The 72,089-nt window shown below is 36.7% G+C and overlaps 2 protein-coding genes across 3 annotated transcripts in view; both read right to left on the bottom strand.

Moving 5' to 3' along the window:
- Positions 1 to 13,783: 13,783 nt before the first annotated feature.
- LOC150088502 (uncharacterized) lies at positions 13,784 to 37,525 on the bottom strand. Its single transcript, XM_090370197.1, has 10 exons — positions 37,472 to 37,525; positions 32,429 to 32,802; positions 31,309 to 31,447; positions 30,238 to 30,362; positions 28,189 to 28,313; positions 21,226 to 21,386; positions 16,817 to 16,915; positions 14,857 to 14,956; positions 14,119 to 14,182; positions 13,784 to 13,865 (listed from the first exon to the last, which is right to left on the bottom strand). Exons 1-10 carry the CDS (start codon positions 37,523 to 37,525, stop codon positions 13,784 to 13,786), a joined length of 1,323 nt encoding a protein of 440 aa, XP_090226323.1.
- Positions 37,526 to 57,158: 19,633 nt separating this feature from the next.
- Positions 57,159 to 72,089, bottom strand: part of LOC150088501 (cytochrome P450 2J2-like) — a 35,284-nt gene continuing 20,353 nt past the window's right edge. For both annotated transcript variants that reach the window (XM_090369543.1, XM_090369544.1), the window contains exons 2-5: positions 64,736 to 64,856; positions 59,559 to 59,674; positions 59,135 to 59,390; positions 57,159 to 57,434 (exon numbers count right to left, since the gene is read on the bottom strand). In XM_090369543.1, the coding sequence (XP_090225669.1) occupies positions 57,365 to 57,434; positions 59,135 to 59,390; positions 59,559 to 59,674; positions 64,736 to 64,815 (522 nt within the window). In that variant the 5' untranslated portion in view covers positions 64,816 to 64,856 and the 3' untranslated portion in view covers positions 57,159 to 57,364. The remainder of the gene's footprint in view (positions 57,435 to 59,134; positions 59,391 to 59,558; positions 59,675 to 64,735; positions 64,857 to 72,089) is intronic.

Genomic DNA, 72,089 nt, shown 5'->3' with positions numbered 1-72,089 from the left:
GAAGGTTAAACTTTGATAGACAAATCCTGCTATGGTCAATAAAAAGAGTAAAATTCTGACAGTTCTGGCGACATTATTCCTGGCTGTGAATATCTGAGCAATTCCGGTCACAAGGGTTGATTTGCATATGTGTCTACTGTAATCCATACATGTTGCTTCATTTCCTTTATTTCTCTTTCTATGCTCTTTCTCTTTGAATACTCGACCTGGGACTTCTTTTGGTGACATACTGAAATGAAACAAAAACAGTTCACTTTAGTATTATGAGCATAATTACAGGGTACTTGCATTTCAGAGATATGCAACTAGCACTTGTGAATGCGTCCTCTCCAGTAACTTCGGGATGTTGTTCCATCAAAAGAGGTAATGGGACCATGGATTTCACATGATACGCTCATGCTCTTAAGGCCTAAGAAAAAGAATTGGACCGCCAAAAATGAATAATTAAAGACCAGATAACTCAGAAGAAGAAGAAAAATATTACCTCAGTCTAAGATTAACCTCTTTGGCCTGTGAGAATCGGACAGCTTGTTTTCTTTCGCGAGTGTGTGTGTGGTGCTGTTACTTATACAATGTACAATAGTTGAACTCACCAAAACTGAAGAGACGGTTATGAAAAACAAAACAATAGGGAAAAGGGTCCAATTACAGCGATTCGTTACTTACTCTTTACATATTTAATCATTATGACAGACTTCGAGCTGATTTGGGCATTGCGTGCCAACATCAGAGATCATCAGGACAGTCTAGAAATGCAAACCACACAAAAAAGTCTCATTTGTAAAACAAAGTCGATAAACTCAAACAAAGCTGATAAACTCAGCAATCGGTTAGAGGAATAAACATTAAAATATTCATTCTCATTAAAATATTAAAATATTTCAGTTAACTACGGAAATATTTTGTTCCATTTAATGGCTATAGAACAATGAGTTTACTAACTTTCAACAGGTTTCACTGAGTAATTTCTCGATATAAATGTACAGACCTTTATTTTACAATGAAAAGTGTTGTATCTACAAATAGCGACGCCTTCCATCCTTACTTATACTGATCACAATAGGTGCCATTTATTTATTATATTCGTAGTTTTCGAATAATTTGTTCAATATATATACTCTGTGATCACTGAATCATGACTACCTACCTAATACCGTGTTGGGCCACTGTTCTCACGGATAACTGCCCCTATTCGCCTAAGTATTGACTCCACTAGAAATCTGAATACGTCCGTAGGGATCTTCAGCCATACTGCCGAAAAGGCTCCTCACAGCGTCGTAATAGACGACGATTGTGTGTCCATACGTCTCATTTCATGTTTCAAAACATTTTCCTCGAACCACTTGTGCACAGTGTGTGCCCGATGACACGCGCATTATTAAGCATATTGTCTTGGAAGATCCCGTTTCTGTCCCAGAAAAAAAATTCAATATTGCACGGCACATGGTCGCCTAAGAGCTGCCAGGAGATATCACCAGTGAAACATTAGTCCACACGTACCAGGTATATTAGTTCTTTGCAGAAAAATTTGCCTCATATTAAACAACCAACGTCACCTGCCTGGAAAGTGGGCATCATGCACGATGAATCCATGGACTAAGGCGTCCATCGTCGTGCTGCACCAGGTATTCGGACTCATTCGACCAGCACACTCGTTTCCAGTCCCAATATCCAACCAAAGTGTTGTTGACGCCACAGCATTTGCCGTTGATGATAATGATCAGCGGTGAGGAGAGGGGGTGGATCTTGGGTCGTCTGCTGTGGAAACCGATGCGTCTGAGTGTACGGCACATCGTCATTTGGGATATTGTTTTTGCATTCTCAATATTATATTTCGATGTCAATTGTCCCACAGTGTCCTGCCGTTGAGCTCGTACAACGCGCTGCACCCTTACCACGAGCATCTACTTTATGTAATACCTTTACAGTTCTGTTGGCAGGAGGTGCTTTAATCCATCCGAAGTTTTCTTTATGCACGTTACCTAAGGTGGCCATGAACAACCGAAAAGACATCCTGTTTCCGATATGGGGGCACTTGACTGACGCACAAGCTCTCAGGGTCATGCCCCTTTGAAACTTCGTGCTGTTTTTATTACATCCCATAACTGCTACCATAGCACTTTGACTTGCACAACCGAATGCAAATTACCACTGCTCTAGCGTCGGAAGCTGTTCGGATTTTTCTATTGAGAGCTAGGCAGAATAGTTCATTACAGATGGGGTAGTCATAATTCAATAATTACTGAGTGTGTATTCTACACGAGAATTATTTTTATGAAATTCTGACATTGTGTCAGATCTTGTGATCAATGCTGGAAAGTAAAATATCGATCTTGATTGGTTTCCTGGATGTGACTTAGAATAATGCATTTGATTCTTTATCATTCATCTTGTTATGTGAAGTATCAGCTTATCTATTCATTTCTAAAATTGAGTAGTTTAAAAGGGGTTGTTGTTGTTATAAAAGGGGATGTTGTTGTAAAGGGCATTTATGGCAGCATTCCACATATTTTTTTCTCAAATGAATTTCGTCGACTAATCTAAATAAAGTTTGAAATGCTAGAAATCAAAAACAGGAAGAATAAGGGACCTTTATGTTTTTTTTTTTTTTTTTTTTTTTTCGGGAATCAGAAATACTTCTTGTTGAAATTTCCCAGTATTTGTACCATTACATTTAGTTACTGCGTAAAGTATAGAAAAAAATGAATTGTGAAGTCATAATAATTAATTTTATTCATTAAAATAAAATTAATATTTCAAAATGTAACTTTTTAGCATGCATAATAAATTTACTTGTTAAAACCTTAGCGGATTTGCTGCTTAACGATGATCCCTTTATGTAGACTCACTCTCAGTCGATTCTGGTCTAGTCCATCGAATAGCAATAGTATTATCATTTTTCCTGTGTTTTGTGGTAAGGTAGCTTCAAAACACGCTTTAATTATGCATGCGTATTATTATTTCCACTTGGATACTCAGTTAATAAAGACTTGATCGTCATCTAATTAATGTTATTGGTTAAAATATGATAAAACATCTTGGATGCCACATTTCATTTTAGAAATTTAAACACGAGATGATGACTGTTACACTTCGAGAAATATTTGCGCCTTTCTTTTGACGTAAATTAACATAATTTTGTAAAATTGAAGCTTTCTTGGAAATCATTTTTTAAGTAACTTGATTATCTTGAGAATTGTACTCAAACCATAATGGTGCGAAGAATTTTTATGGGCTTTTTCATTCTGTGGGTCAGTTAGTCGGTGTCAAGCATGGACAGCTAGGGTTTAATACCGGAAACTCAGGCCTTCTCGACCATAAAAGCAGCCAAATCGACCAAAGAACGCAAACAATTCATATATATAATCCTCATGGGCATATAAATTCGGTTTTGAGTGGACCTAATATAACAGTTTTGTTTTTTTTTTTCATCTAGTGTGGTAAATACCCGTAGAATAAACCATCGCGTAATCGTGGTGGCCATTGTCCAGGATCATTCTAACCAGTACATCGGTTAATCTACTCCTCAGTAAAAAAAAATCAGAACCATCACTATAAAAGTGGGCTGATCCACCTTCGTTCAAAAACCACATCTTCTGCCGATTTCCAAAGGGTTTGTCTCCTAACGGTTCCCACGAACTGTTCCGCAGAAAATGAAGATATGCCTTTACAAAGGGTTGTTGTAAACAGCACGTCGCTATCAAATTAAGGATTTCTTGTACACTGATAAATGAGCTACCGAAAAAAATTCTGTTTATTCATATCTTGTGGTAATATTCTTTTAACAGTATAGGCGTACCGGAGCCCTGTGGGTAGCACAGTTCGTATAATCACCATCTTCCCCACACTGGATGGAAAAGATGTGAGTTCGAATCTCGTCGATGAAGCGAGGACTTTTTATGGATTTTTTTTACAACGTGGCTGGGATAGTCGAGTCTCAGGTGAGACATGGTTTTTCCTCCCTGAAACTTTGGTTTTTATTCCGGCAAACATCAAATAGACCATAGAACACATGCAATTTACAGACATATTATTTACTGCTGAATATGGCCTAAGTTTGTGAGGTGGCTAAAGCCCTACGACAACGAACAACAGGTGTACTGTGAGATTGAAGATAGAAATATTGACACGACCTCACAATTTTCTAGTACTTGTAGTAGGAAATAACTTGTGGAGCCCTGTATTTGCAATTAGTTGGAATGTTGCTGTACCCGCGTCTACTCCTAATGGTTTCAGCGTACCCGTGTCTGTAAAGTCCTTAATCCCAGCAGGAACTATTGTACGATTTTGTACTCGTTCGTTCGGCGTATCTACGGAATTTTTATGACTCAGTAATTGCAATTAAAAACCATATCGTTTAACTTGGCAAATTTAGAAAGATTTGCAGTGTCCCCCATAATATCAGCAAAACAAATGTTGTACTGTAACTTGAGAGGAACTCATCAGAACCTGAAACTCCAGCAATAGAGTACATACTGCGCTGCACTGATTACTCATGAATTATACCAGTTGCTCACAACTGAGCCAGTGGTATGATTCATCTAGTAGAACTAAACAATTCATATCGCTTTGTCTTTACAGCCCATTTTGCAGTCATTGACATAAATCTGAACATGAAAATGTTTTTGTTACGGTTTATAATCTACGATTATTGTTTAATATCTCGGAAATAAAGACTTTTCAAACGTGTTTTTATGGGGACTTTTTATCATATTTTTATTTGTAGAATACATGCTCGTACACATTTGTTCAGTACAATTTTGAAACATTCAAATTTGAACAAGATAATGGACTCGCATCGAATACTGTAGCTGGAGTAACCTTTGTAAACCAGGCTAGATTTCTTTTGTTACAGATATTTCCAGTCTTACCAAATGGTTGGTGTACAGATACAGTCTTAGTGCAAATTTTCTTACAGTTTAACGTCTTGTGAAGCTAGTTAAAGCCTTGTGATAAAGGACTTGGCAGAAATTTCACAGGTAAAACTCACTTTTGAGTTCATGTGGAATACTTGATGGCTATTACCCACATAAATATATTCAAAAATCCTCTACTCAATGACTACTGATGACCGAAAATCTTTATTCAGAAACATAAGTTTAAGAAGTGAGCGAAGAACCAAGAAGAGCAAGTGCTGAGAAGTAGAGGGATATATTTTTGGTCATAACAGTTCTTTAGGTAAAGTGCCTCCCACTCGTAGGGTATTCGCCACCATAAAACCGGTTTGGCTGAACAAACAGCGTTTCTTTATTTCGGCGTTTCTCTCTCTTCACTGGGAACCAGACCATATACACAAGCATCTCGAGACAGTCGAAGAGGGATATCAAAGACACTCCAAGCCACATCCCCATGTATCCTCCAATGTAGCTAAATAACTCCACGCTCTAAAGAAAAATGTTGCAGAATTATTATAAGCAAGGCATATTTCATAATATCAGGTACACGCAATTAAAAAAATATCGAAATAAAAAGTAGTTTAAAAAGATCTTTCATTACATTCAACAATTTAAAGATAAAACAACTTTATTGGGCATCGCTGATACAATAACTTACCTCAAATTTTCCTTTGTGATTGAACATTGTCACTTCTAACCGGTTGAACATAATACATAAAGATGTAAAAGACATTCTGAAATTAAATATCAAAATTATTGTTGAATTATACAAAGGTGTATCAATATATTTCTTGGTAAGCGAATAAAATATCGATTTTTTCAATTGTGTAATCTTAGAGTACAACGTATTTTTATAAATGTGTAACATGCTACATACACTGTGCTGCCACTTTATTAGGTACACCTACCTAGTAGCGTGTTGAGCCTCCTTCAGCCTTCAAAACAGCCTGAATTCTTCTAGGAATGGATTGAACAAGATGTTGAAAACGTTGCGCAGGAATGGAGTAACATGCAGACATGAGTGTGTCACGCAGTTCCTTGAGATTCGACGGAGGTGTAGGCCTGCAGGGAACAGCCCTTTCCAGCTCATCCCAAATATGTTCAATAGGATTCAGATCCAGGGAATGAGCAGGCCGCTGCAGCAAAGAAAAGTCAGTCATGTTCCTGGAACCATTCCATAGTGATTCGGGCTTTGTGCACCGGCGCATTATCCTGCTGGAAGTAACCATGTGACTGAAGATAAAGTGTCAACATGAACGGATGCACTTGGTTAGCAACGATGTTCACGTACGATGTGGCATTCAGACGTGAATCTATGGGTATCAATGGACCCCAATGTGTGCCAAGAAAACATTCCTCACACCAACACTGCCCCCCACCACCTGGCACAGTAGTCGTCAGACATGACGGGTCCATGGATTTAATGTTGTTTTTGCCAAATTCTGAGTCTTCCATCAACATGATGCACCAGGAACTTCGACTCGTCAGACCAAGAAACTGTTTCCAATCCTCGATAGTCCAGTGCTGGTGTTGCTGTGCCCACAGGAGCCGTGCTCTCTTGTTCTTCATTGATAACAAAGGTACGCGATGTGGCCGATGGCTGTTGTAGCCCATTCACGACAAAGTGCGACTAGTGATCCGTTGCGATATTTTGTTATGCGCTCCAAAGTTATATTGTGACGTGATATGTGACATTGCGGCCCGTCTGTTTGCTTGCACAATTCTAGCCATCCTCCTCTGACCTCTTTCATCAATAAGCGATTTTCTTCCACAGAAGTGCTGTTGAAAGGATGGTTTCTGTTCGTTGCACCATTCTCGATACACCCTTGAAACTGGGTGCGTGAAAAGTTCAGGAGAACTGCCGTTTCAGAGATGCTTTGTCTAGCACGTCTTGCACCTGCTATCATGATAAGTTCGAAGTCCGTTAGATCACTCCTTTTCCCCATTCTTGCTGCGGTTTGTACGCTTAACTGATACTAGAAAAGTTGTTCTGCTGTATTTATATTCACAACTGTGGTCAGGTGACTTGCAACGTTGTGGGACAAACCTTTTGTGTGCACAGCAGGGGTGTACCTAATAAAGTGGCAGCACAGTGTATATTTGTTTATTAATTCATCTTACTTAGCTTTTATTTTCATTTTCCTAATCGGTGATTTAAGTCTTTAAATATCTGATTGTTCATTAGAAAATTGAACTTTTAAAGGTCAGATTTTAATTACAAATATTATCAGTTTCCTGTACTTTAATTTCAAGATAAAAGTCTTTGTGACATCACATATTGGCGAGTTCAAAATTATTTAATTCTACAATTAATTAATAGAATAATAATAATAACGATAATAAAACTGTAATCCTATTATTGGAGTTTAATTAGCAATGTCCATAAACCTTAAAAACTACTCTAAATATCAGCAAGAATGCTAGTGCAGCTACAAACACTTTTGAACAGTTTTATTGCCACTTAATAATTATATACAAAAACAACTTAAAATTAAAGAATTTTTACATTATGTTCCAAAAGCTTATTTTATGTTATCTGATCGGCATTCTCTTCAACAAGTTTGTGCAGAAATACAGCAAAACATTCAAAAGTTTTCATTAAATGTTTTGGGAAGTCTCACGTCAAATGTGTTTGCATACTGATGCTAGGTTGAAATTCTGCCGTACCACACTGAAGTCAAAATATGAAGAAAACATCAAATGATCGAAGAAAAACCATTTTGTGTTGTTTAGAAATATTGGAATTATAATATATTATGCGATTTATACATATTTACTAGGATTTATAATGCGCTTTATATATGGAGTTTGTGATCCACAGATGATTCACAAGAGCAATAATCCAATGACTTCGCTTCAGCATGCCAGTAACAGCAATATAATAGCCTTAAATAATAATAATTATTATTATTATAATTATAATAACCTCAAATAACAATAATAATTATTATTATTATTATTATTATTATTATTATAATAACCTTAAATAATAATAATAATTTAGACTCCTCCTGATGTTACCCAAGACCATAAATTCAAGGATATCTACTTTTTTTTCCTCTTACAAGTGGACGATTATTCTACAGGGATGGGATACACTTAAATAGAAAGGGTGCAAGAATATTTGCTGACGCTATCGAGGCAGTGTTAGGTGGGTCGGAAAACTGCTAGCCTGGAGGGATTCACAGATTAAAAGGTTAAAAGTAGCCGAAGGCAGAGGTGGTGACTCTTGCACAACTTCTATTACAATAAGTAGCGACCTGGACCGAGGGGTGCTGGGGATTTCAGGGACTGATGGCAGTCATCGTGAAACAGGTGGGTTATGGGATGTGTCAGGGTAACTACGAATATGTGCATGTATACCAATGCTAGAAGTATAGTAAATAAATTTGATTAATTTGAATTGTTGGTCAAGACATCAAAGGCGGATATTGTTGGGATAGCAGAGACCTGGTGTCACACAGATATAAGGAATGCCGAACTGGAATTTGGGGAGTACAATGTGTACAGAAAGGATAGACAGGATAGGAAGGGAGGAGGTGTTATGCTGTTAATAAAGAAAAACATAAAATCAAAAGAAGTGCATCCAGTTGACATAGATGAACAGTGCACTGTTGAGTCAGTTTGGTGTGACATAAGCACTGCGAAAGCAAAAATAAGAGTAGGAGTGTGTAATAGGCCTAATGACTCGAATGAGTACAATGAACAATTGTACAGAGAAATAGAGTGGGCCAGTACATCAGAATGTCTTATAATGGGGGATTTTAACTTCCCAGATATTGACTGGAACTTGTGGGTTGGGCACTCACACACTAGTTAGACTTTTATGGATTTATTGGATGATTGTTTTCTACAACAGCATGTTCGGGATGCAACTAGAGGGAGCAATACTCTTGATCTGGTTATCAGCAGTGATCATTCGTGTATTAAGAATTTGCAGATAAAGGAACCACTAGGTGGCAGTGATCACAGTGTACTGACGTGGGATTTACTTAAAGATATAATTACCACCAGGGGTAAAGGAAAGGGTTTTTGCTTCCGTAAAGGTAAGTACAGTGGTCTCAGACAGTTTTTAAATTTTGTACAATGGGATCAACCGACGATGTTACCAACAGTAAATTCTAAGTGGGAAGCATTCAAGGAATTAATCGTGGGTGCTACTAAATGTTTCATACCTATTAAGAAACATTGTTCAAGGTTTAGGCCTAAATGGTTGTCAAATGAACTAATGAGACTCGTGACAGACAAGAAAAATGCATGGGATGCATATAAATTATCATGTGACAAGACAGAAGACTATGACAGATATAAGCTAGTCTGTAATCAGGTCACAAAGGAGGTTAGGCAGGCGAAGGCAGATTACGAGAAATCCTTGGCAAAAGATGCTAAGAAAAACAGCAAGGATTTCTTTACTTATATAAACTCTAAAAGGAAGGGGCTGAATATGATTGGTCCACTTGACATCGATGGTTCGACTGTTGATGATCCTGCTCAGATAGCAAACAAACTGAATGAGTATTTTGCATCAACATTCACACATGAGGAGTTATTAAGGATTGAAAATGCCACAAGGTTATCAAATTGTAACAGGGTGCTTAATGATTTTTTAATAACTGAGAGCAAAGTGGAGGAGAAATTGTTGACGTTAAGCATAAGAAAGGCACCTGGGGTGGATGCGATCTATCCAGTTATATTAAAGGAGGCGGCAAAGGAACTAAGCAAACCCTTAGCCATAATTATATGAGCATCCTTGGACTCAGGGGAGGTCCCTACGGACTAAAGATGTGCAAATGTATCCCCAGTTCACAAAGGGGGGATCGAAGGGTCACACGAGTAATTACACACCAGTTAGTTTAACTTCTGTTCCGGGTGAAACAATGGAGTCACTGGTTAAAGATGCATTGCAGGATTATCTAGACAAGACTGGGGCAATAATTCAGACACAGTATGGGTTTGTTAAGGGAAAGTCTTGTCTGAAAAATTTGATTGGATACTATGATGTGGTTACAAAGCAACTGGATGCAAAAAATAATTTTGATATCATATACTTGGATTTCAGGAAAGCTTTTGACACTGTTGCGCATGGCAGACTTGTACAAATTGGAGCAGAATGGTATTAAGGGTAAGTTACTAAATATACAAAACAGCAGTGGGTCCATTGCTGTTTTGTATATTTATCAATGATATTGATGAAGGTATATGGCTTAGTGTCGAAATTTGCAGATGATACAAAGGTTGGCAGGGTTGTTAATGACTGTAATGGCAGTGTGCTACTGTAACAGGATCTAGATAATTTGGGCAGATGGGCTAAGAAGTGGCAACTGAAGTTTAACCTTGACAAATGCAAAGTACTGCATATGGGTAGAAGTAACCCCAGAGAAACGTACCAACTGTGTGGTACTACACTTAAGGTGGTAGAAAATGAAAAAGACCTGGGAGTAATTGTGCTGGCAGATATGAAGTTTTCTGAGCAATGCAGACAGGCTGCCAGGGCAGGTCATGGGGGTTTTGTCAATGCTATATAGGAATTTTGCTAGCAGGGAAAATGAGGTGATTGTCCCTCTGTATAAGGCAATGGTCAGGCCACGCCTTGAGTACTGCGTACAGGTCTGGAGGCATCATTTTAGGAAGGATGTATATTTGCTTGAGCGTGTACAGGAAAGGACAACAAGGTTGGTGAGGGGAATGAAGGGATTCTCTTACTAAGAGAGGCTTAAGTTCTGCAAATTGCAGTGGCTGGAGACTAGGCACCTGAGCGGTGATCTCATTGAGGTGTATAAGGCCTTGAATGGGTTGAGCACGTTGAATTCTGATGGGATTCTTCCACTTGCTCAGATTACGAACCTAAGGCGATATAAATTCAAATTAAGAAAAGACAGATGTAGAATAGATGTGCGGAAATTTGCCTTTAGCCAGCGGGTAATTAATTGCTGGAACAAACTTCCATCTGTCGTTGTGGAAGTTGATAGGTTAAATAAATTTAAGGAGGACCTGGACAGGAATTTGTAGGGAATGGATAGTGGGATTTTTTTTTTTTTTTTTTTGATGATGCTGCATAAGCTGATACATTTGCTTTCTTGCATCACATGCTACTACTACTACTACTACTACTATAATTGAATTTATATTTCACATTTTAGGTCTTGACCTTCTCGGGTGGCGTTAGTAGTTCCAGCATTTTAGCGATCGATCGAAATCACTTATTTCTAATTCGGCATTTATCATATCACTATGGGTATTTTATTTATATTTTTATTACAAGTATTTCACTTTTTGCTAAATTATTTATATTCGCTGTGCTTTTTTTTTTTCTCTTCTATTTCTTCTTGTCCATTTCTCACCTTTTTTTGCTCTACATTTTATATATATTCTTCATCTAACTAGGTTTTTAGTTTGCATTGGCATTCGCTTAAATGTTTCGTAACGTTATACTTCTAAACATCTAATTCTAATTTGAGGGTGTTCTAATGCTTACAGAAAGAATTAGACCACCCTTATTAATAACTTTTCTCAATCCATTTAATACCTTAAACACTTCAATTAGTTCTACTCCCAAGTGCCTTTCTCCAATTTGCAGAACCGAAGTCTTTTGTCGCAAGAGTTACTCATCGTGTTCATGGCTAATCTGGTGGCTCTTCTCTGCACCCGTTCTAAGAGTATTTATATATTTCTTAAAATGAGGCTTCCAGACCTGCATGCAATACTCAAGACGTGGCCTATATTTCATTGCAAAAGGCCATTGGACTTTTGCAATGGAATAATCGCATCATTGTCCTTGCTGGCAAAGTTCCTGTATATCATTGATATAATCGCATAAGCTCTGTTGCAGTCTATGTGCACTGCTCAGAGAACCACTTTTTGGACTACAGTTACCTCCCCCATTCTTCTTTCGCTCTTCAACACTTTTAGTGTGAAATACATAATTGGTATGTTATTCTGGGACTACTGCTGCCCATATACAGTACCTTGTATGCGGCGTGCTTGATTCCTCTGATTAACCGCACTGCCAACTGTTATATTATCTGCAAAATCAGACAATACGCCTTCGTCACAGCCCACGTGAGTAACACGGTTGGTACAATTGGCCTCCTCCCCACACCGGTTGGAAAAGACCCGAGTTCGAGTACCGTAGATGTGAGAACTTTTAATGGGCCTTTTTCAACGTGACTGAGTTAGTCAGTCCCAAATGAGGGTTAATACGGTTTTTTCTTACTGAAACTAGGGGTTTTTTCGTGCAACAAACAGAAAATCAACCACAGAACAGGCAATTTACAGGCAGTATACAGTACACGCAGCATAAGGGCTTAGTGCCGATGCGAATTCTGCAACTACTACAAATAAATCTTACCTGCAAGAATAGTCATCCGAGCTACACTGAAAAATATAATAATATTATAATTAGTACAAAAAAAATATCGAATGTAACAATTAAAAGTAAACTTCTTTTTCTTTGTCAAAAATTTAAATATCAGCTACTTTGTTTGAATGCACCTCTGATTTTATTATAATTATATAATTATTCTGTCTTCTCTTCTTAATTTTTTGTAATCACAGATTACAATTTGAAGCTTATCCTATAGATTTTGTGCTAATGAGGAGGAAGATGTTATTTTCTTTTCTTTAAACGAGTTATTTGCAATTCTGGAATTATCTTAATGTATGATATAACGCGTCCGAATTAGAACTTCATAATTTTAATTCATCAGCATAAATATCATTACTCTTTGCTTTACGCAAAGAATGGCTCTTGTTTACACCTTCAGTTTTCTTCTACTCCTTTATTCGAGGTTTTGTTTTTTATATTTATAAAGATGCAATTGTATAAAAAATACAATAATACATAATTAAATTAACAGAGAAGATCCATCGGTGGATTAGAGGTTGGATGAGGGGCAGGGGACAAGAGGGTGGTATCTACTTGATACCAGTACTCATCACGAGGAGGAAAAGAAATCCCATAAAGGAGAAAACGTTTATAATAACAAGAACCTGCATAAGAAACTAGAAAAAAAAATAGGCCTCCCAGAAAGCACTCACATGGAACTCTAAGAAGCTACGATTCTGAACACCTGTAGAACAGTAAAAGAGTTCCTTGACCAAGAATAATAATCATAGTAACCGGACACAAACAACCACGATGGAAAGCCATCTATAGATCCACCAGATCCGTGGTCCATGCCAGCTGCATGGACCAAGGATCTGCTGGAAAATACTGCAGGAGGCTATTCGGCTCAATGCCGAACTCAGAGGATCCGCAACGTGGTTGATTTACGTCATATTAATTTGTACATTGAAAGCATCATTTTGTGTCACTAAATGCGTTCAACATTAGCGTCTGCAACTACCATTACTCTAAGTGTCCCTCCATATTCCTATTCCTTCAGGGTGCTGTAATTTCAACGTCATAGAATGTATTTCGATATTAGAAGCACTTTACAATATAAAGAACCCATATTCGATATATCTATATTAAACAGAAATTCTCGTGTAATGATTAATTTGAATTCTTTTTTTTTTTCATAAAGATTTGAGTTTTTTATTAATTTTTTTTGTACTGAAAGAAAGGGCCGAAATGGAAAATTTTTAAAAATATGATTAGTCGGGGTTTTAATTATATAATTAATATCTTTATTAAAATTAATAAAGATCTTTATTATTTTAAACTTTATTAAAATTAAAATATATATATTAACTATTTTAAAATATATATATGTTAAAATTATATCAACGGCTCAAAGTGAACTTTGACATTTGAAATTTAATAAATTGATTATAATTAATATGTATTTTTTTTTTTAGATTTTACATCACAAATTAATCACTGCACATATTGAGCATATTTAATTCTCTGCAATGTTTTTAAAAGCAAGTTTTACAATTTAAATATTTTATGTAGTAAATAAGCTATAGATACTAACAAAGGATAACATGGCTTGTTTCCTTTCGATCCGAAGTGTGTAGGATTCTTCACTTAAAAAAACAAAAAAGAAACAGGTTCTGTTTTATTTCAAATACAGTACTTTTATAAAAGGAAATTCGTAATAAACTAACTTTAAGCAAAATGTTTCAATATATATTTTTTAATTTTTATTAAAACATTTTAAAAATTACGCTTTCTCCTAAACTGAAATTTTATAATTTTTTATTGATGCATAGCTTTTTAAGGGGTGAGAAATTCAGGAATGAAAGGAGAACTTTAAGGAATTAGTGTACCAATACTTACTGGCATGGCTGTGGGCATCGTTTCGAACACTCAGAGAAAATATGCTCCATAAATTTGTTGTTTCCTGAAATCAATGATAAATGTAATTTTATAATGAAATGAAAATATAAATTCGATGTCACAAAATAACAATTGCCATTGTGGATCTTGAAATAAAATTGATATCATGTTGGGTTTAAAATTACTTTATATCTGGAATGTGTTTGCTGTGTCTATTAGGAAACGTATAATGAATATTCGAATTTAATTCCCTTCTTGTAATAAAAGTAACCATAAACATCACTTAGTAACAGGAAACTGAGATGGATGCACATGATTCTACAACTGAGTAATTGCAGGTGGTGAGATGGAACCCTGGTTATGGTTTCTGTCAAGGTTCTTTCAAGAGTTAGGGACAGAATAATGCGGCAGATAAAGACAAAACTAGCTGACTCCAATTTTTATTCCCTATGAGACTTGGGTTGTCTACTTTTATCTGCCACATCCTTTTGTCTCTTCTTCCTTCACTTCTGGTTTAACGGAACAGTTTCTAGACAGGTTCCAGCCCGTTTTCAAAGGATATGGTAAATCGCAATCACAAATTCGAAGCACCTGACTACTAGGATCAGCGCAACTTACAATGGTGAGTTTCATAACGTCACTTATTTCAATTATATTCTTGTTTAGAGTAAACACTAACAACATTCAAACCAAATACACCTTGAGAGAAAGCAAAAGTTGTAAATTACTTTATCTTACCTTTTTCGCACACCTGCATGTTATGTGGATATGCAATGCTTGGATCGATGCAGCGTCCTTGTGTAGTCAGAACATCTAATTTGCATTTTTCAATGCACATCTGGAATTTACATTTACAGAGAGGTTACAAAGATAAGTTTTATTATAGCATAAAATTAAAATGTTTTAAAAATTTAAGTGAAAAAGGATTTTAAAAAATCTTTGATGATATGCCCAAAAATTGCAACTTTCTCCTATATTGTAAGAAATAATATCAACTGCTTTTTCAAACTGTTTTCGAAAAACTTTAGGTGGTTTCTCAAAATGTTACACAAGTTTAGACGAAATAACTCAGTAGGAGGAAGGCACATTACAGAGTTCAAAACTACTTACAAAAGTAGCTATGCGCTACTTCAAGACATTTAAAAATTGATCTTTGTGATCACTTTTTATACGTCTTTCTGCTTCTTAACTTATCGTATTAGGAAACTGAAACGTTTGCATCCATATCCATCTATGCATCCCCAACATCGCATGTTCAAGCAAGATTTTAACTACGGCTATCACTGCTATACCGGAATCTTCACATGCTCCATGGAGGCATAGTAATCACTGGGGGAATGATGATTGCAAAAAAAGCAAAACGTGTAAAGAATAAAGGATAGAACCTGTATCGCAGACACCCTACCACCTCTAAACTCATCAGCTATAAGAAACTAAAAGGGAAATCCTTAAAAATCAGACGTAAAGCAAAACAAGACTCTTGGATCCAATTTGCTTCCACTACAACAAAAGACAAACACCAGACTTATTTGGAAGAAAATTCAGCAATTTATATCCTCCTACTCCTTGTCCATTTTAAATTAAAATGGACAGAAGCTAAATCAGCGAAATAGCAAATTCTTTAGACAAAATCTTTTCTCAAGTGTCCACAATAGCATCGTGTCCTCGTAGGTAGCACAGTTGGTGGAATCAGAGTCTTCCCACACCGGCTGGAAGAAACCTGAGTTCGTGTCCAGTCGATGATGTGAGAAATGTTTATGGGCCTTTTTCACAACATGTCTGAGTTAATCGGTCTCGGACGAAGAGAGCATAGTATTTTTCTCCCAGAAACTCGAGTTTTTCGTCGGGGAAACAGAAAATGGACCTTAAAACACACTCAATTTACAGACAATATACACGGAGCAATATGACCTTAGTCGCTGAAGCTCCTAAAACCCCATTACTACTACAACATACTACAATACCGTTATATGATCCACCTTTTCAAAAAAATCAAAGACTCAGCAGAAAATCTTTAGTACTGGTTGCTTTCTTTCTTATAACCAGCCCTTTATAATATCTGCAGTAAAAGAATCCCGATTAAAAACATCCAATACTTCCACTGGTTCAGATGGGATTAATATCTCCTGATAAAAGAACTAAATGAAACTGCACTATGCTCGTTATTATCTTTAGACAGAGAATTATCCTCTTTCTCGCTACTTTCAATTATCTTAGCTGTTCCCAATCCAGGACGCTACAAGTCTTCTCTGAACAAATAATCAGCCTACTTCTCTTACTATTTGCCACAGCAAGATCCTACAAAATATGGTACTTAAACGACTTACGTGGATCCTTGACTCCGAAACACTAAAAGACCAAAATCAATATGGCTTTCGATGAAATAGATCCTTTGTAGAGCTAATGGTGAAAACTAAAGCGAACGTTTTTATAATGCGTTTGTTAGAAATTAGCATCTAGTCATGGATGGTCTGGACACAGGATTAGCATATGACGCCACTTGCAGGTACGTGGTGTTCTAAGATGTCTATATCCTCTAGGTTTGCTAGATCATATTTCGTTCCTAATTAAAAGCTTCATTTAAATATAAGATACTTTACTTTCATTTTTGTCACGTAGTCTGCATGGAAACTTATTAGTAGAAAATTCGTTTTTGTTTAAACCAAACTGTGAAAATAAATAATTTCTACTGACTTACTTTTTTGTTTAATGGGCCTGTTCCGTTGTTTTTCTTCCATTCAGCAATGTAATCCTCGCAATTAGTTTTATATGGTGCTTTTAGGCTTTGAGTTTCAATCTATTAAATAAAGATAATAGAAAATTTTAGAAGATTAACGAGAAGATTAATGCAAGACCTTTGTAATTAATTTACCAGCTAAATTATAAAAAATGCTGATTGCATCTTACGTTTTTTGCCGAACACATAAGGGGACAAATTTAAAATGGAAAAGGTTTCAAAATAGAAGCAACCATCCATTCTAGTACCATCATCAGAAATATTCCTTCAGAGAGTAATTTGTGGTTGGGATGAACTTCCACCTAATCTCTATATTCACCTAATATTGTTTGAATAAAGTTAAAGGAGTGTACAAATTATTAAAAGGAATGAAAGTGGGTAATTATTTTTTATGTCTGATGCTGTACCTAGCATCCAGAATATGCGCTTTTCGCAGCATGCACCGCAACCAGTCGCCGTGAGAGGGACTCAATAAGTCCGCGGAAGGTTTCTACGGATATCTGTGTCCATGCAGACTGCAGTGCACCACGGAGTTTCTATAGGTAACTTGGCGGAGGATCCTCCGTCTGATGTGTCGATCAAGGTGATCCCATAGATTTTCAATTGGGTTAAGATCCGGAGAATTCGGTGGCCAAGGGAGTAGCTTGAAGTCTTCGTTGTGCTTCTCAAACCACTCACCGACAATTCTGGAGAGATGGCATGGCACATTGTCTTGCTGATAGATACCATCGTCCCCAGGGAACGCGGTCAACATGTACGGGTGTACCTGATCGGCGAAGATCGATAGGTAACCGTTTGCGTTCAGAATGCCCTCCAGAGGTATCAGCGGACCCAAGCCATGCCAATAAAAAACATTCCCCAGACTATAACGCTACCCCCACCAGCCTGCCTTCTGCCAAAAATCGTGTCCCGGTCATGGTTTCTGCTCCACTCAGTTCATCCACTCGGTGGAGCAGAAACCGTGACTCATTGGAGAAGGCCACCCGTTGTCACTCGACCGGGGTCCAGTGTCCGTATTGCTGTACGAACTGACGACGGTTTGCGATGAAAGGCCGTCAGCATGGGTGATGTTACCAAGCGTCTGCTCCGGAGCCCAATGCTCAACAGAGTTCGCTGCACTGTCACGTTGTAGATCTTTCTGGTGGCACCACGTTTCATTTGGACGGCCAGTTGAGCAACAGTAGCGCGCCGATCGGTCCTGACCAACCGTTTCAGCCGACGTTCACCTCTGGGATCAAAGGCGTATGGGGCTCCACAGTTGGCACAACGGGTCGTCAAAACTGCCCCATTCGTCCAGTCTCGATACACTTTCACCACTGCAGCACGTGAGCATTTCATAACGTCCACTGTTTCGGAAATTCTGGCAGCCCTGGCCCGATAGCCCATGATCATCCCTTTTTTTCCAGGTCTGATAGGTCGCGTGCTTTGCCCATAACAGAGGCTATTACTTTGTTCACGAATGTCGAACATCAAGCCTTATATGGTTGCTGTGTGTGAACTTGACACGTGCGCTGTATGATTCGCTAGGCGTGTGTGATGTCTGCATTGGGGGTGTCATAATATTGTGACTGGACTCTGCATATCTCTGTGAATGAAATCCAATAAAAAGACTTCACCTGATGTACTTAATTGCCATAAATATCTTCCCGAAGGATAAAATGCGAAATATGAGAAATCATGCAATTAGCAATCATGACAACCAAACATACATTTTATTGCATTTACGTATACAAACTGAAATGACAAGTTAACGTAATAGTATTATGTACTGTAAATCAGAAAAATAAGTCCTCAATATTTTGTTCCTCCTCGAGCTGCAATTGCAGCCTTGCAACGATCGCGCATAGAGTTGATCAACTTCTGGATATACAGTTGCCCAATTTCGTGGTACCACACCCTTACAGTGCTCTTTTGTAGTTGAATCTTACTTGTTGGCTCCTTGGGAGCAATTTTAGAAGACATTATGTACCGAAATTTCAACAGGGTTGAAATTACCCGACCAGTCCAACACTGTAATGCCAGCATTTCTGAGGTATGACTGCACCTTAAGAGAGACAAACGAAGGAAAACATTGGTGTAAGTATCTTTTAAGCCTTGTGAGACAAGAAGACAAACTCGTCATTAAATCTACATAGTATAAAACTTATCAATTTTGCTGTGTGGCAAGGCGCTGAGTCCTCTTGAAAAATGCAGTTTGGACATCTGTGTGGTGATCTCTAATAATAGGTCTCAGGCACTCATCCAAGATAGCAGCGTAGGTTTCTGCATTCACCGTTCCATTAATAAACTTGATTCGCCCCATCCCTTTTCTTGTTATGCATTCAAATATCATCTGGTCGTCGGGAAACTTTACAGTCGGTGTTATGCAGTCAGGATGGTATGCCTCCGATTTTCGTCTTTTAGCATATCGTTTCCCATCCGAGCATGCAGGTTGAATTTCGATTCATCAGAAAAGATGACGGTGTCCCATTGCTCTTTTGTCCATGAAACATGCGTTGTTTTAGCCCAAGCTGTTTGTTGTTTATTTGGTTTTTAGGAGCATTAGCAACTAAGGCCATATTGCTCCGGGGATATGCGGTGGTCATTCCCTGACCTTTCCACATCCTCCGTATTTGGTGGTCATGGGATCGAACCTCACTCTAATCAAGAAGCGTGTGCTACGCACTGCTGCTCCTGCTGACCTGGATACGGAGGCGCCTTAGCCCAAGCAAGTCGTTTCTTCTTCATTTGGACAGTCTTTGGAGAGTTCCTGGACTTATTTCAACACCAGTGGCCATCTCAAAGTCAAATTGTAGATCAGGACCACTAGCATGGCGATTACGAAGGCACAGCCGTTTCAAATATCGATCTCGGAAGGCGTAGTCACTCTCTTACGGCCTGATCCAGGTCTTCTCTTCACATCACTGGTTTCACGCTTTAATTTCAGCACCCGGAATACTGTTGACTGGTGGCAGCCTATTTTATCAGCGATAGCACGCGTAAATAGCCCTTCCTCGAACAGAGCAACAGCTACACTTTTTTTTCTTGGTGTCAACTGAACATATGGAGCTATGCTCACACTTCCGCAAAACAGGATATTAATGATTGTGTATACCCTTCCAACGCCGTATTTATAGATTCGGCTGATGCAATACCTTGCAATTACTGTCTGATGTGCAATAGAGGCGTTATCTGACGCAATACCTTTGCTTTGCACAAACAAAATGACTGTAATCAAACAATATCTTATACGTTTCACTACAAATGTTACTTTTTTTAAGATGATGGTTTTTTTTCCGCTACTGTATGTATAGCATAATAAGAAGTTATATGAAATATTTCGTTAAAGATCGCTAGAAAATATTGATCGTTAAATCTTTTAAAATATTGCTAAAGTTAAATTTTAAATTTCTTTGTTTTCATTAGGTTTTTTTGTTTTTATTTAATAATAGATACCTGAGATTTCTCCTACATTTCTCGTTTGTCATTCGAAAAGTTTCCCTTATTGGTCTTGAAGGGTGCTTGAGAAGATGTCGAGAGACAATATGCCCCATAATTAATTCTTTTAAGAAGCGGGACTTAATTAATCCTTCTTACTTTTATCTTAAATTAAAAAGCGCACACAACCAGTATAATTTTGCATTCATAATCAAATTGCTGTCCATAGGAATTTTGCTGTAGTTTTTTTATTATTACGTTTATTAATCGTTTCTGACGTTTATTCAGTAGATTTATAAGAGCTTCTATGCAAAGTTATATAATTAGCAAACTACTAAATAATGAAAATCACGTTAACATAAATAAGAAAATTCACAGGCATACAAGCGGCATTGCCTACAAGGATTTTGTTATGTTCAAAGAAATATTTACTTCAAACTTGAGGAATCAGAAAGAATCGCTCTTGCATTAAAAGGTCAAACTAATAAAACTTATGTTACAAAATATCGCATTCAACTTTACATACCAATCAGCAACCGTGCTTTTTTTTCCCAGTAAGTGGCTTTGTTCTGATTGCTAATAAAGTCTCTTTTTTACCCAATAGATGGGTAAAAACCGACTTTACCCACAGATTGTTACCGATGAATTGTACCGATTGTTAATAGAGTATTAACAATACTTTGTATCGTTTGTTAATAAAGTATTGTACCGATTGTTAATAAAATATTGTACCGATTGTTAATAAAGTATTAACAATCGTTACAAAGCTGTATGACACGAGTTTAACTTTCAAATGGTTACTTTTGGTTACTAATAGGACTGCAGGGGACTGCAGGTTTAGAAATTCACACAAATCTATTAAATACACAATGTTAGCTAACACAGACACTACTTTCAAACATGAAATTTAACATGAAGTACATTTTGGAATCTACTTCCCGATTTATCCCTACCTTATTCACAAAGATGGCATAGTCATAACCGCCTTTAAGGACATACCCATCACGATAAGGATTGATTTGACTGTAAGGAACATGCAGAGCAATCAGCATTTCCGGAGTTTGTGTTTCGTCAACGGAGTCATATCCCTGAAGCTCCAGGGTGAAGCGTAAACCTATATAAATATTGAAAGAAATGTTTCTTTAGGAAAATAAGGAAACAAGTAATTTAAAACAATATTTTTCCACCGTTTTATGTTGCAGCTGATCTGTTATCTGTGTCTTATACCGGCAAGCGAATATTGGTAAAATGTAGAAGAAACACTTCGCAGGAGACTCAGTACATCCAAAGATACAACGTTCCTGTTTCTCTGTGTGCTTCGACAAATTTGTCCTCTGCCCCAGATACTTCCTCTACATTAGGAAGTTTCTCAACCTGGAGTACCTGTTGCTACGATTGTCGAAAAACCCTTTAAAATATCAAAAGCCATATTATATGCAAACTTAAACGTAGTCCCGTGGATTCAGATGATCACCTTACGATTACTTCGAGTACAATGATTAGATTCCCTCAAATTGAGAACCGCATGGTCAGACCACGTCCTGAAGCCAGGCTGAACTAATCCCATAGTCTTCGTAGTGCTCTCCATAACACAGAGGTATTAAGGCATATGTTCCCTGCTAATATTTTAGAACTTGATAGAAAAAACCTACAGGAATACAATTGCAACTGAGGTATACATCAAACGACAAATTTAATGTAGAATCAGGAACGAAGAGTAATCACAACAGATAAGGTCTATGAACTCTGAGTAACTCTGTACAAAACATTAATATGGCGCTTAATCGTGTATGAAAAGACTCTTAAAAGACTGAGTAAATACTGTATAATAAATTCACTTTGTGATTCAATTAATAGTGGAAATGATTCTTATAAAATTATTGCTCTTTATTTATTTAACGTTATTTTATCATACTACCTAATAAGTTTTGATGGATGTATATATGAGCAGCCCTACTAGATAATTTCTGTACAGGGATGTTTGATCAATAAACAAATAATAATAATAATATCCCGTTCAGACGACACAAATGAAGCCAGAAACATGGTAAAGAAGATGCTCCATGGCAGACACTACAATAAGCTCCATCAAGACCACATAGATAAAATTGCTTCAAATGCATAGCTCACGAGTGGGACGCTCTTCTCCGAGACTGAAGGATCCATGCTCGCCACCATCCAAGGCCAGATAATCAACACCAAGAATTATAGAAAATACATCGAAAATTAGCCAGATCGGCGATGCCACCTGGCCTCAGACACGATCCAACACATTACCGCAGGATGCAAGGTGATGACCCAGACCGAATACATTCATAAGCACAACCAGGTAGCCAGGATAATATATCAGAAGCGGGCAAGGAAATGTTAGTTGATCAAAGAAAGTATAACGTACTAAATGTATGAACCCCAGGCAGTGCTGAAAACTCCAACCCACAAGCTGTACTAGGACCGCGGCATAATAACGGACAAGACAATCACGAACAACAAACTGGACATAACCCTTGATGACAAAAAGGAAAAGGCTACCTATTTTATTGACATAGCGGTGCCCAACACTGGCAACCTGCAGAAAACCCATGAGGAAAAATCAAGAAGTACACACGAGCCTAAGACAGGAGATCAAAGAGATGTGGCATATGCAACAAGTAAGGAGCATTTCGATTTGGCACGATGATCGGGATGTACAAAAGACTCTACATAAGAGCATAGTAGCAATATGGCTCCCAGAGAACATCAACAAGGAACTCTGGAAAATCGCAATCCGGAACACCTGTAGGATAGTCAGAGAGTTCCTCGACCAACAGTAACACCAGACACAACAACAACTACCCTGTGCACTTAGTAGCAATACCCGTAATATAAAATATAAGAGCAATAATAATAATAATAATAAAACAGCACCCTGACACAATTCCAGAGTCTCTTTCTCAAGGAATCGCTTACCAAAAGGCTAAGCACATAGAAACAACAATCCGGAAAAGTACAGACCTGACACCTGTCTCTCAAAGATGTCCAAGATACTGACCAGCTGCATACCAAAGAAGATATCAAACCATTTGGATAGCAACAGAAGGGATGTTGGCAGATGAGCAGAGGATGCAAGGAGCAATTGTTCATTAACGCGGAATTTATAAAGCAAACCTACAAGAATCACTGCAACCTGTATAGGGCCTACATTGACCACCGGAAGGCGTTTGACTCTTCCCCATAGCTGGATGATAGAATTAATAATAATGACTACGTGATTTGCAGATGTAGACATATCTAAACCCGTCCCGGATAGTTCACCTGTCAGTCACAAAGGAAGTGGAATGCGTATCGCGTATATATGGAATATGTATCTAAGAAAGAAAATTCTTACTATTTGTAAAACAACTGTTTTAGATTTAGCACCGAAAGTACCAGAAACACCATGAATATTGGAAACATCAAAATTTATAGAGAGAACCAAAGTTATTGGTCTTGTAAGTTGCCTTACAACTCGTTTGAAAGTTACATGGCTGTCGTAATCACATTCCATTGACTACCCGAATTATGTAAGCGTTTCTCCCTCACTCGTTAGTTTGAGGAATTTATGATTATTATTCATGAAAATACAAGCATATTTCACAAAATATTCGATGTGATTCCATCAAGTGCCGTTTTCTTTGATATCTGAGTTTTTATTGTTGTAACTCAATGATTGGACTGCGTATTTTTTGGGTTAGCACAACTGCCCTATGCTATGAATTTTTCTTATTATATCTTCAGCCTTCCATCGTATATGTATTTTTTGTTGGGTTGAACACTCAAGAATAAGCACCCTATCGATTAGCTCAGGGGTAACCAACGTTCTTCTTCCACCATATGAAAATGATCCATATTCGAACTTCGTTACGACGCGAAATTTTTAATTAATTTTTAAAGTTCGTCGGTCTCGATGAAATTCAATTTCTTCATCCAGGTAAACGATAACGTAAACGAGTCGTTATGCAAATCGAAGCAACTGCAGGTGAACTACAGTGCGTGCGCGGGTCGGCACACGGTATAAAAAACACCTGACTCTGAGCTCCGTTAATCAGTGTTACCCTTGTTCTTCGGATGGGAAAGGCAGCGGACTTAAGCGAGTTTGACAAAGGCCAAATTGTAATGGTCAGGCGACTGGGTCAGAGCATATCCGAAGCAGCACGGCTGGTGGGATGCTCACTGTCAGCCGTGGTTACTACCTACGAATGTGGTCCCAGGAGGGGGAAACCGCCGGCTAGGTGTTGGACGACCATCGCTCATCGATGCTCGAGGTGAGCGAAGGCTCTCCCGGATGGTACGTGGCAACAGACGGGAGACTGTGGTGCAACTCGCCGGTAATTGGAATGCTGATGATGGGAGTAATGTGTCACAACACACAGTACATCGAACCCTGCTAAAAATAGGACTGCGTAGCCGCAGGCCGCTCCGAGTGCCCATGCTAATCACGGTTCACCGGAGACAGCGCCTACAATGGGCAAGGAGCATCGAAACTGGACCTTGAGAGATTGGAAGAAGGTCGTCTGGTCCGATGAATCATGTTTCCTGTTGCACCATGTGGACGACCGGGTATGTGTTCGTCGTTTACCTGGGGAAGTGATGGCACCTGGATGCGCCGTGGAACGAAAACAAGCCGTGGCGGCCGTGTCATGCTTTGGGAGATGTTCTGGTGGAACCCTGGCTCCAGTCATCCATGTGCCGGGCACTCTGACGTCTACCACCTACCTAATAGGATAGACAGGACAGAAAGGGAAGGGGTGTTATGCTGTTAATTAAGAAAAACATAAAATCAAAGGAAGTGCACCCAGTTAATATAGATGAACTGTGCTCTGTTGAGTCAGTTTGGTGTGAGATAAGCACTGCGAAAGGAAAAATAAGAGTAGGAGTGTGTTATAGGCCTAATGACTCGAATGAGTACAATGAACAATTGTACAGAGAAATAGAGTGAGCCAGTAAATCAGAATGTCTTATAATGGGGGATTTTAACTTCCCAGATATTGACTGGAACTTGTGGGTTGGTCACTCACACACTAGTCAGACTTTTGTGGATTTATTGGATGATTGTTTTCTGCAGCAGCATGTTCGAGAGGCAACCAGAGAAAGTAACACTCTTGATCTGGTTATCAGCAGTGATCATTCGTGTATTAAGAATTTGCAGATAAAGGAACCACTAGGTGGCAGTGATCACAGTGTGCTGAAGTGGGATTTACTCAAAGAGGTAACTACCGTCAGGGGTAAAGGAAAGGGTTTTTGCTTCCGTAAAGGGGAGTACAGTGGTCTCAGACAGTTTTTAAGTTCTGTACAGTGGGATCAACTGACGATGTTACAAACAGTAAATTCTAAGTAGGAAGCATTCAAGGAATTAATCGTGGAAGCTACTAGACTTTATATACCGATTAAGAAATATCGTTCAAGGTTTAGGCCTAAATGGTTATCAAATGAACTAATGAGACTCTTGACAGAGAAGAAAAATGCATGGGATGCATATAAATTATCAGGTGACGCAGAAGCCTGTGGCAGATATAAGCTTGTCTGTAATCAGGTCACAAAGGAGGTTTCGCAGGCGAATGCGGATTACGAGAAATCTGTGGCAAAAGATGCTAAGAAAAACAGCAAGGATTTCTTTACTTATATAAACTCTAAAAGGAAGGGGATGAATATGATTGGTCCACTTGACATCGATGGTTCGACTGTTGATGATCCTGCTCAGATAGCAAACAAACTGAATGAGTATTTTGCATCTACATTCACACGTGAGGATTTATTACAGTTTGAAAATGGAAGAAGGTTATCAAATTGTAGCAATGTGCTTAATGATTTTGTAATAACTGAAAGCAAAGTGGAGGAGAAATTGTTGAAGTTAAACATAAGAAAGGCACCTGGGGTGGATGGGATCTATCCAGTTATTTTAAAGGAGGCGGCAAAGCAACTAAGCAAACCCTTAGCCATAATTATGAGAGCATCCTTGGACTCAGGGGAGGTTCCCACGGACTGGAGATATGCAAATGTGTCCCCAATTCACAAAGGTGGATCGAAGGGTGACACGAGTAATTACAGACCAGTTAGTTTAACTTCTGTTCCGGGTAAAATAATGGAGTCGCTGGTTAAAGATGCATTGCAGGATCATCTAGACAAGACTGCAGCAATAATTCAAACACAGCATGGGTTTGTTAAGGGAAAGTCTTGTCTGACAAATTTGATTGGTTATTATGATGTGGTCACAAAGGAACTGGATGCAAAAAGTAATTTTGGTATCATATACTTGGATTTCAGGAAAGCTTTTGACACTGTTGCGCATGGAAGACTATTGTACAAATTGGAGCAGAATGGTATTAAGGGTAAGTTGCTACAATGGATAAAAGGATGGTTAAGTGGGAGAAGACAGAGGGTGGTAATCAATGGGTGCTGCTCTTCGTGGACTAATGTTATTAGTGGAGTCCCACAGGGTTCGATGTTGGGTCCACTGTTGTTTTGTGTATTTATCAATGATATTGATGAAGGTATATCAGGCTTAATGTCGAAGTTTGCAGATGACACAAAGGTTGGCAAGGTTGTTAATGACAGTAATGGCAGTGTGCTACTACAACAGGATCTAGATAATTTGGGCAGATGGGCTAAGAAGTGGCAACTGAAGTTGTAACCTTCACAAATGCAAACTACTGCATATGGGTAGAAGTAACCCCAGAGAAACGTACCAACTGTGTGGTAATACACTTAAGGTGGTAGAAGATGAAAAAGACCTGGGAGTAATTGTGCAGTCAGATATGAAGTTTTCTGAGCAGTGCAGACAGGCTGCTAGGGCGGGTCATGGGGTTTTGTCAATGATATATAGGAATTTTGCTAGCAGGGAAAAGGAGGTGATTGTCCCTCTGTATAAGGCAATGGTCAGGCCACGCCTTGAGTACTGCGTACAGGTCTGGAGGCCTCATTTTAGGAAGGATGTAGATTTGCTTGAGCGTGTACAGAGAAGAGCAACACGATTGGTGAGGGGAATGAAGGGATTCTCTTATCAAGAGAGGCTTAAGTTCTGCAAATTGCAGTGGCTGGAGACTAGGCACCTGCGCGGTGATCTGATTGAGGTCTATAAGGCCTTGAATGGGTTGAGCACGCTGAATTCTGATGGGATCCTTCCACTTGTTCAGATTACCAACCTACGGGGACATAAGTTCAAATTAAGAAAGGACAGATGTAGAATAGATGTGCGGAAATTTGCCTTTAGCCAGCGGGTGGTTAATTGCCGGAACAAACTTCCATCTGTCGTTGTGGAAGTTGATAGGTTAAATAAATTTAAGGAGGAACTGGACAGGCATTTGGAGGGAATGGTGTGATTTTTTTTTTTTTTTGGCTGATGCTGCACAAGCTCCTACACTTGCTTTCTTGCATCATGTGCCACTACTACTACTACTACTACTACTACTACTAAACATCATTGCTGACCAGGTACAGCCTTTCACAGCAATGGTCTTACCCTGTGGCCATGCAGTCTTTCAGCAGGATAATGTTGATAATGGATAAGGATCTGCAGGTGACGTGTTGTTACCAGATACTACAAGACACATTTAGAAATCTTGTAGCGCCCATGCCTCGCCGGATACGAGCTATTTTGACTGCAGGTGGAGGACCAATGTCATATTAGGTAGGTGACCATTACGTTTTGGCTCATCGGCGTATAGGCCCAATATACTGTGCCTCATCGCCTAAGTTGCATTGGTGCCAAAATAAACAAAGGCAAAAGCTAAAGAGAACTGGAAGAACGTTTCTTCATCTTCATCATGTAATAGAAATTTATGATTTTATGGTATTCCTGGACGTTTTCTGATCCTTAGCGATTCTGATCATTTTATCTGCACATAAGTAGAAATGAAATTAATAAATTTTATATTTTCTTTTAGATATTGCGAATGACTTACTGATAGAAGTGGATAACTTTTCTAGTTCACCATTTGGTTTGTTCCACAAAGAAAAGTAGGAATAGCAATAGTTTGGAAGATCATTGTCATCTATTACGGGTACAGCGACGTAGTGATGATCCTCCCTGAAAGATAACAATAATCGTAATAATAAAGTACAATTTCTAAATCCATATTGTAGTTTACCGTTATGTTTCACTATCCCCTCAAACCTATCTTTCAATCAGTGGATTGTGCTATCTAAAATGTTGCAGAAGTGGATTCTAAAAGTTTCCTCCTCTTATCATTCTAACTTCATCTTAATGTTCATTATCAGACAATCTCTTTCGGGGCGAAGTCTTGTTTTCTAAAATTCTGTTTCAATTGCCCAATTTCTTGCATCTGCTAGAGCAGTGTGGTTTAGTACTTAATACTAAAATATTGATCTTCACGTATAGACTTAGTGCAGAATTTCAATCTTTCATGCCAAAGCCTATTCCCTCCTCAGTAAACGGAATTATGACACGGCCCTGAGATGTGAGATCGCAAGAATTAACGACACGTGTCTCATAAACACATGCAGTAATTCATCTCCCTCACCTCACAGGAACCATCCCTTTCAGAATTATAGAACTGACCACTCCCGAATATAGGAATGATCCGTTTCAGAATTTCAGCAAAAAAAAGTGTCCTTACCGTAAACCATTCACACGCAAACAAAATCAGAAACATTTTCAAGAAAATGTACATAAAACTTGTCTTCTGTTCCTATTTAAAAAAAATAGCTCTTGTAAATATCAGCAAGCCCTCCCCCACTATCTTACAAACGATTCAAATAATATAGTTTATCGTCTCTCAGTGCATTCGTGGAATTTGTTAAATTTGGATAATGGGGAAATTTTAATTAACTGGAGTGCGAATATAAGTTACAAGAGGATCTCACCATAACGAAGTATAAATCTGAATATCCACATATTATAAATGCCAGACTTCCCCTTCCCATTCGAATCTTCAAATGTCCGGTATTTGGATAAAATGAGGTTTTCAACAATCAATTGCAAATAATTAGACGTGTGCTCCTCCGTTTTCGTGACTGCCCCAAGAATTTAAAGTATTATTCTATTCGTGGAACCGTTTCGAAACTGATTGGGTTCTTATCGGTGGGTGGGCAAGATGAGAAGCCAATCAGCTTCGAAACGGTAGAGTCTAGGTGGTAGTATCGGCTGAGAATAAGTAACATTAGTTTTCTCCACTGGTGAAGCGCTACTTATTCCAAGCAATGCGATACCTCTGCCATTCGTTGTGAAGGTATTCACAATATGAGATACAATTAAAAGGATGCCAATTATCGACTTTGACAGTTGGTGCAAAGACACTAACAGCCAGTTCAATAACAAAAGGATAATATGCAAAACTTATCGTTGTTACCACAATCTAGGTGACTTCGTCATGGGTCAACCACCCAAACTGAAAGTAAAACAGCAATAAGGGGTTCTCTGTTTCTGTGATGATCAATATACACTATTACACGAAATTATTACCCAATTATTACCAAATTATATTACACCACCTTATTACCAAATTATAATACACCAACTTATATGATGATTATTTGGTTATTCGACTTCAAAATTGATTTCGCTTTAGTTCATATTGATCATCACTGAAACCGAGAACCCCTTATTGATATTTTACTTTCAATTCGGGTGGTTGATCCCAGACGAAGTCACCTCGATTGTGGGTAAGCAGTGATACATTTTGTATATTATCCTTTTGTATACTAACTCTTGCACATTATATTATCCTATGCGTTTCGTTTAGCTCCATCTCGGTATAATCTTACGCAAATTCAAAATTTTAAGTCAATTTTATTCCCATATTGTTCTATTTGCAAAAACCCACCCATCCGCCCATAAATTAATTATTCGTTAAGGCAAGATAGCCATTGATCCTGCTTTTCATACGTCAATACTAAAACGATACTGTTATCCTGTTAGTTAGAGAATACTATTCTTTTAACTTTTTTGGAGCATATAATTTTTTTCCGGTGGTGTCCAGAACTATACTTACTTGCATGACATCTTCCTTCCGTTAATTATTCGATAACATCCAAGTAGTACTTCAGAGTAATCCACCTTGAAGCGATTTAAAAATTCCCAAGAATTTTCTTTCTTAACAAGAGTCATATTCGGAACCTGTTTGTAAAAAATAAATGAAATAGAATAAAAACGTGTACATAAGTATAAGATATTCATGGCTGTTTTTTTATTCCAGAATATGTGTGGCAAATCACATTTTGGTTCTGATCAAATATATTTAACTTTTTTTATAGTTAAAATCAATTTAATTTAAAAAATTAAAAACTATATTTTAAAAATATTTATAAAACCTAAATTTATAAAATATATAAACATGAGTTTAACATCTATAAAGCTTTTTTCAATATTTAGAACATTCGAAATATTTTGAATATTTAAAACATTTTAAATATTTACTACATTAATTTTTAAAAAATGTGGTAACATTTTCCCTTTAAAAATAATTGATTAAAAAAAATAATAAAATTTCTACTTTCGTATATGAACAGTTGGTGTGCATTGAGTGATAACTTTTTATTCCACTCCACCATCACTTCAAGGCAACAGTCTCCTCCTTCATGTTGTTGACATCGCTATGCAGGTATCTCTCTCTGTCTTCCTCAGCGATTATTTTCAGACAGAACAAGCTGTTCAGTCAGCCCCTATATAATGGCTGCAAACGCGTTGATTATAGAAACTCTGACTTTTTTAGCACTCAGAGACTATCCAACAAAGGTAAAACAGTTTCGTCAAATCTTCCTTGGTCTACTGACCCTTGGAGTTAAAGTCCTCGCGGACCGCAATGTGACCAAAGTTGCAAATGCACCTAGAACCCTGCAACAACCAACCTTGGAGTGAAAACATTTTTTTGCTTTAGTTTCAACTATTATAATCTCCAGAATATAGGAAGCGAACTCTTCCTATAATAGTGTCACATTATTATTTTAAATTGTGTAAAATTGTATAATTTATTATATTTTTTACAAGCACGTGTGACAAACTTTCAACTTACTTGTTTCTTTTTACGTGTCACATAACAATCTTATCAAAGAATAGTACTTACGTATAGATAATTATTGGGGTTGGTGTTATCCAAACTTGGAGAATACTGACAGAAATGAGGACTGTCCTTGCAAAGCTGCGTTTCGTTTTTCAGCCTGCACAGAGAAGGTTCTTCGGTACACACATCTTCTCGAAGTAACCTTTTAAAAAATTAATAAAAAATCAAGATTGAAATGTTTATAGAATTCCAGGGAGTCTAAATTTACCCCCTTCAGTTGATCAACTGCAAATATAACTTCCGGAATGTACTGAACTTATTTTATAGGGTTTAGTTGGTTGTTTAGAGTATGTGCCAAAGATATTGTGGAATCAAATATAAATCGTGGCTTTAAAGAGTGTAAATTCCATGGTCGGTTTCCCTGTTTTGTGGATAGGGCGAACCATGTTCCTTCACAGCTTTTTGATAAACTAGTGCTCCCACAGTCAGTGGTGGATCTTAACAGAAAATGTGCATATATCGAAAACGGTTCATTTGCGATGTTCACTGAGACTTTTTTGCTTATTTTAGTTGGCCAGTATATTTAGCAGATTTTAATTCTACAACTCATGCCTGGGATTTCTATAAAGGTCCACCCCATTCCAAATCCTTCTCCCAGACGTCTCTGTAAACTGCAGATCCTGCTTTTTCGAAGGTGAAGAATACCGAGCACTTCATTAATCGATATCCAATTTTCTTATTCTGAGAACTGAATGCCCTGGAGGTAGTAATCTTGTGAATAAGTGTTCATACCATTCTCAAACTGACTATTTCGTATTGCACATTTTACCACTCATACACACATGGATGACATTAGCGTTATTTTGAAAGAATAGTTTTATTTCTTATGTAATCATCAGAGCATACGCCTCCTCAAAACTTTCCCAGTCAATTTTATTAAAACGCTGACTTCTAAAACCTTAAATTCTTCTTGGAATTTCTTCAAGAGTCTCATAACACATTTAAGTGTTGCAGCTTATGGCAACTACTTGAAGGAAAGATAAAAAAAAATTAATAAAGTTAGTTTTATATTCATAAATGAAAAAGTTCGATAAATGAAGAATTCTGAAATTGAAAAATATTACAAATTAAGCAAATAACATATATCAGGAACATTTAGTTCTAATCCATTTATTTTACCTACCTATTTCTATTACAGATTGTGACAGCTGGCATTACAAATGTACTTGGACTGGAAACCTGCACGTCAACGCTTTCAGGGTATTCGAGAAAGATTTGCAAGAAAACTCCAGTTTGGTAGAAGAAACCAGCTACGCACAAAAGAAAAACAATAATCTTTATAGCTCTTCGTATTGAATGCTTAGTGGTCACAATCTCTGGTATTCCAGTAATAAGCGATTTCTTGCAGAGGTATTTTGAATATCGACTAAAAGACCACCTTCCTTTTCTGAGAGGATCTTCTGCGTTATTTTTTGATTCTTCTTTTCCTTTATCAGGGTGTACTCTCATTCTTGACTGATGATTTCTCAACTGATTTGAGGAGTGCCACATCTTGAACTGCAAATAAAAGAATAATCATAAGAGATGTAGTGTTAAGAAACTAAAGTTTCTTAACATTTATCATAGAACATACATAAGTGCAGAGAATGTTTTTATTTCGTGTACTTCTTCTTTGGGTTATCTGCGGTTCAATTTCTTGATTTTGCCCTTTCTTGCTGTTTTAAATTTTAAATGGAAACACTCTCTGTAAAATTGGATTAAGAAAAAAAAGGAACAAGAATAGAGTTATCAGATAAGTTGATTCTTTATACAGTGTACTTATAAATGAAAGTGTGTTTTGGGTGTGAGTGCGTTATTCATTAAAGAATGATCGTGTCAACACCAACTTTTTGGCATATGAACCCTGGGAATTGCTGGGTGAACAGCTTTGGTTCAATGTCTATTTTACAGCGTCCTTCCATCACCCAATCTCTTCCTAAAGAAGTCCAAATAAATGAAAATCTATTTCTAATTCTCATAAATTATTGCAAAAGGATAATCGGAAGCAAACGAAATTTTCAGTGAATGGCTTTTGGTGTCCCTGTGAAGGTCTGAGGGCCAATTCTGATTTCATGGTCACCGCTTTCTCTTATAAAAAATATTGCTATACATTTGAATAAGAAAGTTCAATTCTTTTCAAAAAGTCAGGCCTTATCTAGAATATTCTTCTGGATCTTTATTCCAGATTGAATGCAAAGATGTTAAGCTACGTTTTCTTTCTCTTCGAGCAAACAGCCCAGGAAGGAAAGGATTAATTTTATTCAAAGTTGTTGTTTTTGTATCTGTTTAATTTTTAGGATATAAATATTTGTAACATGGCATGGTAATTTTACTGGTTTTCAATTTAACTTTATTATTTATAAAACCGCACTATAAAGGGAAAGCAATTGTAAATGACCCGGAATTTGACTGCTCTGATGAATTACAAAAGTCAAGGAGAAATCGAGTCTTACCTGGTTTATTGCAAATATTATTCTCTTCTGGCTGAAGAAGTCTTTCAAACAAATGTTTACGCTGCTCTTTAGGCCTTTACTGTGTTCGCTCGTGGGTCAAGAACTATTTGTGATTGTACTATGAAAGCCTTAACGATCGAATTGTCATGGATCATTTATGATCTCGTGATTGGCGACCGGTTTGATGGTACAATCGCTAAATACTTTATGATTACCACACATCATTATCCAACCTTAAATTGCTAGAACTGGGGCAACTCTTTAAATATACAATAGTAGATGCATATACACCCAAAACAATAATTTATAAATGGGTACATAATGTAAGTTTGTGCAGAAACTTTTTTCTTGAATACTTTAATGCATCCTGCGTGGATATTTTTTGCATCGTTAATGCATGAAGTATATCGACACAGTTCCATACCTTATGTATCAACGATGGTCATCGTTCAGCGAACATATTTGAAATTAAATACGCAATAACTGCTGAATAATTTTACTTACAAAAATATTTGCATATTCAAAATATCTGCAGAGTCTATCAGAAGAAATTGGACAGCATTTTCATCAGGCAATGCATATTTTTGATTCTAGTTGGCCTCCACAAACATTTTCTTGATAGAGATTCTCTGAAAGAAAGCTCATTCAGCCACAGCGTATTGTGGTCTGTAAATTGCACACTTTGTGTGGTCTGTTTGCTCTCTTGATGGACTAAAACCCCTCGTATCGTGGATGGAAGAAAAAAAAAAACCATGCAATCCTCTAAGAGCCAGATTCATTCAGCCACTGTGTAAAAAATACCATAAAAGTTCCTCACGTCATTGATAACATTCGAATATAATTCTTTTCATATGGTGTGGGAAGATAATGGTTATAACTGATGTGCTACTCTCGAGATCCGATAGAGTGACACAGTTCATTAGCGTCATAACAAAAATAACACTGGTTGCAATAGCTTCCGATGAAGTTTGCAGTGTCCACTTTCTCTTGAAAATGTAGACTGATTCCCTCTAGTTTTGCATTTCTATAAGCCAGCAATGCAGGCTGTCTGGATATCTCTTACAAGCCCACAGGAATCGCTTATAGCAACTCCCAGATAGTTCAAGAGTGAATAAATTTCGGATACCTGAAGGATCTCACCGCATTTCAAATATACGACAGCATTTCATGATTTTCAAACTGGCTACTTGAATAGGGCAGTTTAACTGCTCAGTTTTGTAGTGGCAATTCTGAAGTACCGGAATTAAGAATGGTAGCATAATTTATATATCCACTGCCTTTCCCACACCAGGTGAAAAAGACCTAGGTTCCAACCCCTTCAAAGACGCGAGGAATTTTTATGGGCCTTTATCAAACTTGGTTGATTATTAGTCGGGTTCAGCGAGGGTATCTGGTGATTTTGTTTCCCGGAGCTCGGGTTTTTCGTCCAACAAACAGCAAATCGAACACAGAACACACGCATTTTACAGACATTATATACGGCGTAATATGGTCCAAGTTGCTGATACGCCTAAAAACCATACAGCAACCAACCAGTAAGATGACATGAGGTATATATAACCTTCATAAAATTTCCATCAAAAATAAAAAGTTCCAAACATTCAGAACCACGAAGGAGCCATCTTCTTAATGGGGTTTTCCATGTAGATTGACGAATTTCTCTTTGCGCCATTGGGGATTGATCATTTGCCCTTGCTCTGGTAAAGGAGTTGTCATGTGTTCAGAACATAAATGATTTTATTGTGGTGTGAAACTTTTCCGCAATTTTAAATCAACCCCTCGCTGGTAGCACAGTTACTACCACCGTTCACCTTTTCCACCGTTCTCTCCACACCAGGTGGAGAAGACCTGAGTTCGAAACTCTTCAATGACGCGAAGGATTTTTATGGACCTTTTTCACAACGTAGCTGAGTAGTCGGTGGGAGACGTGGAATTTGAATTAATCTTTCAATAGCCTTTCTGAATATGGACATTTCGTCTAATAGGTCACTTGACTGTAGTCAGCCAATAATCTAAGAGGGGTAACATCCTTCACTAAACATTTATTGATCAAAACAGGTGAAAATTTCTGAAAGGTAGAAGAGTTATAGAACGTAGAGGTAATAGTTGTTGTTAATGTCTGTGTTTTATAATTTTCCATTTTATTGATTTATGAATCTTCTTGCCTTTGTATTTGATCATTGTCATGGTTGCTCTTCCAGAAATCATCAGCAGCGTTATGTACGGCACCCAGAGTTAAAATACATTAACTGCGTACTTAGATGGGTTCTTGATGATGACAGGATGAAGATTAAGTGTATAATTAGGATTGTCTGGTATTGTAGTAGCTAAATGAACAATTATTTAAAGTCATTAATAACAAAAAAACCTTCAGCATCTCTACTAATTGGTTCTTTACTACTAGAAAATTGAAGCTAGCCTTCTTGATAAGCGAGAGAGATAACGATGGTAGTATACAAAAGAAATTCTACCAATGAAAGTCTATTTATTTAATTTGAAAATTCAATACGAAATTTTGGCTTCTTATCTTAGAAAACTATTTTAAAGACAATGGGCTGATACTTTACAACATATGGAACGTTGAGATCAATTTAGAAGTACAAAGAAAGGAGTAATCGGAGAATTAGTGTCTTAGTGTATATATCGTTGTATGTTATGAAAAATATTCTATCATGGTAATTCGTTGTGAAGGCATTCGCAATATTATGTGACAAAAACGATGTCATTTCACCTACTACAGTAATTTACTACGAAACAAAATGATGCGTGGCAGTAACTTCTTCGTCTAGTAAATTTCCGGTAGCTTTCAGCCCTAAAACCCTTTTTGGGCAAAGTATTATTATGATTATCTTTTTGTTTAAATACGAGGTTTTGCCCCCTAGACAGCCTGAAAGCAATGAGAGCTTAATACAAGTTACAATGCTGGTACATAATATTAACAATTTACAATTCAATAGTATAAAATTAAATTTTAAATAGTATTACAATTTACAGTTCAGTTGAATAGTAATTATATTATTTATAGGACCATGGTAACATGCAAGGTTTACAGATTAATCTATCACCATCACCAGGATAACATGCAAACTTATTTAAAGTTAAAATACAGCCAGGATTAAAATACATTTTTCCAGAATGTTTATATGGCATTTTCCTTAACGCCTCTTCTGAAAATGCAATGGAAGCTTCATCATGCGTTTTACACTGGTAGTATGCCAGAAGTATTCTAAGTTTTTATGAAGAGCTAGCCCTCACAATTAAGTGTAGTAGCCTTTCCCACGTTAGATATAGGCGTCGTGAATATATCAATGAACTGGTGCGCAATTTCTGTAGCTGTTGTCATTACAAAATTTGAAGGGATCTGTGTCAAAAGCATTATAGAGACCAATTGTGTTAGATGGAAACATATCCTTGAGACACAAAATTGTTGACAGAAGCCCGCAGTGAAGATCTTACACGATTGCATGCCCGTCTCTCCAAGTTTGAGTAGCTGATGATGTTTGAAATCAATGGGGCGTGTGTCTTCCCTGAGAAAAGTGGAGTTAGGCCAAGGATGGTATAGAGGACCGATTTTGAAATCGTGAGCGGTCGTCCACCTAGCCAGTAGGATCCAATATCCCAAAGAATCTGGTGAGCTGTGCTTGAGAGGCGAGGACCAAATAGCAGAAACATAGAGTAGGATCGGAAAGCTGCATCTTTTTTATGTACTGTGGCATTAGAGTGGGGTCCCTTACATCCACTAGCTCCTGCATAATTGCCCACGTAACTGCGTATGTCTTGGTCTTCATAATGTCAAAGTATTGCCCTAAAGAGAGCCGTTCTTCCCAAATTAGGTCAAGATCCCTGCAGGCGGAATCTTTTTTGACTAGGATGACACATCTTTGGAAAGTAATATGACAGTCTTTGACATTCAGCTGGAACTGGTTACTATTATGCAGCAATAACGTTTTAAGTGTCAGCTGCAAAACTCGGTCATAAAATTTGCATTACGGGTAATTTTGACTTCGAAATTTATAGTTTATGGAGAGTTTCGTGGATTGATTTATAAAGTTAATACCTTAATATCTTGTTTTACTTCTGTTCCGTATGAAATTGAAAAACTATAATTTATACTAAAAAAACTGTTTGGACTTGCAGAAATTGAAATGCAGGACTATTAAGAAATGATTTAGCAGTAAATTGACCATAAATATAAAGTATGATTGCATGGTGAAAGCGTTCGATACGATCACTATGCGATGTTTACGATCAATTTGCTGTTATACTATTTTGTTTAAAAATTCTGAATATAAAAATAAATTTCTTTTCCAATGTAGTCTATAATGCTTCTATAACTTCACATAGGATTCAGAATTAGCCAAAGCAATGGTCTGGATAGACGGCAAACATGATTCTCGAAGGCAGAAGGAGGTAAGCTTGGCTATGACTTCTTTAATTTCAAGTACATGCCTGATTTTTATTAAGTATTGCTAAACGTATACGTCATATTTACCCCCATACTTTGTAGGACAAGGTGATGAATTTTTGTATTTTTTTTATTATTTTACTATTAATACAATGGGAAATTTTACACGACGCTCCATCGAAAGGTCCGTTATAAACAAATTGTGAACTAGAGCCTTAGACATATCCAAAATCTCCAGAAATCTCTAATAATAGCAAAGAGCTTTCTATTCGCAGAGTTTTACTATTGCGAAGAGCTATCAGTCATTATTGAGTCTTTATGTTGTTGCTGTCTTTATAATACTTCATGTTTGATTTTTTTTCCTTTCCATACAGGTGCCTAAGAGTAAAATGAAGGCTCCTTATCGGGTATCTCACATTGATCACAAGAATCCGTCATCATTTCGCCGTTATTTTCGAAATGTATGTAGAAGATCTTTAATTACGGGAATTCCTGAGATCTTTGGAGCACAAAATGTTCTTCAGCGGTGCATAAAAATCATTGTATTTTTGGTTTGTGCGGCAGGATTTGTTTACCAAACGTACACTTTCCTGAAGATCTATTGGGCCTACCCTACTATTGTAGATGTCCAGGTTTCCAACCCTGCAGTCACTGAATTACCCGCTATAACATTCTGCAACATAAATAGGTAAACCATTAAAAGATTGATGACCATTTGTATATTCATTTTCAGTATACCACTCTATTCTTTGAACAGCCCGTATGAAATTAAAACAATAGTTGGATTAATTAATAGAATAATTAGAATAATAAGAGAAAGGAATCTCTTATGAACACAACGCATAAATTACTGTTGCCAGTATTTATGGATTCGGTTTACAATCCTCTCATTAATAATGCACTTATTCAGAATCCCAAAATATTAATATTAAGAGGTAGTGTTTATTATATATATATTTATAAATAATACTTTTGTATGTCATAAAAGTGTAGCAGAACTTATTTTAACAAATAATGGTTTTTTAACAATAATTTAAACGATATTCATCACAACGAAATAATCCACGCACATTCTCCTCAGAGAATACTTTTTTAACTGGATTTCATTGTAATATTTTGAAAACATCGAAATAATCTCTCATATAATCCATGTGATAACGTTGAGTATTGATTGATTTCGTCTATTTTATTTTATTCCATGAAATTTTCAGAATTCGAAAAACGCTGTTTTGCGATGCTTTTCCAAGTAAATGTTTTTTCCTGGGACGTGAGGTCTTTAAAGAATTATACCCGAATCTATGTCCGAAGTCAGACGACCGGGAATCTGTGTATGCGGTAATACTTCATCGTTTACTTGTTATTATTATTATTATTTTTAAAAAATAAATATCATACTATACTGGTTGGATATTATTATTACATTTTATAAATAATTACTTAAGTTATATATGAAACATTAAGCCCTCTATGATATTTAGAAAAAAGACAGCTTATATTAACATAACGTCAATAGAGTGCTTATTGTATTACAGCTATTAAAAATAATTTGACAATCCACTCTCACTAAGCTTTAGAGCTATTTTTAGACTTGATTTTTGTAATGAAATTTTATTATTTTAATAGAAGCTGATTTGCTCAAATAATACTTATTTATTGGATTTCTCGTTTTAGGAGCCAATTGTATATTATGTTTACGATGATAACAGCACTTGGGAGTATGTGAAGGAATATGGATTCGATGCCGAGGACCTGATGAAGTCTTGCCAAATGGTAGTGAATGGAAAGACAATGGCTTGCAGGTAATAATTTGAATAAGGGTAGATAAATTATAGTTAGTGGAATAAATGAGGCTGACTGTCATTTGGCTTGAGAAGATTCTAATATATGTATTTTGTAGTACTAGCGGTTTAGAGCAGTTCAAAGTATGGAGCTAACCTTCTGGTGAGCTCAGAGTGGGAGCAATGATTTTGAAATAAAGGACATGTCGTGATGACAAAACATCAATCATGCAAATGAGCCTCTCGAGGTTTGCTGCTTTAGTTTGGATCTCTCTCTCTTATTGTGGTTTAAATGGGAAGTCTCGTTTAAAAGTAGATTGAAGATGGCTGCTGTCTTTTCTTCGTGTTTTACGTTATATTTGCTTGCAGTGGTTTATTAATTTTAGATAGTGTAAGACTTTTTATGTAATAATTTTATTGTCCAAAAGGTGTTGCAAGGTAATGGCCCGTTTCACTAAAAATGTAAATGGTGTGTTTCGGATTTTTGTTATAAATGGAATATTTTGGAAGTGGCTTAGGCGGACACCTTGGGAAGATTCAAGGATCAGCTGGTTAGTTACCTGGGTGAGGAGGAATAACCATAGGTTTCATCCCGCTAAGCACCACTATGTTTTCGGGCAATGATGCATACTTTCAAAATGACGATGCACCTAACCCAGTGCCTTTAGGGACTATTATAAATAGGGATCAATAAAAATGGTATTCATCGTTAGACTGCTGTGTCCTAGTTTATGTTAATATCCTGGTATTCTTTTTTTTTTTTCAGACAACTTCATACTGAGCGTGGCATTGCATGATGTCACGAAAAATTCGAGGAATTAGTCTACTTTTTTGTAACTATAAAACTTTCTCTTATATATTGAACCGTTAATATTTTGTTAATGTGAAACACTTTTGACCACATTGAATAATGTCTGTGATTACAGCTTTTATGAACAGTTATTTTCAGTCTGAGGAGGAGAAATTGCACGAAAAATTTCGATTTAATAATCCATTTTAACCTAAGTTCCATTGCCCTTTACAAACCGTTTTCAAAATGGGTCATAGTTAAAGATTGTAATACACTGACATTCAATAAAAAAATGACGATTACTATACACGTAAGCGGCGTTTCTTTTATTTTTTATAGAACTTTTTCTACAGGTTTTACGATCGTATTTTAAATTGTTCTGTTGTTTTGCAGCACTATAATTATGCAAATATATTTAGTTTCAGTAACCCATGGCATATTATATCACTGAACGAAAAGTTACGCCTCGATTGAGAAATGATGATCCATTTCCCATTTAGAGTCATACATTTTTGTTCCAACTGTGCTCCTTCTTCATAAAATGCTATTTTTAGAAACATACTGCATTACAGTTGGAGAAGGACGTTACGTGGCAGTTTTCCCTGTAATCTAGATTTCTATAATGGCCACTCTTATACAACTGGGATATTTTAGAAAGTTTGTTTAGCTATTAACTAAATCTTTACTCATTAAGGTAACGTTTCAGGAATCTTGCCCGAACCCGTCCTCAGCCCATACATAGGCTGTTGCCAGCCTCTTGCCTGCCGAATGTCTCAATTCCATCTGTACGTTCTCTGCACAAAAGAATGTGCATTTCTCCCTTGCAATAATTGTGTAAGAAAAACACGACAAGTTTGTAAAATATTGTTGAAATTAATTGTCATCAAACTTATGTGTATTTTTTAAATATATTTGCAGTGTCAACTTCTCCTATATTCCAGTAGCGGATACTGCTGGGAAACCGAATAACTGCTTCTCTATTGGATCAATATGGGACAAACCAGATGAGCAACCAGTAGTGTACCCTACATCACTAGGTAAATGATAAAATTAATTTTTAAACATGTTCAAATATTATAATTTTAAGTGATACGTATGATTTTATCATCAGAAAGTAATGAAGCATTTAAATAAACAAAGCTGATTTGATTATGAAGGGAGTAAACATTTTAAATATGAATAATAATTTACCATCTAAATTTAACTTACCCTACTCAGCCGTTTCTTCTGAAGGCCAATAGAATTAATAAGTTCTTGCAGAATGAAGGGATCATATAAAACTGGCACGTCGAGAACATTAATATTTTGAGATATACAGAGGTAAACTCCAACATACAAAAGTGTATTTCTAAGATTGCAAAAGTTTCTAGTGTGCTGGACAGTACAAAAACAAATGAGTGTGTAGTATACGTGCTGCTGCGAATTGTACACTTTTATTTGATGTTTTTCAGAACTGAAAATGACGCTCCAAACTCATCCGCTGGACCTCATGGTATTGCAGCAACACCCTTCTATTCAGTGTGCTGTCCATCCTCCAAGGAGTCATGTCAACCCTTTCTTGCAAGGCTATCAGTTCAATGGAGGAATAATGTATTCATTGTTTATCACCAAGGTAAGGAACATTGTGTGACCCAAAATAATAATGTTAACGTCACATTGACTTTGAGTTGGGTTGGTTTCTTTCAGAGTAAAAGGAGACGGGGCCATGAGGCATCATCTTATTTTTTTAACGTAAATTTCGTGTATTTTTTTTTTAAATTACATTTTTAATGTTAGTTAGATTGGTCTTCAATAATCTTTGCAGGTAGTAAAGAAATTATTGCCAGCCCCCTTCGACACCAACTGTACGGATTATTTGAAAACATGGAAAGAAAACGGTGGAATCGGTCCTTTAAATAAGAAGGTAAATATGACAAAATGGTCTTCTTCCTAAAATATTGCCTAAAATATTCATTGCAATATATTATAAATCCCACTACGGTCTAGTTTTCTATGTGACCGAGGTCTCCATTAACTACCAAAAATATGGATGAGGTCTGAATATAATATTTCTTCAGGCAGTTTAGAAGATATTTGATAAAATGGACACATCTGCTTTACAAATTTTCATCTGCTTTATAATTTATAGATCGAATTATCGGTAGTTGAATAATTCGAGTTGCCCGTGCTATTGCTATGGTGTTAAACATTCCTAGCTAACACATTTGCAACATGAAGAAGAAATAGCCCAGGGGTGTTACTGAGAATAAGAGATTATTATGCAGGTGCAGAACTGAATCACAGAAAGAGTTAACTACCCGCACTTAGAGATGGCTAACTGTCCATGTCAAATGCTAGTCATCTAGCCATTAGACCTAAGGAGTTCCAAGTTTGGAACTCTGACCAGCCACTGGTAAATTCAGCAGGTGTTTCTTTCACGACAAGGAGAGAGCTGCATTGCATGAATTTTCACGGAAGAATTAATTCCATGTCTTTGATAACAGAAAGAAAAATGCACACTGTCTATTGGTGGTATAACTTATACCGAACTTGGACTACGGAGCAATGGAAATCAGTACTGTGGGATAGTGGGTCACTCTAAATTCTCTGTATGGCAGACGGATTTGATGAGTGCGACAATGTCTAGAGAACGTAAATGCCTAAGCGTATTATCCCAACTACGAAGTTAAAGAAGGAAATATCATGGAACCATGAATGCTGTGCGTTCTGGAAAATTCAATGTGAACCATACTGTGGCCATTTTATGGACGGATTCATAAAATGTACAACATGACAAAGGTCCATGTCACAAAGCAAGGATTATGAACGCATGGTTTGAAAAGTATAACATCAGGACATTGCAGCGGCTTAATGCAACTTAATGTCAGTGGGGTGTTTTTGAGTTCAGAGTTGTCCAGGTCCTCTTCGTTTGTAGAACTCAGAAATATTACGGAGTTAAAAGGATGTTATTGTATCTTTTAACTTCTTGTCTTGGAATTGTTTAACTTATGGATATTATTCCGTAAGAAATGTTTGGAGATTATTAACTACACCACCGAGATATTTTATTGTTCATACTTTATGATTCATGCTTAGGATTAACGATTTACATTTTGCCCTGACCCTCGGTTGATCTTGGTGTTCTTCTACATCATGTGGAGAAGGACTGGATTGGAATCCCATCCAAATGTGCGATCTTTCTTCACTCCTCGATCCAGTTGCGAAGATTGAACGGCTTTTTCCATAGAAATACTAGTTTCTGTCCAGCAAAATCAAGACAATTGACCCAGTGAACATGCAAATTTTTCAGATATAATATAGTTGCGTCTCATAGCTTAAGTTATTTCGACAGAAAAGCAAACAATAATATTTTTGTTGTATCGCCAATATAATACAAACACCTAATGTGACAGTCATAGTTTTTTTAATGGCTGTATGACGTATTTATGACATGCAGTGTGGATTTTTCTTTTTGTTTCTTGCATGTAGTACTATGGGGAAAAAACTATAAAAATTTATGTTTATTTAGATGTGATCTGAAAATGTACACGAGGAAAATGACCAACCACGTGGCTGTAGGGCAAAAACTTGGCCTCCAAAGAAGTCAAAGCGCACGTTTATCAGGGGGATCTGAGAGTAAACTACAGATATGTTTATGTGTCCAGAGGAACTGTATTGAAATATGTATCTTATGTAGGGTAGTTCCCAAATGCTGCTTTAACTCCGCTCAACTGTATTGAAAGTCATGGTTGCATTCACCAAATATGGAATAAAAGAATCCGATATGTCAAATTGTAACAGAAAATTGATGTTAACTGAAAGAGAATGCCGGATGACACTGAAAATGAGCGTACCTCAAAAACATAACCACTGACTCAAAAATAACTGAGAAACTTAGTGTGAGTCTCAGTAAATCGCTTTATAGCAAAGAAATTCCGCTAGAACTTCATAAAGTTGAAATTTATGACAGAGCCACTATCGCCAAGCTGTTCGTCACTGATGATAATGACAGAAAGAGGATGCAATGGTTTTGATGTGATGGTAATGACAGAAGGAGAATGCAATCTGGATATTTGATGATTGGAAACACGATATTTTCCGATGAATCTTCATTTGCTGAATGAATCACAATTTTTCCAATACCAGGAGAGCTTAAGCCTGGCGAATACCAAAGAAACCTGACTGTCTTGTGCCCGCCTTCAAACATGGAGGAGGATAAACAATGGTGGTAACAACATCTTGGCATTCTTTGGCCTATCAGCGCCCTGAACGGGCGAATTACTGGTACTGATTATCTTGATATTTATTCTGAGTGACCAGGTTCATCACATGGTGCAAATATTTTTTCCCACAAACGATGCGAAATTTCAAAATGATAATGCTCCAATACACCAAACCAGATGTCTAATCTTGGTTTGAAGAGCATGAAACTGAGGTTCACATCCCATGACCTGCACAATCACCAAACTTAATTGCTATTCAGCCAATGTGGGCACATTTGGAGAGGAGTGAAAAAGCAGATTTCCTCCAACTTTATCACTCAAGGAGCTTGAAACGTTCCTCGATGGAGAATACAGTAGTCCAATATTCCTCTTCATACAGTTAAGGATTTATTTGAGCCTATTCCACGTAGAAAATAGCATTGTAAAGGATGACCGAAATATTTTACGACTAGATATATATATATATATATATATATATATATATATATATATAGTCAATATTTGAATATAATCTAAGAAATGAACTGCATAAAACGCTATTTATTTCCAGATGTGTATCCAGCTCTGTTTGTTGAACAAATTAAAGGCAACTGGAAACTGTATACCTTGGAATGTAGATTATCCTCACAGAGAAAATCTATGCCCCAAAGGTAAAACAATAATTTTAGTAGTATATATATATATATATATATATATATATATAATAACATTATTATATAATATAACATAGTATTTATAAATAGGTGTATATAACTTTGTTAATATGAAAGCAGTTTACTATTTAATGTTGAGATTTAAGAATTTTATTTATGGTTTTAGAGTTAAAATATGTTATAATTTTATGAAATTAATCTTAATAATTTCTTACAATACAGTAAAAGGAAGGGACGATGAGGTAGAAATCATGTTGCCGCAATGCACTCACGAATGCCAACCTGCCTGTGAGTAAGTATTCCGTATCAGAATAATAAAAATCATACGAGTTCCATGTTTTCAGATACCGGAAACACGTGCCCATTATTAGTGGACACGTGTTTCCGATATCTCCAACAATGTAAAACTAACACATTAGTGTTAGTTTTATATTAACGTAAAGTATCAATACACGGTTAAATGTGATTAATATCATCTGTGTTCTTATATTTATATTATTTAATATAATATTTATTGTACAGATATGTTTTCATAACCTTAATGAGTAATTAAAATCTATGTTTTTTTTAGTGAAGAATGGTACGAGATTCGTACAGAAATATCCAACCATCTAGAAAAATATGTAAGTTACTAGCTTATAGAAAATGATTAAAAATAATGGTTATGAAGTCTTCTCCTCTGTTCTGTCTTTACTTTCTCCAGTGTTCTATCGAGTAAGCCTCTTTGGTATAATACTACACTGTGTATCTGAATTATACGGTATATATGTAGTGCAATTGTACATAGTCCACATATCTGGTATAAACACTACATGCTTTCGTATTTTATCTAATCCTCCCTTAAAACTATATCCTGCCTATTTACTTCTTTGATCTCTTTTTTCGCTGTGAAAATGAATTCTTCTTTTACTGTTTTAATTTAAAATTTTCATGATTATATCTTTTAATCGGATTCTAAACAGACTCCACAGGAATCTAATAATACTTTACCGACAGAGGTTCGAGAAGATTTCTTAATCATGTTAGAGAAAGTTTAACTTTTTGATTATTTTTAAATTTTAAAGCGTAATTATTTTCTTTTTTGTTTTATCTCATCTTTACGTTTCTCTTGAATTATACAATAGTTGTCTGAATTTCAATAAAATTCTCTCAAACGGCTTTTCTCCTTTTTCAGTGCGACAAAGATGATCCAGCTTGCAAGTAAGTCGCAAATTGTTTTAACTATATCATATTTTAAGTGCTATTTCAGAAGTATAGTTGTTTAAGAGAATTTCAGTTGATTCACAAGTTTGTCTCTGCTCTCGTGGGTGGTTCAGTTGTTAGGATCGCCGTCCTTCCAGCATGAGGTTGAAAAGACCTGAGTTCGAGTCCAGTCAATGACAGGAGGAATTTTTATGGGCTTTTTCACCAAGTGGCTGGGTTGGTCGGTTTCAAGGCGAGGGTAGCATGATTTTCTTTACCCCGGAAACTCGAGTAATATGGTCTAAGTCGCTGATACTCTTTAAATCCTATTACAACGACAACAACTTGAGTCCAGTAGTCTGAAAATATAGTTATAACACCGTCCTCGTCCTGTCATTCATTATAGCTGGGTGGTCAAGGGCGAGGGTACGTAATTACACGTGCTTTGAGTGATCGTGGTTCGCGCCCCGAGTGAATACTAAATATGGTGCTGATTCTTGCTTTTTCTCTGTCTTGTGAACTCCTCTGACTGTGCGGTTGTCCCGAGGTGTAAAACATAAGAAACTTACTTTATATTCCAAAGTAAGTTAAATAATATACTTAACATTGCTACTGATTGCTATTGTTTATGTTAAGATACATAAACCCTTTTAGGTAGATCTAGTTCCAACCAGTCCAAGTACAGATGAATCGACATTTCGAAAAAAATAAAGGAGGGGCATAGTTAACCATTTTAATTGATTTACACTAGTGATATAACAGGATTTAGTGTACGCGATTATCGCGTATTTTGATTACTGCTACATTAAGTGTTGTCGGCAACTATACAATGCGTTGGCATTGGATTAGCAGCACCCCTTGGGTAGAATTGATTGGTCTGCGAAATTTATGAAGGCTCAAACTCAAGAACAGTTGATATAAGATCATAGTTCACATACGTGAAGATAGGTTTTTCGGTGTCTGCGAAGAAGAAGGGGTCAGCGTTGAGATCTTTCCGACTTAAAAGGGGGAATAATTGTGGGAAACAAGACGTGCCAGTAACACGACAACAGCCGACATGGCTAATTGCCTGTTCTGTAGAGTGTAGAGTGTACAGTATGTTTAGTGTCAAACTGCACCAGGGGTTTCCCCCATCTTCACGTGCTATACATTGTGGGTGTGAAACAGAACACTGTCAATGCCAGAGGTTTAAAAGTGTTTGGATTTTGTACATGTGTAGTGTCGTGTACCGTTGTTCCTCTGGTCATTTAGCCGCTGGGCCCCTAATGGGACCCAACGTTATTCACACTCTGCCTCGTGGAGGCAGACCAGGTACACCACTATTATGGTTATTTACTCTGGCAGGTCCTGCCACCTAATTTCCTGAGATTTCAGTGGCTAGGACCTTAAAAAAATATAATAATTAATTTTAAAAAATAATAATAATAAATAAATAATATAAAAATAAATAAATAAATAACATAAAAAAATAAATAAAATAATAATAAATAAAAAAAGAATAATAAAAAAACAAAAAAATGTTTTTGTTTTTTTATGGTCAGCCAAAAGGAGTACTATTTATGCGAATAGATGTTATTAAGTTTTTGGGTGTAGGTCTCAAGCAATTTAACAATGGTTCAGACACTAGTAATTGTAAGTTAGAGAGAGGGTTGAAGAAACTGAAGGCTGGGGGGAAAGACAGAGATAAGGGGTCCATAGAGAAGATGACCCCCAAATCAGTGGAGCAGGCCCATGCCCCACCAGAGGGAAGAGTGGGGCGGCGAGGGGCGGGAGCCCAGAAGTTACCCCCCTCCCGCCCGGGGAGTGGAGGCAAAGGGCCATGCAACGGAACGTGGCTAAGGAGGGAAAAAAACACGGCAGGGAAGGGAGGAAAAAAGTTTCCTCCCCCTGCACCTTATTCAGATAGCCCAATAGCATTTGGCAGCAGAGGTGCGGTCTGTCCGGTTGTCCCAGACTGATCCCAGCAGGGATCAAAGACCAATTATAAGGTCATTCGTGGGATAAATCCCATCCGTGCAGTCCGGTGTTTGTAGTCCGTCTGTGGTTTGTCAGGTCCGTGATATTAATCTTGAGTGGGTTCCTTCGCTACCTTGGGTCGGGTCCTGCGAGTCCTTTATTATGCTAGTTCAATCCCAAAGGAAAGTCTTGTAACTGGGTGAGAGCCAGTTTGACTGGGTCGAACGATGGTTAGTTTTGTCGTGGTGCCTGTTCTTGATCCCTGTAGATAGCAATAAGTGTTCTCCTTCGGGTGAACAGTCCCTGGGCGAATTTTGTCAACTCCTTATACTCCTCTTGCGAGTCCAACAGGTTTGATTCCCTGTCGCGAGGGAAATAAGTCAGTTTTGTCGTCAGGAGGCAGCGGAGATCGTCATAGTTTTCACAGTTGTACATTATGTGAGACCGTCTCCACTTCCCCACTGACACCAGCGGGGATCGTTCACTAATTTAAAACTGTTTAGTTTTGCATTCAGCGCCCCATGACCTGTTAAAAGATACGTTGTGTACAGTCCAGGGTGAAACCATGATGGTGCTTTTGGGTATAATCTTCCGACATTAGGCAGAAATTTCCCCTTTTGTGGATTCTGACCAACTGTCCTGCCAGACCTACTGCAGATGGGTGGCGAGTTTTGTTTTCTCTCTTTTCAGGTTTCCTGTAAGATCAATGGAGTGGCCCAGGAAGGTGCAGGGAAGCCCTTTTGCGAGATGCTGCACCATAGCACAACCCACCACCGCAAGGTCAAGGGGGAGTGCTTCCGTCAGAACCTGCAGCGCATGTGTACTCACAGTGCAGCAGGCCCGTGAAATAGAGAGGAGTATTGTCCGCTGGATGGAATCTAGTGTCCGTCTGTTAACTGCAGTAGTTGCTTTCTGGAACCAGATGGGTGACGCGTAAATTATGGCTGGTAGAAATATCGTTTTGTAATACAGTCCCATGGTGTGCCTCTTGAGTCCCCAATCCCTTTTAGCTATACTTGCAACGAGGGCAGAATATCTCCTGATTTTCTCTCGGATATCTTTGTTCTGTAGTGTTATGAGTCTACCGTGACTGGCTAAACATCAGCCAGTCATCTGATGCCATCAGCCCGCGTTCGTCTACGTTAGTAATTGGGAGCTACTAGAAAAGGACAGTCGATACTACGACTGTCGAACTGACAATACTGAATTACTGGACACATTGTTCAACCATGGGTAGCATTACCACATTCTGCAATACCTTATGGAGTCCATGCCAAGACGTGTACGTATGGGCTGTATTACGAGCAAAAGGAGGATATTAGTCAGGTGTTGCAAATGCAAAGCCAAATCAGCGTATATTTGGCTGTTTATATTTTCCCGTAGGAACTTGTACCATCAGTCACTTGTTCTGTTTTCTCTCAGGTCTGAATCTGTTTTATTCCATTTTTTATAAGTAACTATTTATAATGTTATTTATTTATACTAATCGCATTATTTCAATTGTTCGATATTTTCGCAGATACTCGGAGACAAAACTGAATTTTGTATTCAATCGTTTTCAAGTGACGACATTCCAGCATAAAGAACAGTTTCAGGTAATCAAATAGAACTTCATATCTTTATGCAACGATCAGTTCAGAAAAAACTATATCTTTTGCATAATTAGGTGATTATTTTCGCCGATTTAATTAATTACAATGACTCTGTGTCAGTACACAGAGACAGGAGTAGAGAAAAGAGAGAGAGCCAGTATATATTTACCAAAATGTACAATTTCTTTGTATACCGTCTGCAATTTTCTTTACGTATCTTTTTATGCTGGACATGGGCACCGAGAACAAAAAGGAAATTTATTTATTTACGTACACATTAACACTTAAATTTCAGACAGCGGTAATTGTAAGGTGGAAGTAAAGCTGAGTTTTGGATTAACAAATTTTCTATATTGAGTTCAGCACTTAAGGTGGCTTAGAATTCTCAAGTAGTTGAGTTTTGGGTGGTGGGCCTGGGTGATCTACTATTTACAGTTCTAGCTGGTTCATTTATATTTTTCTTCATGGGAAAAGCTTATAGGCAAGATGTGGAATTCTTGTCGATAGATTTTGGTTTTTAGGTACTGAGAACAATTAATTTTTACTTGATTTATGAGTTGTAGTGCTGAACGCCCATGCCATCAGGGGGATTCGTTTGAAAATTTTTCTTAAAAGTTGGCATGATTGTCGCTGGTAGAACTTTTGGCACTGAGTGCATTGGTTTGGCTGATATCTAATGTGTCGATTATCTGAGCGAGCAGCTTAAAATTGGATGATTTTATTCTTAGTTACAGTGGTTTATTATTTTGTGAATTGGTTCTGTAAATTGTGAATGAAAAACCCAGTTTCCGAATGAGCTCCTATATAGATCCAACATTCCAGAGCAGAATTTCGTGAATGTGGATTGTGGCGGATTCGACCATATCTCACAGACATATTTTAGAATGGGGTAGAAGTGGTGATGTACATCATTGATGATTGTTTTAGAGATCGTTAAGCTTATTGTTTCTTTTTAATGATCCAAGTAGCTTATTTTTGTCTTACATTCCTGAAGCTTCGGTTGAAACTTGAGTACGAGCCAAAGATAATGCCAAAGGGCTTTTACAGTCCTTGGTATTGGCTTATATTGAATTAAAACGAGATAACTTTGGTTCCTTTTGAGGACAATGAAGGTGAGGAGCGCTGCCTTATCAATGTTGACAGGAATATTTAGGTTTTATAGATACTCCACTAAAGTAGTGATGAACTATTTGTTTCCTGTGTTGTAGTGATTATGTCGTCCACATACGTGACGAAGTTAGGTTTATTTCGAAGACACGACGCTGAGAAAATTGCTCAAGATAGTATATCACCTTATGTTACGTCAATGGAAGTTGATATTTGGTGTTCCGTTGTAGATGTTAGAAAGATCAACATCGTTTTAATATGGCTGTGTTGGAGGTATTTTACTATTAGGTTTGAAGTGCTGTTGAGGTTTCGCTGTAATAGGCTGCAGTTATATCGAGGTATAGTGCTTCGCAGTCTTGAAAGGCTACTTTTATTCATATGTACATCTACTGGATCTGTAGTTGTAGATCATCCTTCTACCGCAAAATGCCTGTTTCTGGTAAATTTCTGTTGATGGAGAGTTGTATGTACAGTAGCAGCGTTTTTTTTTTAGTGAACTTCTGTATTGTGGATGCTAGAACTATTGGACTATATTTAGACTGGCTGGGCCCATTTCCATGCTTGGGAATACGGTTGATCCAATAAGTTTTCCATTCATTTGGAAGTCATGGATAGAGATTGCATTTTTAATTACTGTTGTAGGAGCCTGAAAATGTACTCGCTGGATGTTTTAATGATGAAGGCTGGAATTACATGTACTCCAGTGGTGTTGGTCATTTGTAGGCAATTGACAATTTTGTGTTTTCGTATGTTCTATAGTTATATATATATTTCAACTGTCTCCATTTTTCTTACCATTGCAGTGTATGTCAATAATGGGCGTAGGAGTGTATGACTCCAAATTAAGAACTATATATATTTTGTATAGTTTAAGTACAATTAGTAAAATAGGTAAGATATATTTCATATAGGATAAGCTGGTAGCTACTTAACCCTATAATAGCCATAACTGGTCCACGAGGCCAAACCTAGTAAAGGATGATCATTAGTCAAAGCAAAAGTAAAAATAAAAATAAAACAATTAATAAACATAATAATAAAATATATCAAGTCAATTATAGGTAATAGGACACATCGAAAGGGACTTTATCGAGGGCTAACCCTTTCAATATGTCCCCTACAATTAACCTGGCTATCAGTTAGTTAACTTTACATAAGTTATTTATTAAATTTCTATATTTTATATACTAAGGGGTTTGACTTGTCTGCCAGGATTCTTCCCTTCTACATTTGCTAATTAAAATTAAGATTATTATAAGATGAATAATATTTTATAACAACACATATCTATTTTGGCATTATGCAGGTTCACCGGGTTGATACTGGTGAGGGTATCTTAGTAGGATGTTGAATTAACTATTAATAGGAGCTTTTACACAACAAATAAAAATAAGACACTACGTCGGTCGCGTAAGATAAACTGTACCGCGGATACCACTGGGGCTCAGGGTGGTCCGATAAGTAACATTACTAGCCTTACAGCATCTAATGCTTTAGGCCGACTGGAGGACTGTTATGCCAATAATGTAGTAGCCAAGGATAGTACTGCTCATAATAATACACCTAACAACGTTGCTCACAATGGCACGCAACCAGCTAATATAACACCTGTAGATAATAATTTCTTAAAATTCAATATAGACCTAATACTATCTGCAATAAGATGTATAAACAAATACATTTAGACCTCATGCACTTTTGCCTAAAATTAGCATATAAATAAATGGATAACCCTTACATATCAAGCGATTTATAAACAGGTTGGCATTATACATAAAAATAAACAGCCTACCAAGACCTTTGATATGTTCAAAATAAAGCAACATTTAAAAATGTTGCAAGCTAAATTTATTATAACTATTTTTTAACCTCTTAATACTGAATTTTAGTGCCCTATGCCGAAATATGCTATTGGGCCCCTTTTTTGCTATTAGGCTTACTTTATTTAATTATTTCTCAACTAAATTACATGTCAGAACTGCGAGGGCGCTGGCATCTGCTAACATTGGATATAAAATAACACGTGCACTACAGCGTGTTCTTTCTTATATTTCATTTTCGTGGTAAGTTGGTTTTGCCTAATTTGTTTTCTTAACGTAACGTTTTACCAAGATTTAAGCATGTAGGAATTAGCCTTTCCACAGTCAGATACTTTTCCATAAAATACATTATATTATCATATTTTGTTTCATTATACTTATGATATATCAGGATCTCTTTCTATTTTTCTTACCTCATGAACTATTAGAGTAATTCGAGGGGGATTGAGGTACTGTTGCTATCCTTAAACCTTGAATCCGTTCTCCTTTTTAGCTTATGCTCCTTTTGTACTTATTAATATGATATTAATTGAAGGATATTGGTTCTCATTTATTTCTCATCTTCCTTAATATATGCTTTTGCTGTCTTAGCTATCAGTCGGGCTAAAGTCATCCAGCCTGTTAATAACAAAATTATTGTCTAAATTTAATTATACTTATCCATTTATCGCATGAATTACCTTTTGACTGTGTTAAACAGGCAGATGATATCAGTAACTGACAGCCCGGTTAATTGTACGGGACATATTGAAAGGGTTAGCCCTCGATAAAGTCCCTTTCAGTGTGTCCTATTACCTATAATTGGCTTGTTATATGTTTAATCTCGACTTCATATCCTATCCGGTTTATATCTTTAATCCTATCTCTTAAAAGTTATATATATATGTGTGTGTGTGTGTGTGTGTGTGTGTGTGTGTGTGTGTGTGTGTGTGTGTGTGTGTGTGTGTGTGTGTTAAATATAGAACCTTTCTAAGACTTCTAAGAACCACCAGAAATGATAACGGAATCAGCATCTCAGACCTTTTTACTGGAAAAATGTCCTTGAGTAGAGATTACATCTCTACTCAAGGACATTTTTCCAGTAAAAAGGTATAGCTAATTGCTTTAAAAGCCTCTCATTCTGTTCATCTGTTTCTTCTCATGGTCATTGCAGACAATCTTTCTTTCTCTCTTAGCTGGAACTCTCCGAGAAAGTGTACTGTTCCAAGTAACGTGTCTAGCGTCCGGAACGTATTGGTTACGGTGTAGTCGACGAGTGTTCATATAAGGCTACATCCATTTTTCTGGTCTGCTTGACTTTTGCTGCTCTTCATGATACTTGCTTCTCCAAAACGTAGCCACTCTGCGAAAGAGTTTTGGGCACTCTTCTGCGCCAGCTGAACTTTCATAGAACACATGCTCGTCGTATTCTTATTCTTAAACTACTCTGCCTCTGCATTCATCTTGCCCATCTTGCTCCAAGGTGGACTTTAATTCTCAATTCTCTCGTGTACAGCGCGCATTCGCGGCTCATGAGAGTTTTCACTTAAACTTGACTGTTTTTCTTCTCTCCATCACACTATATTGTATTATTGCCTATCTCGACTTCATTTCCATAACTCCTCCCTCTGCCACATCTAGGCCAGTAGAAAATTATTACAATTCTTTTTTTTTTAATTTTCTTTCCGTTCATTTGTTAATCCTATTTTCTCAATTCGCACATTACCATCTCTTTCCGGGATCCTTTTCCCACGGAAATACTGGGTGTTTTCTATCTTTGCAACCTGATGGAGGAACTCGTCAGTGTTATCTTTCATCCACCATTTCGACGCATCACCACTGTCCTCCACAATTCTGGAACAAAATTTCCCCAACTGGAGACCTCTCTGTCCACCAAATTTACACTCTCCCATAGTGTAGTAGGGTTTTGCGAGTCTTTACGTTATGATCCGGAATTGCTTGGTCTCTTTCATCTCCTTTTCACTATTTTACCAATGCTGCCTCCTACTTCCTTTCTTGAAGGTCCTCACATGTCACCCAACGGTTATAATTCTTGTGCTTATTATATACGGCCCGGTTTACTCTCAAAACGCTTATTTCCTTTCCTCTTTAATGTCGTCCCTAATATCTATTCTCTACCGGCGGCATTCCCTCAACAAACAGAAATAAATACATTTTCTTCTCTTTTTTTTTCGCAATTACAAGGGCTCCACTGATTACTTCCTCTTAAACCAAGCTTAATCTTTCTTCCAACATTTCACATATCCTTCCTTCCTTCCTAAAACAATCAAAAATTAAACTAAAATATATAAAAATAATAACAAATTTCGTGTACGATTTGGATCTTACAATTTGTTGGATTGCTTCTTTATTCACCAGCTGCTCGAGCAGTTCAATCATCTGTTTGCATTTCAGATACGTTCTATTCGTTGTCCTGAGTTGGGCTATTCCGAATGAATGCTGCTGATTATCCAGTTTTGTATTTGAAGAGAATTATGTCTTGTTGTTTTATGTGAGAGGGTACCAATAATAGGGACGTATCAGAATCATAAGAAAACCTCCGGAACTCAATCTAAAACGATTTTTGTGAGATTCAGCAACCTTGATTTGTTCTAAACTATAAAGTTGATGTTCTTCATTATTTGATTGATTTTTTCAAAGCGTATTTATTTTGTTTCATTGAAACGTTGAATAATATTTTATTTTTTCCTCGAGTACTTCTACAGTAAGTAATCAGTATGAAGTATGGTATATCGTTTTATATCCGATGAATTGTTATATTTCAGAGCGTGGAACTGTTCAGTTATATTGGAGGCTACATGGGAATGTGGCTGGGAATATCGCTGATATCTCTTTTCGATTTATTGGAGATAATTGCTGCTCTGATGATCTATCCAATGCGCAGAGGGAAGAAAAGAAAAGTAGAATCACTTCAAAGTTACTAACTTGGATGACCAGAACGATAAATAGGCATATCAGTAAATAACGGAACACACACTGGTATACGGCACTTAAAACCCTACTACAAAAACAACTAGATTTTGTGTAAATCTGTGTATTAATGTTGTTGTAAATCAACCATTTTTCTTAACGGAATATCTCTCACTTGTCAATAAATTTAAAATATTTACATTTATATGGGCAATGAACAGAACTGTACATATAAAAGTAATCTTATTATTAAAGACTGCAGCGCGGATACTTAATATGGTAGTTAAAAGTACTCTCGTGTCCTCTTCTATTGATTTATAAACTTATAGTCATGAAAAATGAATTCCTGTACAGTTTAATCGTCATTCCCGATTCGATTCACTACTAGATGATCTTTTAATCGTCCAAATTGATGAAAATCATAAGGGGCAAGGTACCAACTGGACAAAGCAAGCACTCCTCATCCATAACACTCTAACCATTGCCGTATGCAGACAGCAATGTGGAGTGTTTGTCTGATTGAAACGAAACAGACTTATCTTGGACATGAACGTTGGACTATACACAGTTAACCATTACTGATGGATTTCTGTGTTCCTTTGGCATGCATATAACTGCGTATCCTTCTGCTTTTCAACTAGAGCACCTATTTTTTTGTGTTATTTTCAAAGGAAATGTCACGAATTTGAATGCCTTAATACCTTTCGAATACATGCACCGAATTACTTGCGTTTCAGGAGGCTTTGTTTGCAATGTCACTGCAAGAACTCCTTCAAGGTCCGCTGAGGTATTTCTTGGTAGTTTCACTTCAAAATTCTGTAAAATTGCTGTGAAGAACAGAAATATTGAAACCGATGCCATTGCCTCCCCAAGACAAGACATTTTACCTAAATCAAAAATAAAAAATCATAAGTAGCTTTATCTTTTTATGTAAACTTCTTTTGATTTTGCATGCACTTGCAATAAAAAAAGAGAAAAAACATCTAATGAAATCCCCATAAATAGAAATGTTGAATTAAAGATGAGAGTCCTTTTCGACATAAGTTACAAAAACAATAAGAAGAAGAAGTGAAATTTTAAATGCTAAAGATTAGTCGTTGTTTTGACACTTACCAATCGAGAAAGGAATAGGATATTCGGGTTTCTTCACTGATTTTCCATCAGACGATAAGAATCTTTCTGGAAGGAACATATCTGGGTCTTCCCAGTACCTGGGGGTCATGGTGTACAGACTACAAATTCGTGATTACTATTGTTCCTTTGGGAATGTCATAACCTGATATAGTAGTATCCTTGGTGGTGCTGAAATACCAAATAGAAGACCATTTTTTACTTCTAAATTGCCTGATCCTGGTTTTAACCAAATTATATCTGAAAGAGGATAAATATGCGTGCACTACCACATCTAAAAAGTGTAAAGCGTAAATTGCGAATAAGTGTAATTTCTTTTAAATACACGAAGAGCTGATCCTTGAATTTTCTTTTCGTTTGTATCTTTTACTCTCGAATATTTCTTTACTGAAGTAGCAATAACTCTGCACGCTGTCGCAACGCTAAGTACGAGGAATGTTTTCGACAACTGAACTTGAAGGATAACACTAAAAGCCATGAAAATTATTTGAAACAGTCAGTTTCTTTATCAAAAAATCCACTTATTAGAAAATTGAACTAAACTGTTGCACTTTATGTAGCATATAACAGAAAATATTAAACACTAATATTAAATATGACCTTCTTTACTGTTTGTCACATCAAGCACTTGTTTCGAAATTCCAAGGTCAGCAATGAAAACCTGCAGAGAACTCGCTTTCAATAAACAGTTAAATATTCAAAAATATTTTGAGGTTGCTTTCGACTTGAAGACACTTCCATTGGTTACAGTAGATGGATGACAAAGTCTAACCAACAAAACGTCACGGTGGTTTGAAGTTTTATTTGAGTTCTGAATCTTGTAACTGGAACGTGGCGATAGATTAATACATTAGAACCTCAACATTTTGTATTAGTAACAAGTGTGTTTGAATATTCAGTCGATAATATAATTGTGATATTCACATATTGTTTAACATTTAACAAAAAAAAAAATACTTATATTTGGTAACTGAGAATTCGATGCCAATCGATGTTGCTAATTGTTTAAAATAATTCAACGTGGTTGGATTCTAATGTATTGTAAGTATCAAAAATTCAGTGCATTTCCGTGTTCTGTCTTTTCCCATTCATATGCTTATCTAAAATTGCCTACTAGTAAAGATATATAAAATATCAAATTCCTTCGCATACCACAATGGATCTTTTGACAAACGCTTGCACAAAAATTGTATAATTACATAAAATCAATTATAAACTGAAAATTTTATCCAACCAAAGATCATAAGACAACTCGCCCATGTATCAGTGTACTGTATAACGCAATGTTAAAGCATATTGCAAGAGCGAACACAATTGTGTTAGCTCCTTTAAACATTCTTTGTTTTCTTAGAAATGTCTCGAGCTGGTTTCAGATAGGTGAAATAGTTTGCTAAGAAATATTCGTTCGTCATTAAGATTATTGTTTTTAGAAAATTTTAAAAATACCTGAAATACAACATTTCCTCTTATGGGTGTTTCCCTTGGCTTAACACGATTGATAGAGCTGTGTATTCCAAACACCGAGTGGAAAAGACTTGAATTCGAATCCCGTCAATGACCTCACCAATTTTTATGCGTCATTTGCACAACGTGGTTCAGTCAGTTGGTCTTTGCGAAGTATTCGATTAGCACTTCTTCAGTGATAGTTGTCTTTGTGACCGAAGATTCATGTGACCCAAATGATCTTTTGTGACGGCGATATTGCAAAGGCAGCTGTCACTGAGGAAGTGGTAAGAAAATACAGCGAAATGTTTGACACCATTATGTACATATTTCCAATTTGGAAATAAACAGAATAATACCCACGTAGGTTTTCAGTGTTTAGTCATCTTCAAAAAATATGAATATGTTTGCAAGGAAACGTAACTCACGCTCTATGCAAATGAAGTGGGACTATTATCCTCCACCGGGATAGTTCTAATAATGTTGCCTGTGTGTAAGGAAGACGGAGTCTGTCATCCCACGATGGCATCCTTTCTTTCCCTACGACTTCACCTATTTCATTCTGAACTCGAAATTGAATCTGTGGATAAGCAGCCATTGTTAAAAGACTCCACATGATGGAAGTGGTTGTCGTCTCAGTTCCGGCACCAAACAGTCCAGCGACATTCCCAACTAAGAGAGTTTCTGAAAAATAAATGAATATATTTTTAATAATTGTCTCGTGTCATACGTTCCCACATAATATGTCGCTGTGTTGAATATCCAAAAACTTTAATAATCAAAAACTTTAATTATAAGCTAGAAACTAAAGACCTAAAGTCAATGAAGCATTTATTAAATATAAACATTAACCTGTGAAAGAATTTTGCGGATGATCTTTCCTCTTCTCCATATCAACCAGAAATCCATCTACATAACTCCGAATATTATGCGAGTCTAAATACTTTTTGTTGGGTTCGATCTGCTGTCTAAAAAAAAAAAGAAATAATCAACTATATTTTTTATTAAATACAAGATAACAAAATAATTGATAAATAGGTGCTTATTTTAAGAAAAAATAGACTTCAACATTCCATGAGTATTATATTGAATGAGACTCAAAAATAAATTATTAAAAAATGCTTGACTTGTTTTTCCTTAATGTTTCATTTTCACGAGATAATGAAGCACTGAAGAAAATAAATAGGAGAAATAGGAGGTGCAATCAAGGAGTTATGGAGTACGCTCTGTCTTGAAATGTCAGCTCTTAGCGAACTTCGACTTGTTACAACATGTTAGGTGATTCATTCAGACATAATAATGCATGGAATATCGTTTAATCATGGCATCTTAAGGTGAGTTATTTTACTCAGCAGCGAATTATCATGAAATCTGGTTGGAAAAATTTCAGCAGAAATCCATCCCCGAATTGTTGAAAAGCGCTCTCGGAGAAGTTCAACAGGTTGTTCGAAGGCATTTCATCATCGCTTGTCCTTCAAAGATAATCCCCAATCTGGCTCCACTCAGACCTGTATGCAGTACTGAAGATGTGGCATACCCATTGCCTTATACAATGGAATAATCACCTCCTTATTCCTGCTGGCAAAATTCGTGTGAATTATTCTCAAAAGCCCGTGAGTTGTCCTGGAAGCCTGTCTTCACTGCTCAGAGAACGTCATATTTGACTGCACAATTATTCTAAGGAATTTTTCATTTTTCACTGCCCTGATTTTACTACCTTGAATTTCAGTGCATTAAGTTGAGATTGCTGCTAACCATATACACCACGTTTGCATTTGTCAATATTAAACCTCAATTGCTATTTCTCAACCCAACTGCCTAATTTTTATAGATCTTGTTGAAGTAGCATACTGTCATTAACCACCCTGCCAACTTTCGTATCATCTGCAAACGTAGACATTAAGCCAGATATACCTCCATCGATGTCATTAATAAATACAGAAAACAACAGTGGACCCAGCAATGGACCGTGGTAGAATCCACCGATAATATTAGACCATAAAGAACAGTGTCCGCTATATAAGAAAATCCGCATTTCGAGATCTTGATGTTTAAAAAGACCTTCCTCGATCTTTGATTTGGGCTAATTGTTATTCCTATGGGACTTCACTAGAAAGCATTTTTCTGTTTTTTATCATACATATTGTATACAGTAAATAAGAGTGTATTTCGCGACTTTTGTATCTATTTCGCAATAGACGTATATCACATTACGTCCTTCAAACCTACTACAAAAAATAAACGTCAGATAAAAGTAATGAGCACTTACCTGATAAAGTTATTGAAGTCGATACATAGCTTCATTGGGCTATCATCTTCAAATCTCCTTCCGAAAACCAAACTGGTAATGTTATTGGCTGTGCTGGAGAGGATGATATCATTCAGCAGGGTTGGATTAGTATTAGTATTAGTATTAGTAACGGCCGCATGGTGCAAGAAAGCCTATGGCTTATGCTGCACCAGCCAAAAAAAAAAACAATGATAAAAACAAAAAAAAAATAAATAAATAATAATAATTAATAAAAAAATAAATAAATAAATAAAATAAAATAAAAATAAAAAGGAAATTAAACCTATCATCCTATGCGCTTCCCTTACCCGAAAATACTATCCAGAGGGCCTTTGAATTTCACCAAACTGTCGGCCTCTACCACCCATGAAGGCAACTTATTCCAGTAATTTATAACTCGCTGGCTAAAATAAAACTTCCTGCAGTCCAATCTAAACATTTCCCCCCGTAACTTGAATTTATGTCCCCTAGTTCTAGCATCATTTATAATCTTGAAAATTTTGTCCTCATTCATTTTACTGATGCCTCTCAGAGCCTTAAACACCTCAATCAAATCTCCTCTAAGGTGTCTAGTTTCCAAACTCTGCAACCCACATATTCGAAGTCTTTCTTCATAAGGACGCCCTTTTGCTGATCTCACCAGGCGAGTTACCCTTCTTTGCACCCTTTCAAGAAGCTCGATGTCTTTCTTTAGGTGCGGTCTCCATACTTGAACACAGTATCCCAAGTTGGTCTAACATAAGCCTTATATAATGGGATTATCACGTCCCTATCTCTACTTGCAAAAGTTCGATAGATCATCGATAGGACACCATGGGCCTTCCTTGCAACCTGTTTACAATGCTCAGAAAATTTCATGTCTGACCGTATCGTAACACCCAAGTCCCTTTCCTCCAGTACTGGGTTTAGTTGAACTCCACCAAGTGAATAAGTTTTTTTGGGATTACTGTTTCCCAGGTGTAATACCTTACACTTTGTTGGATTAAAGCACAGCTGCCATTTTTCTGACCATTCTTGAAGTCTATCTAGGTCTCTCTGAAGAAGCTCAGCTCGACAGTGATCATTAACTACTCTACCAATTTTAACGTCATCTGCAAATTTAGACATCACGCCCTCTATCCCTTCATCAATGTCGTTTATGAAAATTAAAAACAACAGTGGTCCTAATACTGATCCTTGGGGAACCCCACTTCTAACATCAACCCAATCTGAGGAATAGCCATTTATCACAACCCTCTGCCTCCTGCCCTGAAGCCATCCTTCTATCCATCTAAGGATTTTCCTAGTGATTCCAACCCTGTTCCAGCTTATAAAGCAACCGCTCATGTGGGACTGAGTCAAAAGCTTTGCTGAAATCTAAATAAACAATGTCGAGATTATTCCCTAAATCCATCTCGTGAGTGACCCTTTCGAAATAGCGAACCAGATTTGTTAAACATGATTTTCCCTTTACAAAACCATGCTGAGTATCCTTGAGAATTTCAATTCGATCCAAATGATCCTGAATTCCACCCTTGATCATTGCCTCCATGATTTTCCCTACTACTGAAGTCAGACTGACAGGTCGATAATTTCCAACTTCACTTTTAGAACCACCCTTATGTATGGGAGATACATTTGCACTTTTCCAATCCAAGGGAATCTCCCCAGAGTCTAGTGATGCTCGCATAATTAGCCTCAATGGTTCAATGCACTCGCTTGCCGCCTCTCTTAAGATTATAGGGTATATTCCATCAACTCCAGGAGCCTTACTAGTCTGTAGGCTCGAAAGTTTTTTCATTAAATAATCTTGCGAAATTTCAATATCATTAATTACATATTTTTTAACTTCGCTCCCACAATTTCCACATTATAAGACTCCACTCCATTATAAGGATCTCCATTATAAGACTCCACTTTTTTAACAACGGAATATATTTCTTCCTGAAAAACAGAATTAGATTATTGGTTAGTTTCTTATTACTGCTAAACTTCTTAAAGGATGTAGTTACAGAATTTACGATATAATGAGAAGGTGACGTGCAGATACAGTGCGTTCTCTTTGGATATTTTGAATATGAAGGCACGTTTTCCATGTAGATGAGAGTAAAAGAGGTGAATGAAGGCTTTGAGGTCGCTGCAATGTTCTATAATATTAGATTTAAACTTCGTATGAACTGTTGAAGATCACATGGTAAGTGATCATTCGGTTATGGAAGGGCTATTACACTTTCCTTCAGTGGCGTGTAAATGAAATTAATCAATTACGGTGTTCAGCAAAGGTCGGACCTTGTATGCGTATCTTGACATCAGTTCTTGTCTCCTATTAGAAATTTCACACGTACTAAAGTGTGAAAGCTATGCATTAAAGAAGTCGGAAGGCACCCAAACTGATAATATGGCACTATGCACAATATGGTCAGTTTAATACAATCGATTAAATATACACGAAACTGTGCATATTTCTGTATATGTGGTTTCTGTAATTGGGTGTATCTACTGGCCCATCATGCGAATGACTGCAGAGTTTGGTAGTATATCTTAAACATATTGATTTTGGGTACAGGTTGTGTTTTGTGGTCACAGGCAATGGTATAGCAGTTTATATAACAGGAGGCGAAATTAAGTAAGGAAATAGGATAAAAACAGACATTCCCGACCTTTTATACCCAATAGCCCATGATGTTGAAAAAAAAATTAGTTGGAGAAAAATGAATATTATGGGAGTGAAGAATATAAAGTTAGTGCTCAGGTTATCTCAATTTGCAAGAGTTGTTCAGTCGGCTTGCATGTCCATTGCACTCGAAGGTCATGTAGTATAACACTTTGCTGTACAGGGTCAATTTCCATTGATTCATGGTTCACGTTTTGTGCGTTAATCACCATGCCAATCGATTATGTTCATTTGTTTTTGTTATCAAAGGTATGTGGTCTGCAGCGCTTCTGTGAAAATTCATGCCATGCAGCTCTAGGTGTGATAGAAACACAAGTGTGTCTGTGGCTGATCGCATCTTCAAACGCAGATTCTCTAGGATCTGATCTTAAACAGTAATCGCAAGTCGCATCGGTTCCTTTCAATCAGTATTTTAATCCTACCTGTCCATTTTTTTTATCTCAGTACTGCTTCGCCTTCCATTTCTTCCACATTGTCAATTGGCGGCTTAGTATTATTTTATTTGCAAGAGTAGCATGCCCAAATATTTTCCTTCCATCGCACCCAACTATCTTTCCATTCTGAAACTCTGTTAGCTCTTTCCGTGTGCTCATTCTCTGGCCAATTAAATGAATTCCGAGCTGGCAGTTAATACCTTAATCGGTCAAAATATTTCAGTATTTCTTAGTAAGACACAATTTACTGATAGAAAGGTGTCCGGTGATATTTGGTAGAAACCGTACATAGGAATTTCACATAATACCCTCCCTCTTCTGGGAGCTCTCCATTCAACCTCATTCTACCATTCCTTGTGTATATTAAACCAAAACGTTGTAATCAGGTTTGAGATGCAAAAGGTTTTGCATAGTGAGAATTTAAAGTAGTAGGCTATATTCGTATACAATTCCTGTGTTGCTGTTGTTTTGCGTATTCTGCAACATGTAAAAGATTAATCTTCGAAGACTTAATACTTAATTCAAAGCATTAAGACTTCAAACAACACAGTTGTCTGATGTTCTTAACTCACGAGCATTATGACTCTGAATTATTTTTTGGGAAAAAATAGTTGTTGGCTGGGTATAATACACTAATAATTCATTTACTTACTGACGTTTTCTGAAGCAAATGGAGTGAGTTCGGATATGGTCGGTCAAGGAGCTTAATGTATGCTTCCTTTGTGCTCTCATAGTTCTCCAGAATTACGACAAAACGAGTCCCGACGTACATGCTGAAAAATATATAATTTCGTGAAACAACTGCCAAATAAAACAGTTATTGTAAACATTTCGTGATTCCAAACATTTTGTTAGTTCCGAATATTGAAATATTTATTTCGAAAAATTTTACAAAGTAAAATGTTAAGATTCTCGTGATTTTCATTTACTTTTGAGTACATCAAAATGGGGTGAGTTTCTGTTATGGCCATCGTGAATACGAAGGATGGTGGAAATCTACAATATCCTTGTTAATTCAATGAACTGGGAAGCCAGAAGAAACTACCTACTTTGACAAACATTTCAATTTCTTTATGCGTTAATTTTTAAAAATATTGTACACAAGGAGGAAGGTCTTGGAGAACAGATGTTGAATTAAAGAACAAAAAAAAAACGTTTTTAAAAATGAAAAGCCAGCAGCAATACAAAGCTGAAATTGCTCCATATGGACACCGACTCATTGAGTCACGTATTAATGATGGTTTGATTTTGCAGGTTATCTGGTATTCTAGTGAGTAAATGAACAATAATGGAAAATCGCTCCATAACTTCACTGTGCTAGTACAGTTGTAAAATATAAGAAAGCTGCAGCTATGTACATTAAATTCACCAGGAAATAGGACTTCACTTAGATATTACGGGAAAATTCGAGATTCGACAGGAAATCAAAACTTTTAGATTTCTCAATTGATATATGAAGTTGCTACATTCATTTATCACCACACCTGGGTTTTATAGAAACCAACATATTATATAAATATCCTGTAGATGTGATTCCGTGGGAACGTAGCTTAAAGTTAATCTTTTAATTAGGAAAATAGGGCTTCAAGGTTAAAAGTGACAGCATTCTCTTGAAACCTGTTTCCAAGGTCTACCATAGCGCACTCATTTTACCTTATAAATGTAACACAACACGTTATGTATTATATATACTGCATATAAGTGAATATCTTAAAAAATATTATTAAAATTGTACAGTGTTCACTAGATAAGTCTTCTCTGCTTGCCTAAACACTATTCCATATTTCTGGGCAAGTCGCATCAAACCCAAATGTACATTTCTGTGAGTGAACGGTCGGTACCTAACGATTGGCAACCCCCCACGAACCAGGAGGAAGCTTAAACTTAAAATTCAGCCTTGAGAACACCATCCACATAAACAACACACTTAGAAACACAACTATTGTAGAAGTAACAGTGTATTCTTTTGCAAGATGTAAATTATGTGATTCCGTGTTGTCTCTACTAGCATGCAATGCGTAAATAATTCAACTGTTTTTCAAGCCCGAGAGTTCCTCTGGTGTGCTTCCCTCTGGTGGTTAAATAGATTAAACGTACAGTACTTATAACCATTTTGTAAACGATTACTTTGATGAAGTAATTATCTTTTAAACTCTATCCCTTTTGTTTCCTCTCCATATTCTAATATTGCTGAATTTTCTAGTAGTTATCCTGCAGTAAGAACTGTGACTTATTTATAAAGGAAAAGTATCTGCATTTTAAAATGTGTGAAGCAAATAAACAATAGAAAATATATTCCTGATAGAACAAGAAAATAATTTTGGAGAATGTTGAAAAACTATAAATGCAAATGGAAAACGAATAACATCATAAATTCTTCATCTTAAAGATCGCTATTTCGAATTGATTTCCTATCACACTATCAGCAATTTTACTATTCATTTATCGAACTAAAAATATGAATAGTACTTGTGCTTAATCAGTTGGACCCAAGGCTGGGTATCATTAATAATAGTTATCTATTAATTTACATTTTCTTTTTCCCTTTAACCTCACGTATTACATCAAAATGGTAAATGTAGCCTAATTTATTATTTGTATTTAATATTAATATTTTTATCACTTTATTATTGACTTTAAAACGTTTTTACCGGGGTTATTTGAGAAAAAGAGTTACGTTTCCTAGAAATCGTCACGAAACCAGTTGCGCATGCGTTGTATTTGTTGCGTGCTGTGACACAGCATGTATAACCCATGCGTACAAGAAAACTGAATTTTTAGCAAAAACAAGTGCAGTGACGCAACAAGCACAATTGAGCATGACGCCCTACGTCATACCGTTATATTAGCATAATGATTAATACGCGAGTGACTGTGCCAAAATCTACAGCCCAGCATTCGAAGGAATATCGTGAAAGAAAGAAAGAGAAGGAAGTTGGACAGAAATGTGAATTCAGATGAAATTTAACAAGAGTGTTTCGTTATGCATGGGAGTTTTCAAATTACACCCAAAACAAAAACGCGAGCTGAAATAATGACGGAATATCGTGAACTGAAGGAAAGGAAATTAGAAATTCAAACTATTCCGAATAATAATGAAATTCAACCACAGAGTTCTACTATGCCTGATACTTATCAGGAATCTAAAACTCCAGCAGAACGAATGAAGGAATATCCATTTGTATTTAGTTGTAATGTCTGTGATCGTTTATGGTTTCAATTAGATTTCAAACTGCAGGACTTCCATACGTTCTACCGTTATTGAAAACATGATTACTACAAATATTGTTGTCGATGGATTGGTAAACGGTGTAATCGGTACTTTATCATATTTCGAATTTGAGGACGAGTAAACGGTTAAACGAGTATGGATGAAATTTCCTGAGTCAAAAATAGGACAACCGTCAATCTCGCTATAAACATTATGTTTAAGATGAACATTTACCTAGTCAATCCGTACCTATTATAAAACGATCAACTACGATTCCATTCAAGAACAATAGGAAATTAACATGTAGACGTACACAATTTCATTTAGGATGTGCTTGTGCTTTGACTATACATAAATCTCAAGGAGGGACCTTCGACAAAGTTGTATATAATTATGAGAAAGATCGTCAACAGCAACTCGTATACGTGACGTTATCTCGAGTGACCTCATTGCAAGGTTTATATATTACAAACACCCACGACGATTTCACATTTCACCACGGCAAAGCTACTAGTAATATAGAACTTCGTGCTGAACTAGATCGCTTGAAAAATAATAAGCTACCGGATGAACTGCAAGATTTTATACAAAGTGGTATATCTATATCGTCAATGAACCTACAAAGTTTACAGGGCCCATGTTCGAGCTATCGAAACGGACACAATCTTACAGGAATCCAAAATATTGATATTAAATGAAACGTGGTTGGATAATGATGCACATACGTATATTACTTAAACCACTCTAATGTATGACTCAATTTAAAAAATCGTATATTCGTAGTGGTGGTGTTGCGATATATCAACCTGAAGAAACTATCATCAGTATACCACATATCTTTGCACAACATAATAGCAGCAATGCGACAGCGGTATCTGATTAAATTGGAGACATTTGTGGATCTTTGTGCAAATTCAATAGTGCATCTATTTTCATCGTTGCCATATACATCACTCCAGGGATGTCGTTAGATTTAATTCAAAAATTCATAAAGAACAATTTAATGTCGTATTCCATTGAAGGTGCAAAGTTATTGGAAGAGCCACTGGATCGTATACCTATAGTTCTTGTTGGCGATTTCAATCTAGAATTGAATTCTGAGGCTGGAAAGAAGTTTTGTAAATTTATGAACGATGTCTTCAATTTAGAAATTAAGTCAAATACTTTGGTAAATTCTACACGTAATGGAACGACAATCAATGGAGTATTCACTCGGGAACTAAAATCATTTGAGTGTCAAAATTATATATGTTATTTCAGTTACCATAGACCAGTAATTTTAGTGTTATTATAATATATTTTATACGAATTATTCATACAATGAAAAATTCCATTCATTGTATTTCATTGTACTGAAATTATGTTTTCAATTAAAATAATGCAGCAATACCTTTTTTATTTATTTTACTCTACCAGTTTCATAATGAGTTCCTGCAGTAAACAAGTTTTTAACGGTTGCCGCTGTGACATTATCAGTGATACTATCAGTCTTAGAGTAGAGAGGCAGCAACTCATTTGGTACCTGGTACATTTTTTGGTACCTGGTACAAATGTAACGCAGTCATCTTCTCCTTCAAACTTTCTATCCCTAAGTGCATTCTAATGTCAAGATTTCTAACTTTGTATTTTCTAGTTTTAGCTAGCATGGTCCTTAACACTTTCATTTCCATTGTTGGGATTCTGCTGATATACTTTTATTTATCCTCCACGTCTCAGCAGCATAGGTCAAAATAGGGGCAAAAGATATGCCATATTTATCAGCTTTTTATACTACATTGGAAACTCCCTAACCATAACATGCTGTTAACGTTACAGAAGAAATTCTGACTAGCTGCTGTTCTCCTTGTTATTTCCATATCTAGGCTGTCATCCTTTGTTAATACACTCCCTAGGTACTTAAACTTGTCCACCACTTCCAACATTTCAATCCCTAATTTTATCCCTTTTTCACTTAATTCTCACACTCTATCCATCAACAGCTGTTTTCATCATCCACCGCCATTTCATCGTCCATGACAAAAATAAAAAAAAAAAAAATAATGGTGATAGTACACTATCCTGTCGAATTCCAGCGGACAATGGAAACCAATCTGAGTCCCCAAATTTTGTCCTCAAACAAATTTCACACCTTGAATGCATATTGTTTATTATCACAACCTCCTCCCTGTCTATTACCATTTTCTCCAGACTTTCCCACACATTTTCTTTGCACACTATCACATATGCCTTATCAAGGTCTGAAAATACCAGAAAGAGAATCTCAGCAAATTCCCAATGCCTTTCTAGCAATTCCCTTACAGAAAATATCAGGTCAATCGTTGACCTTCCTCTTCTAAATCCATACTGTTCTTCCTTCATTCTCCCCTGTACTTTATTCCTTAAACTTGTCTCGAGTATTCGCTCAAATATTTTGGCATAGTGACGTAATCAAGTGATTCCCTTTATTGTTACATTCTCTTCTGGACCCTTTCTTAAAAATTGGTATGCTGATTCTCTTTGACCAATCATCTGGTATTCTTTTCTCTTTCCAAAATTGACTGATACATTATACAGCCATTTTAATCCAATACTGCCTGCAGACTTAATAACTTTAATTGGTAACTCATCAACTCTAGGTGATTTTCCATTCTTCACCTTTTTTGATTGTTTCTTTTACTTCACCAAGACCAACCTTTGGGCTCTCTTTTCCCACTGCGAATTTTTCTCTTCTTACACCATCTTCCTTTCCATTGGCATTAGCATTAAACAGGATTGTAAAATAGTCCTGCCACTGTTTCCTGATTTCTTTCTCATCTGTGCCTAATTTTCCATCTGTATCAACTAGAAAACCCTGGTTCTTCATTGATCCTTTTCTTATTCCTCAACTTCCCATATATCATCTTTCTATTTTCATTAATATCCTCCTCTAATGTTTGCGTAGACAGACTCTATCCAACTTTTGTCCTTTTGCTCTTTGACAATTCTCTTTGCTTCTTTTTTCTTCTCATTATATGCCTTTCTGTTCTCTTCCATTTTTTTTTCATAAATTTCCTGAAAGCATTATTCTTCAGTTTCACTGCCCTTTTAACTCTGTTATTCCACCAGTGTGTCTCTCTTTCATTTCTGAATCTTCCAGTTCTCCCACACACCTGTACAGCAGTTTGTACTATCACTTTCTTAATTTTTTTCCCATTCCTCGTTGACATCTTCTGTGATTGTACTTGATACTCTCTACTTGATCTTCTCTCCAAACTCCTCTATTATCTCTTGGTTCCGCAATTTCCAGATCTGATTTCAAACAGTACAGTTGTCTAAAGTTCTTAACTCACAAGCGATATGACTGAAATACTTTTTTTGGAAAAAGTAGTTGTTGGGCTGGGTATAATACACTAATAATTCATTTACTTACTGACGCTTTCCTCAAGCAAATGGAGTGAGTTTGGATATGGTCGGTCAAGGTGCTCTGGCTTAGTTTTTGCTTCCTTTTGTGTTCTCATAGTCTTCCAGAATTACAACAAAACGAGTCCCGACATACATGTTGAAAAATATATACGCAAAATATATATTTCGCGAAACAACTGCCAAATAAAACAGTCATCGTAAAATTTCGTTAGTTCCGAACATTTTGTTAGTTCTGACTGTTGAAATATTTATTTCGAAAAATTTTACTAAGTAAAATGTTAAGATTCTCATGATTTTAATTTACTTTTTTTTTATGTGAAACCCAAACACGAGAGGTATTAGAACCTATAGTACTTAGTATCGTGTTTGGGTTGGAAGTTGAGAAGACGAAAGAAGATGTTTGTTGACATTGGACTTGAACTTCTGTACATTGTAATTTTCAGGAAATACGTACGAGTGAAGGTTGTTCGAGAAAACGGCAACTGAATGAATAAATGAGGAAGATGAAAAGTTGGTTCTGTGGGTTTGAAGTTGGACAGTAAATGGATGTTGGCTAGTGGCGGCACGTGTTCGGACTGTTTTGAAAGAGAGAGCAGGAATTATAGAAGCCAATTCAGAAGAACAGTGCCCATGGAAGTATCTGTAGAAGTGGCATGCAGCAGAAACAGTACGTCCATGAGAAAGCGAGTGGAGAGACTCTGTTAGAGATGAATCATTAATTAACCTAACTGCCCTCTTCTGAATGGAATCAAGAAGCCTGAGAGGGGTTTTAGGGGCACCACTCCAGATGTGGGAACAATATTCCATGGCAGGGCGGATTTGCGATTTATACAGAGTGAGCAGCTGTTTGGAAGAAAAGTAACGGCGAGAGCGAAAGAGAAAACCAAGTTTTTTAGATGCAGAGGAAGCAATATTTGTAATGTGCTTGTGCCAAGGGAAATTAGAAGTCAGGGTAATCCCTAAAAGAGATATATCAATTTGTCTAGAATTTGGAGTGTCACCAAAGATAAGCATAGGAGCAGAATAATCCTTTTTGCTAGATATAAGACAAGACTGAGTTTTAGAAGGGTTGAAATCAACTAAGTTGTCTTTGCCCCACTGGAGAATTACCTGAACATCGGCATTTAAGGAATTGGTAGCAGATTTTCGAGAAGTTGAAGCTGATTGAGCAGGACAAGGTTTCTCAAAATGGAAAGTTGAATGCAATGTGCTATCATCGGCAAAACTATGGATAGGATTTCCAGTCAATGGAAGAAGGTCATTAATATACAAGAGGATAAGAGTGGGGGAAAGAACTGAACCTTGGGGGACACCGGAATTAGTGGAGAAGTTAGAAAGAGAGCCATCTACCATCACCCTCAGTGAGCGATCAGAGAGAAAACTGGATAACCAATTAAAAAAAAACAGTTGGCAA

Source organism: Mastigoproctus giganteus, chromosome 3, assembly GCF_048544385.1.
Source record: "Mastigoproctus giganteus isolate SK-2022 chromosome 3, ASM4854438v1, whole genome shotgun sequence".
In the NCBI taxonomy this organism is placed as follows: domain Eukaryota; kingdom Metazoa; phylum Arthropoda; class Arachnida; order Uropygi; family Thelyphonidae; genus Mastigoproctus; species Mastigoproctus giganteus.
The sequence above is the reverse complement of the archived record's forward strand: the minus strand, read 5'-3'. Positions and strand labels throughout refer to the sequence as shown.

Coding starts and splice junctions, on each gene's coding strand:
- LOC150088502 (XM_090370197.1), bottom strand. CDS start 37,525: ATGAAGACCAAGACATACGCAGTTACGTGGGCAATTATGCAGGAGCTA. Junction 32,803..37,471: donor TTATGCAGGAGCTAGTGGAT/GTAAGGGACCCC, acceptor TTTTATTTGCAG/TTCAAGATGTGGCACTCCTC. Junction 13,866..14,118: donor CGATGCCCACAGCCATGCCA/GTAAGTATTGGT, acceptor TGTTTTTTTAAG/TGAAGAATCCTACACACTTC.